The sequence below is a fragment of the Centroberyx affinis genome, unplaced genomic scaffold, assembly GCF_046629955.1.
Source record: "Centroberyx affinis isolate AG114_WGS23_722 - 3 ecotype Tasmania unplaced genomic scaffold, CSIRO-AGI_Caff_v1 ptg006034l_1, whole genome shotgun sequence".
NCBI lineage: Eukaryota > Metazoa > Chordata > Actinopteri > Beryciformes > Berycidae > Centroberyx > Centroberyx affinis.
In genome coordinates this window covers 2501-54780 of record NW_027283068.1, presented here as the reverse complement: position 1 = coordinate 54780, position 52280 = coordinate 2501, and the positions used below count along the sequence as shown (strand labels likewise).

Below are 52280 nucleotides of genomic sequence, written 5' to 3'. Positions count from 1 at the left end.
TAAATAAATAAATACACAAATAAATTTAACATTTATATATTTAATGTCTCATTTAATTTGTGATTTATTTATTTATGGTGACAATTAAGCATTGAATCACATAATTATTTATTTATTCATTTATTTAAGAATTGTATTATATAATTATTTATGTATTTTTATATTTAGTTTCTGCCCTTAAAACCCTCCATAGACCTCACTTGTAAACTTGTTTTAATCTCAATGTGACTTCCTAGTTAAATGTATATATATATATTCACAGTCCCAATCTAATGGGGAACCACAAGGATCCAGCCTGATCAAACCTAGAATAAGGTGAATTACTCAGTGATATAGTTATATAGTAATATCAAACCAATTTGATATAATTAATACCACTCATCTAGCATACAGGCTTACATTAGGCAACAAGCAGGAAAATACAGCACGGGACACAGCCACAGACCAACTTGCCCCACACTGATCTCAAGCCTTATGTACTCGCTATGATGAGGGGAGGAAATGAAGCCCAGGTGTGTCTGATGGTACCCATAGGCTGATAACTAGCCCATTAGCTTCACTGGTTACCCCTTATGTAGAGGGGTGTGTCACACAAACAGGGATCTACCTTTGCTCTCTACCTGTCACACCTATTGACAAGCAAGCAGACAAGCTAGCCGGCGGTTAACCGGAAGGACGATTACAATTGCACTCGAACCGGAAGATAGCAAAATGGGCGGAGCAGAATAAGGTGACTAGAGTACAACAGGTGGTGACACCATTAGGTGACAGGCTTCTCCTCAGATTTGGGTTTGGGGTTTAGTTACTCTTTAAAAGAAAAACAGCAGAAGAAGAACTAGCTAGTTAGCCTAGCTGACCTTCCAAGTTCAAACTAGTCATAGGCCTACTAGCCTATCACTATCTAGGTAAGATAGTGAATGAGCCTGACCTTCCAACATCATGAATGCCATGGTTATCAATTAATGAAAAAAAATGTCATTGCCATTTATATTTTTCATTTTGACAAGAGTTCATTTTTTGCCATTCAGCCTTGCCAGTTAGCTAACTTGCATTCTGAAGAAGTGCTTCTTTGGCTCCACCCATAGAGATTTAGCTCAACCAGCAAGATTATTTCTACCTCTAGGGCAGTTGTACCTCTGATAAGTGCTTGTATATCTAAGACTCTAATCTGCAACCTAGGGTGTTGCAAGGGCACAAAAGTTCAGAAATGTACTAAGTGCATTTTTGACTACTTTTTAACTGCTACTCAACTGTCTCACATACCAGACTCCCTCACCACCACCATCACCATGATGATGTTCTGTGTGTCTCTACCTCTCTGTGCCATCATGGTCCTGAGTCAAGCTGCCTCTCTCAACTCGTCCCTCAGTGTACACCATGGCCGCTGCCAGGAGCAGAGCCGTCACCCTATTATCGGAGCTTACATCCCACAGTGCGACACTGATGGGAATTTCCTCCCCGAGCAGTGCTGGGCGTCAACCGGTTACTGCTGGTGTGTCAACGTCCTCACCGGAGTGGAGATACCAGGGACAAGGACACCGCCGGGAACCGTGCCTGTTAACTGTGGTGAGGGATGACGTGTGTGTGTGTGTGTGTGTGGTGTGAGTAGGAAGCTGTATGGTTCATATCTTACCACCATGTACCCTCTTCAACCTTAACAAACAATATTTAATGTACAGTGGCTCTGTTTGTACAAGTAACAGCTAATGTAAATAAGGTTTGAATGAATTTACACCCTGTCTGCAAACCAACACTTCCTTACAGGACAGTACATTTTTAAATTACACTGAATTGAGCTCCTGTGTTTTTTTGCTGTGCCTGTCTCAGAGCCCCATGCAAATGAAGAGATCGGGCAGCATATACAAAAGGAAAACTACTGTCCCTTCGGCTGGTCCCGGTACGGCACACGGTGTTTCATCTTCATTGAAACCCCCAAGGCATGGGTTGCAGCTGAGGTGAGGGTGGATAGAGGGTACAGGAGAGATGGAGGAGAAAAAGAGGGAAATATACAACTTTTTCACTTAGCACTTCTCTAGCATACATGATCATTCTACTGTCACAAGAACATTTTGTTTCATCCACCTCTGTAGAACTACATGAAAAGTGGGTAAACTATCACCTCCACTCAGCGATCATCATAAGGAAAACAATCACCAATAGAAATCAATTGTGTTTTCAGAAAAGCATTAATTTATCCTTTTTCCCCCTTGCAAAACCCTATCCTCATTTAACTTGCAGATTGGAGTTTTAGTTATACAAACATTTCTCAGAGGCAGAGCTGCTCTGGAGGCACAAATAGTCTCATTAGTTGCGTTAAACCTCAAAGGTTGGAGGCAAAGAATCAGTTTTTCTAGCTAGTAAGTAACATGGTGAAAAAGGGCTAATGACTCGTCTAAGGGCTCGTCCATCCTCTTCTTCCTTCTCTCGTCCTTTGTTTCCTCTCTCTTCCCCCCTTCCCTATCAGACTTATTGTGTATTTGAAGGGGCCACCCTGGCGTCGATCCACAGTGAGGAGGAGAATCACTTCGTCCAGGCCTTGACCAGGGGAGACACCCACGACTTCCCTGGCACCTGGATTGGAGGCCAGGATGCCATACAGGTAACAAGCTCTTTCCATACCACTTCTTTCCATCTATCATTCTATTAATGGCTGGGCACTCACGACAGGATTATCAAGACATTTTCCCATCCTGACAATTGGAGGAGGAATCCTGACTGGAGGCTTGGTCAGGACCGATGGTTGGCAAAGATCACCTGGTAATGTGAGATTACAGATTCAATCGTAACCACTCGTCTTTCAGACTGATCTGAGCCACCCCGATAGCATCAAACATGTTTGATATTTACAACCTAACATCTGCTGGGTCCTGAACAAGTCCTATAGTATGTGAGGATCACAGATTCATTCCAAGAGTAGAGACAGTCAACAGCCAATGATAGTCCCATTGAATAGCACGTTCCTGTGAACGTGCTAGTTCCTGTGAGATCAGAGGTCCTGACGTCAGTGAAGTTTCAATAATCAGCAGCATAATCTCAGGTATTGTCTCTATTATTGTCTTGGTCTTATTGTGAATAAGACCCCAAGATACCTGAACTGAGCGAACCATAGCCTCAGACTTGGAAGTGCTGGCACCTATGTCATTGTCACCTGCAAACTGCTCCAGTGGACATTTGAGATCACGGTCTGATGAAGCCAGAACGACAACATTATCCGTAAACAGCAGAAATGCCACTCAAATGTCACCGAACTGCACAGTCTCCAGACCTCGGCTGCTGTCCATGAATATCACAAACAGAAGAAGGAACAAGGTGCACCCTTGTCGGTGCACCCTTGTCGGAGTCAATGTCCACCTTTGTTGACCATTGTGTTTGACTTAATGCCTCACAGCAGTGACCCTGGCACCCCATACTCCCACAGGACACCTTGGAGAACATGGTTGTAAGCCTTTTCCATATCCACAACCACAATATATGTACACAGGATTAGCAAATTCCATGACCCCTTGATTATCTGCGAGAGGGTAAAAAGCTCTTCCAAGCTGTTCCACGAACAGGACAGAATCCACATTGCTCCTCCTGAATCTGAGGTTCAGCAATGAGTAATCACCCATGTCAGCCAATCCAAGGGCACTGTTCCGGAAATCCATGTGACACTGTTCAACCATGACAGCCCAATAATATTCAGAGCCTTCAGCATTTGAGGATGAATCTTGTCCAACCCCGGCGCCTTGCCACTGAGGATCTTTCTGACTACCCAATTGATCTGTGCCAAAGAGATGGGCTCTGATCCCCCAAATCTTCTAGCTCTCCCTCATGCCCATAGGGCGTGTCTGTTGGGTTTAGGAGTTCCTGTAAAGGGAAAATTATACTTCCACTTCGAACCACGCTGGAGCTCCGCTGTCAATACGAAGTAGGTACGGAGTAGGTACAACTGGTCCTGCGTCGCCCACAGAGGGTCCTGCCATATCTTACGTGCACCTCTCCAAAAATGTAACTACACATCAGGCAAAGCATGACCACAAGAACGGTGATTGGCCTGCTTCATATTTCCTCCTACCTGTATCCGGTTGCTGTCCACTGATAGTGACGACAATGGAGCAGATAGAAGAGAGACGAGCTGAGGAGAGCTGCAAAAATATTGATGTAGGACACTTCATCCCCAAATTATAAAAACTACCAGATGTCACTGAATTCATGGTGAGAAATATCCCAGAACACGAGCTTCAGACAATGTAAACACTACTACTTCTGTTATTACTTCTGTGTTAACAAAGCACGCTATTGTCATCTAATGTTTCGGTGGTGTACTTCACAATCACTGACACAGAACCATAAATGCTTGGACCGCCGGAGGCACCTAGGCAGTTTGACGGAGAAGTCTAATTTCCCCTTAAGTGCTCTTTCCACCTTCCTACAATATCCCCAGTTGAGGTCACTGTTGCCCTGCCCCTTCCAGGACCTCTTTGAGGCTTTTGCTTCTGCAACTACCACAGCTGCAGCCTTTCTGTCCTACTGATACCTCTCCACTGAGTCAGGAGTCACCTGTGCCAACCAAGCCCAGAAGGCCACCTTCTTCAGCTTGACAGCCTCCGTCAATACCTGAGTCCACCAGTAGGTTATTGGGTTGCCATCATGGCCGCAGCACCTGGTAGCCATTTCCATGACAGAGGTTTTGAACAAGGCCAATTCCAACTCCATGTCCCAAACCTCCACCCGGATACAGGTAAAGTTAGCTCAGAGGTTAGAGTTAAAATAAATCCTGTGCTCCACAAGGCGTTCCCAGCAAACCCTCACTACATGTTTGGATCTACCAGTTGACAGATCAGTCTCTCTCTTCACCTATGTGTCCAGAACATATGGCGTCTGGTCTGATGAAACAACTACAAAGTTTATCATCAACCTTTGGCCCAAGGTGCTGTGGCACCATGTGCACTTTAGAGCCTCCTTGTGTTCGAACATGGTTTTCGTTATGGATGATCATTACTAGTACAGAAATCCAACAAAAACAAACCACTAATATATATATAAGGTTCAGATCAGCAAGGCCATTCCTCCCAAACACTCCACTCCAGGTATCGCTGTTGCCAACATGAGCATTGATGTCTCCCAGTAGGACTATGGAGTCAGTAGGTGGAGCCTTCTTTAACACCCCACCCAACCTGTCTGAGAAAAATTATTATTATAAAAGTCTTCTAGTGCATCCCCAGCATTTAGCAAGGATCTAACATGTATGTCTATTTATCTATCTATCTATAGAACGGTGTTTGGATGTGGACAGATGGCTCTAGGTTTGACTATGTGAACTGGTACCCGGGGTTGGCGCACAACACGGGGGAGCAGTGTCTGTTAATGAACAGTGGAGGTAATAATCGACATATACGCATGCATGCACAGACAGTTATGCATGCAGACACTGACGCAGACACACATTTATGCACATACACCTCAGTGGCAGTCAATCAATAGAGGGCGCTATGGCATCACCCCACCTGATCTTCCATTAAAACAAAACAAACAAAAAAACAGCAGGTCTCTGGCTACTGAGGACCAGGATTGGGAACCACTTATTTAAACAGTAAAACTCTCTACTGAAAGCCATTCTAATGAAATTCTTTTAGGGGTAACAGCTCTTTCAGATAAGGTGAGGCAGTTATTACAGACTGACACCCCTGAAACTGTTGAGTGAAATTCTTTCACACCACACTGGAATGATTTCTCTGGTCAGACATCTTCTATAAAAATAATAATAAAAACATATTCACTAACTGCGTTCAGGTCAAAAAATCAGGCTAACCCTTGTTTGAAGTGTTGAAAAAATGTGTCTGTGTCATTTAACAGTCGAGTTGGACTGGGACGACTTACCCTGCAATTACGGTTTCCCTTTTGTTTGCGCCAAGAGGATCTGAACTACCTGGTGACATCACACCACTGATGTCACATCTTGAAGAGCTTCCCTGGCTGCAATTGAAGTGTGCTGCCTCCTGGTGAAGTACTGTTACGTCACTACTGATTTTGTGTGTTATTTGATTTATTATATAGAAGACATTTCCATTCTCAATTTGATTGACAGAGCGTTTGATATGAGGTCTGACAGAATGTCTTTCATGCTGTATACATACATATGTAGCTCCAAGATTTAATACAATGCCAAGCTCTTTAATACTCTGTCAATATACCTTAACTTTATATGATCAAATAAATTCTGCATTTTAAAATAGTGGATATCTCTTGGAGTTATGTTTTTTTTATTGCAAACTATTTCTGTAGTGTATGAAATGTGTATAAAGGGCTAAATAACCTGTGTTAAGATTTAAAAGTATTCTAAGGATACAATAATTTTATGCAAGTACTTGCAAATGTTCTAGTTATCATCAGGAAAAAAAGGTGTCCTGGCCAGAACATGACTTGCATTTTGAGGTGAACAAACCCACTTTTGTTTTTGTTATGTTGAGATATTTCCAGCAGCTACAACAGAGTTTGACAGCAGAAAATGTCTCAGCTGTAAACGTCAGGTTTTTGGTGTCAGTCCCTCAGAATCAAAGAGCGAGGGCTTCTTTCTAGAGCCGCCATTTTGCACCGAGAGACGTTCAACAATCATACAGGGAGAAATCCATCGGAAAGCAATTGGTTCACGCCCATTCTCAGGGGTTTGTCAAATGGCATTCTGGGAAACATAGGAACTAACTGTCTGAGGTGTAAGTTAGACGAGGCAGGTTGAGGGAAAGTGGGTTTCACAGCCTGATGACATACAACAGGGTAAGAAGATCCGAGAGGGGATTTTTGTCCTTCTAAACTGCAGATATGAACTATGAAGTGATTTGTCAAGTCAAATCAAAATTAACAAACTTTTTAACAAAACAGGTTTGTCACAAAGCACTTTAGAGGAAACAAAGCACACAACTAAACAGAAAAACAAGAGGTCATAGCACAAGGGATGATAAATACGTGTAGTAGTTTGTAGTTTGTGTGCAGTTACGCAGGCGAATCAATAAAGTTTGACCTGCAGAAGTGAGGCATTTTAGTTTTGGAAATGACGAGTCAGGTGATTTCTGTTTGACAATAATGTTGACTCACTCTCTTCCTGCTCTGAGCTGTTACACACTCCAGTTACTGGACGTTCACACTCATAAACACACACATGCATGTGTTTGTGGCATGCCATGCTTGTGAGTCTAATGCATATGTGTGTGTGTGTGTGTGTGTGTGGTGTGAGTAGTAAGCTGGATGGTTCATATCACACCGCCATGTACTCTCTTGCTTAACCTTAACAAACAATATTGCACGTACAATCGCGTAATACACACTCACACACTACAGTTTTAGTGGAGGTGTGTCACTATGTGTGTGTATTTGTATTTGTATGTGTGTATGAGTGTGTATTTGCATTTGTCAGCGTTCATTAGTGTCAGACTACATGTGTGTGTATGCATGTTTATATGTGTGTGTGTGTGTCACTGTGTGTATGTGTGTGTATATGTGTGTTAGCGTATTTGTGTGTGGATCCGTGTGTGTGTGTGTTTTAGCTTGTGTATCACTGTGTATATGTGTTTGTGAGTGTCTGCATTAGCATATGTGCTGTATGCCTTCTTTGTATGAGTGTTTTCCTGTGTGTGTGTGTGTGTGTGTGTGTGTATGTGATTTCATAACCTAGCACCATGTACCCTTTTGGACTCAAACAGACAGCGGTTGCTCCATCGTCCTAATTTTCCGACAGCAACCGCTCACTACAAAGTCTAAAACAAAAGCGCTAACCATGAAATGAATCACTTAAAATTTAAACCAATGGAAAAGTTAGTTTCCAGAACTGTTTTGTCAACCAAGGAGTAGAGCTGGGGGAAGCAGGGTGATCTATTGGTTAAAAAGACTGACTTTCAACCAGAGTTCAAATCCACATTCTGCTGAAGTGTCCTTGAGCAAGGCAGTGAATCCCTACTGACCTCTGACCTCTCACCTCCCTGTGGAGGGGGGCAAGAGAAAACATACTACTTCTACTATTTTTAGATTCAACCTCTGGTAGTTCAAGCCTCATACCATCTACATTTCCCTTTGGGCTTCAATAAAGTATGATGGTGTTATCAACTATTATTGAGAAAGTACCATCATTGTTTTGTTTTGTTTTGTTTTCTTGCTTTCAGTTATTTCAATTATGCATATTAATGAACATTTCAAACAAAATTTGTAATTATGCCAGATTTAGCCACCAGGCTAATTTTCATCAGTTGTCCCTTGGCAGGTTGATGCCACAGTTAAAATACATGTCATAGTTTAATGTTTCATGTTTTAACTTCAACTGAAAGATTACATGCTCCTCTGGGTTGAGGAAAATCCTGCCACCCTTGGGTTTATGAAACCTTTTCAAAACCAACCAACTGATATTTTTGGATATGCATAACCCAGTGTTACCGAGCCGTAAATACATTATTACATATTAAAACGATGCATAAACAGCTGTAAATATAAAACATATGCACCAGAGAAGTACAAGATAATGCTTTATTTTTGTCATTTAAGACGTAGTCAGAGACATACATTACTAAACTTTCACTTTTAAACCCTATGGAGCCTCATTTTAGCCTTGATACATACATACATACATACTTTACAAACATGTATAAAATTGCCCAGTGGGAAGACGAGGTTGCTTTTGAATATACAAGGTTTTCACAGGACAACAGCGATTTTGTTGCTCTGGATAACAAAAAATGCCCTGAAATGTCACTGGAATCTGTTTTCACAATTCCAGGTTATAACATATTTGGTCTTTTCCTCCGGGTTTCTTTTTTTTTCTTTAGCGAAGCTGCCCTTTTGTCCCTCCGTACTGACCCTGCGAGGCAATGACTCAGGTTTGGGTAAACTGTCCAAACCGCTATTGACCATTTTGTTACCGGATCGATAAGAGTGGGAGTGGGGCAGGCTCGCGGACACCGGGACAGGAGGATAAATACCTGTGGCTCTCTGCTCCGTGGACAGAAGAGGTGCGAAAGGAACACACACAAGTGTTAGTGTTTTGTGAGACGGGGGAAACTTTATCGACAGTGGAAGATGAGGACGCTGCTGCTGCTGCTGCCTCTGTGTGTGTACGTGGCCTGGGCTCAGGACAACTTGGAATATGACGACTATGACACGGTGAGCTGTGTGTGTGTGTGTGTGTGTGTGTGTGTGTGTGCACCTAGCACTCCTTACAATTGGCTGCTTGAAATGATGATCTAAAAATTTAAGGTAATTCAAAATTTGAGCCTAGTGTCAGTCACTCTGGAGTGTCTCCTAAATGCCTAAATTGTAAATATAATATAATAAATGAACATGTGACTTTTTCACAAAAATTCAAAGTAGATATTCAAAGTAGATTTTCCTTCCAATAGTAGACACAGTATTGTTATTCATGTTGAGGACCATCTGGAGCACCAAAGTACTTATATTCACATTACAGAGTGTCTTCAAATGCATTATGGCTTTTATACAAAAAGTAGCATAAATACATGAGAATAAAAAACAGGAGGAATCAAGAAAGATCGCTAAATATCTCCATAGTCACACAATAATTATTGGAATAGCAACCAGTAAAATACACATCAGCAAGGTTGGAACTTGTCTTTGACCAATCAGATTGCTTAGCTGAAATTACCCATTCAAAATTTCCATTTTTTTTTATTTTTTTTTTGGTGCATTTAGTTTTTTGCCATTTAGCTGACAGTCTTATCCAGCAGAGTGAGGTACGATGAATGCAACAGTAGAATAAGTTAGATGAGTTAAATTCCCAAATCTCAACTATAACAAGCAGACAATAGTGAATTTAATTCTGACAATATATTCCTAACAAATTTCTCTTTGTCCTCCACAGGGTACAGATACTTCACAGGTAAGTTTCACTGTAACTCCGCATAGAAATAGATCAATTTAATTATAGTAAATTGATTTTAATAATAGTTTTAGTTTCATTTGCAATAGTGTATTGCTCTATTACAATTTTTTTTAAGTTGATCTACAACTGCTACAACTCATATTATTATCATTATTTTCGGCACCTTTATTTTTCTGTGTGTAAAACTACTGCAACTTATTATTCTGATGTTTGAAGATGCATTGACAATATTTCTTCAATGATTTTCTTTTTACAGACAGCAAACAATGTCACGGTATGTATAAACGTCTGCTAATATATACATATATATATATATATTTTTTTTACCTCATTTATTTAATTTAATTTCTTTTCTTTTATTTCATTCGTCATGTCCTCTTTTTCTCTCTCTCCCCTCAAGACAGTAGACGCCCGCGGTCACCGTCCGTCAACAAGAGGCCGGGACACCTACACCCCGAGACGCAACGCCCCGCCCCCTATCAGCGGCGGCGGCAGGTAAATGGATACATAGATGAGAGAAAGAAAGAAAGAAAGAAAGAAAGAAAGAAAGAAAGAATACCCAGCAATCAGGGGCGGAGCCAAACAGCTGGCACTGGCTACCCGTGAAATCTGGTTGTCCACCCTTGGTGCCACCCCAAATTTTCTTGTATGTCATTGGCTGTTTAACTCTGATTGACACATTGAAATTGCTTGAAATGTAAGATTGCGTTCTCCTCTGAGACTAAGAAGCAACAAAACTACAGACTCTAAGACTCCGATTGGTGTTACTCGGCCTCCCATTCGTTCCTGTAGGTCCCACTGCTAAACAAACTTAACGCACAAATAAGCAAACTAACTGCCTGCCTAGTGGGGAACATGGGGGTTTTCGGTCTGTCGGACACGTGGGGTTAAGCGTCTCCCGTCCCGTTGCTCGTCCAGGTACCGCGGCCGACCCACCGCAGCCCCGGCCAGAGGAGCGCAGGTGCAGGAGAAGGAGGAGCAACCGGAGGCCGGAGGATGCACCCACGCCTCGGAGCAGATGGTAGGAGGAAACGTCCGCACATGCTCTCTTTGAACTCTGGTAGTATCTTGGGTTATGTGTCTTTCTCCGTGATAAAAGCCCCGAAAATCGGTGATTCTCTGTTACCTGTTGAGATGATGATTGGAGAATTGCGCTTTTTTTTTTTTCTGTCTCCATTCACTGCCATTGTATGGAGGAACAGTCTGAACATCACATTTCTAGCACATAAGGAACACGAACAAAGCAGATTTTGACAATATATATATAAACTGTATTGTTTTGAGGTGAATCTCTTTCTTTATGTTTATTAAACCTTTCGGTTTGAACAAGTGTAACACTGAAATCCGCTCAAAGGAAACTTACGCCGATGGAACGAAGGAAATAATATGTTTATCAGTAATTTAGGCGACTTTGACAAAGCAGATTCTGCCAATATATACAAAAATGAGGACGCTACACGACCCACGGTACTACCAAAGGTCACTTTAAACGGGCCGTGGCAGTTGCCTATTGGTTTGTCATGATGCAACTAGGCCTTTGCCGCTGAAATCAAAACTCTTTTCATCTCATAAGTAATGATTATAACTACAAGAAAAAAGCACATTTCTGACTAATCTCGAAGGGTTAAGTTATTCTTTTTACACATTCAGCATGCCTGAAGGTCCCAGACAAGCACATAATGCCGACTCTGAGGAAGCTAACGCTAACGCTAGCAGCGGCGCGGTAGCACAGGATTCAAAACACATTTCCTGTTTGGGATGGAGGCTGAGGGACTGAGATGGAAGACAAGGGGAAAGAAAAGTTTCAAATGTCTCTTCAATCAGTGATCAGAATATTCAGAGGGAAACACCAGAGCAAATACTATGCTATACTATAAGAAGAGATTGTAAGATACTTTGAAAAAAACAGTAGCCTACATAAAACTAACTATTTCTCCCATTCACCAGGGTGTTTTGTGTCCCACTGGCTGCGAGCTGAAGACCGCACTGCTTAAACAAGAGAGGAACGTCAAGCAGGTAAATGTCATACATGTGAATACTGAGTATAGATCTAATCAGTGATCATCAGCAGGGCAGAGAACTGAACTTGGGCTAATGGATTCCAGATTACGCCAGCCATTTTCACTATTTTATCAGCCAGATACCATCATTTTATAGCTTTAGCATCCACAAATGATTTTGGTAACACTTTAGATTAGAGAACACATGTTAACTATTAATACGTTGCTTATTAACATGCATATTAGTAGTATATTGGTTCATTATTAGTCATTAAAAACCACTTATTAGCACCTTATTTTGCACTAACCATGGGTTTTCTCTCAATAGCCGCCTAATTAGTGCTTATAGCAGTCAGTAAGGAATGAATTGGGCTTTTAGTATGCTTTACTCAGTATGGGGCTTATAAAATGCTAGTATCACATATTGAGAGAAATGATTAAACTATCGAGGGAAAACCCATAGGTAATAGATAATTGATGTTCCATTTTTAAACCACGGACAAAATGTACCTGCATTCGGATGGCGGCTGGTGTTAAATCCCTACTTCTGTTGACTGAGCATCTGTTTCTTCATCAGTCTGTGACCGCACTCAGGTCTCAGGTGGACGACTTGTCCCGGTCCTCCAACAACATCTACAACTACGTCGACAGCATGTCCAACTCGCTGAGGGAGAGGCAGAGGGTCGTCAACGGTAAGAGCAAGACACACACACAGACAGGAAACTGACCTGAGGAGCTTCGTTCCACAAATCGTAAGCAGGGACTGAATAAGAACTGGAAATACGGAAAGGAAATATATTTGAAATATATTTTTTTTGGCCACAGTGCATTTCAAATACATTTGGAATGTATGGGAATCTTCGGAATACATTTTGAAAATGCATTTGAAGCCATGCAAAAGTGTATTTCTGTCTCTAAAATGTATTCCAGACCAGAGAAGAAATATATTATATTATATTAGAAATACATTTGAAATGAATTGATAATACATTTAAAATATATTTATTAAAATATAAGAAGTGGCCAATTTTTACATATTTCAAATGCATTTTGAAATCCATTTTGAAATATTTCTTTCCGTATGGAAAGAGGATGATAAAATTGAAGTTGAAACTGATTCTAGAAATCAAACTCATGATGCTCTTACCAAGTTTTTATCCTATTAAAACCATATTGCATTGAAAAGTCCTAGATATTTAGTTTTCTTTAAGATATTAAACTGATACTGGACTCTTGATTTGTTCTGACTTGACTTGCTGTTCTACATTTAGACTTGAGACTTGACATTAATGAGATGGACTTGACTTGGACTTGACTTGGTAATCTACATTTAGACTTGAGACTAGACTTGGGACTCGAGCAAAGTTGACTCGGTGACACCTCTGGTACCTTAAACTTGTATAAAGCTTTACAGTTTTCCCCTCTGGATCTTCTCTGATCTCCCTCTTCCCTCTCTCTCCCTCTCTCTCCCTCTCTCTCCCTCTCTCTCCCTCTCTCTCCCTCTCTCTCCCTCTCCTAGGCAACAACAGGGTGGTGAGTCAGTACACCGGCACTGTGGAGGAGCAACACGCCTACATCAAGGAGACAGTGGACACAGTCTTCCCCTCCAACATCAGAGTGCTGCAGGTAAATATCTATCTAGGCCAGTGTCAAATAGAGCCGAGGTCTGACCGCTATATCAGTTTGCCAATACCGACCTCTAATTAAACATCAGATATCGGCCATGATATGACGCTGATACGATGGAGGTTCCTCCCTGACTACAGCTACAGAAAATCAGGCTGCAACACCTGCAGTGAAAGAGATTCACTAGATTCACTAGATTCATTTAATTGTTATTAGTTATAGAAGAGAAGATTCAAAGAGTGCCCTGTCCATAAAAAAATTGTTGCTGGTGTCAAAAAAGAGACAGATCATGGCAAAAAGTGTGCCTTGGTATTATTTTTTTGAGACATTTTTTACATTTTGCATGTTCCACAACTAGAGGCCATGATCTATCTCTTTTCATGTTCAATTATTCGTTTTTTTATCAATTTATTTTTTAATTTAAAGGTTTAATCTATCCTAGAGTTTCTTTACCAGTGAATAGGTTCAGTGGGTCATCCCGCCTTAAAGACCTGCAAACTATAAGAGAATTTCATTAGTCTCCAAAATAAATACAAAAATTGCACATTACCACTTAAAGTGCTGAAAATACATTGGAAAAATCACCAGGAATTCAGAAGTTGATAAATGGCAAATCTTGATTTTTAAGCATTGAAATATCTCAAAGATCTCATCAGAAACAGAAAAGAAGAATTAAATATGTAACATGAAAAACATTGTTATGAACTGAGAGGGATCAATAGATGAAGCTCTTTCCGAGTCTAATGTAGGATTTAAAATGTCTTCTGGTCGCAGGGCGTCCTGGACAAGATCAGGCTGAAGATCCAGAAGCTGGAGAAGGCGATCCTGGCCCAGAGGGAGGAGTGCAAGGAGCCGTGCACCACCAAATGTCCCATACCAGTGGTGTCTGGTAAGTGTGGGGGGGTTTGTTTTGATTTGGGAAATAGAAAAAAAAAAAAAAAAACCATCATAATAAACACTTCATGTATATTTGACTACAGAGGAAAGCACGGGAAAGTATTAGTTGAAAAACACTTTTCTGTTGTGCTCGACATAAGACAAAAATTGTATGGAAGCCCATTCAGGACATATATTCAGACATTTTACCCATGTGCCTTTACCTTTTCTCGTCTGTGATCCAGGTAAGGAGTGTGAGGACATCTTCCGCCGTGGAGGAAAAGACTCCCAGATGTACATGATCCAGCCGGACGCCTTCTACCCTCCATACAAGGTCTTCTGCGATCAGAGCACCCAGAACGGAGGTGAGCCACCAGAGACACTCGAGATGGTTTTTCTCACGTTCAATCCTGTCCGTCTCTCTTTCTGCAACCTTTGACTTTCCCTCCCTCTCTCCGTCTCTGGAGCCCGTACTCGCTCTGGACTGACATTACCTGGGGACGTCCAGTGATTTGTGATTTTAATTACGTGAGAAACTGCCACATCTGTCATGTGGAAAGCAAAAGATTCCAGTGCAAATCACCTACTGTGTTTTGGTGAGGACAGAGGTCCCTTGAAAATACCAACCCAACGCAAATCAAACTTTGCGAAATGTTTTTGGGGCACTATTTTAATTTCACTATTCGAATGCATTTCACGAAACACAGAGCTTGGGGGGGGTGATTAGTTACATGAGATCCCCACATAATGCTAGTTCTGTGCAAATAGGGTTTTTATGCAAAGAGCTTTATTGATAAGACTTCTCTTACATTGCCAAAACAGCAGCATACACAAGCAGTTCAGTTAAACTCTCTCTCTCTCTCTCTCTCTCTCTCTCTCTCTCTCTCTCTCTCAATTCAATTCCATTCAATTCAATTCAATGAGCTTTATTAGCATGACATATGTATGTGTTGCTAAAGCATTTAAATTGCAAAAAAAAAAAACAATAACAAAAACAAATGGTTCATCAAACAGGAACAATAATAATAATTGATAGTAATACTGAGAGTAGGAAGGATAATGAATACACAGTATAATGATAACAACAATAACCACAACAACAGTAAATAATTGTAATGTAATGGCAGTAATGGGATCATAACAATAAAATAGATCATGTTAAAACAGGAAAAGGGATGAAACTATAAGAACAGACATTTTTTCTCGGTTTTCAAGATCATTAAAAGGTGGTGTTTTTTTCTTGGGTTTTGGGGAAAAAATGTATCTCTCAAATTCACCTGTCTCTTTCTCTCTCTCTCTCTCTCTCTCTCTCTCTCTCTCTCTCTCTCAGGATGGCTCCTCATCCAGAGCAGGCTGGACGGCAGCGTGGACTTCGGCCGCCGCTGGGACGACTATCGCCGCGGCTTCGGCAACATCGCCTTCGACGTGGGCAAGGGCCACTGCGAGACCCCCGGTAAGAAACAGGAGAAAGTGTCTGAACTCTACTGGAAGAATGCCACACCCTGAGCATGATGGGACGTTAAACTGCTTCACTGTCTTAGCGATCTTGACCGGAGCTTTTCCATCGCCTGTATATTCTCACACTCAGAGTTCTTCACAGCTCATTGGTAACTCGCCTCTCTCCCTCGTCATGTGACAGGTGAATACTGGCTGGGTAACGACCGCATCAGTCAGATAAGCAAGATGGGCCCCACTGAGGTCCTCATTGAGATGGCTGACTGGACCGGAACCAAGGTGAGTCCCCGAAGTTTCCACCTCGGCCCTCAATGGGGTTTTAAGAGTTTTCTTTTATTGCACAAGAACCTATGAACTAGACTTGTCTTTATTAACTTTAGCCAATCTAAAGGCCTTCTACCACCATTTATTATTATTATTATTATGAATAAATAGTAGCAGTAGTTGTAGTAGTACTTGTAGTAGTAGTAGTAGTAGTAGTAGTAGTAGTTGTATTAGTAGTAGTAGTAGTTATAGGGGTAGTAGTAGTTGTAGTGATTGTAATAGTAATAGTAGTAGAAGTCTAATGAATTTTAAGTTTAATGAAAAACATTATGCATTAGTATTTTTAACGCATTCATGTAGAATGATTATCATCATGTGAAGGATTTACCTCCAACCGCTATACCTTCTAAAATGTTAGTTTGGTAAGCAAAGGTCTTTAATCGACTTTGACAGAGCAAACTTTTACATAAAAATTCTGAAATCATAAAAGAGCACATTTGGACATTTTAAAAAGGTATATGTACATACAAGGTTCCTAAAAATACATGTATATCATCCTTAATTTCCCTTAGTTGACTTTAACAATATGCAAAGCATCTGATCTCATTTCGGAATGAAACCCCATGTAAAATTATTACCGCCGTTGTTTAGGTGCACGCACAGTACAGGCAGTTCACCGTCCAATCAGAGACGTCCAACTACATCCTGGCGGTGGACGGTTACTCCGGTAACGCCGGCAACACTTTCCTGGAAGGATCCACAGAACTGTTTGGTGAAAACCGCACCATGACCATTCACAACGGCATGATGTTCAGCACCTACGACAGAGACAACGACAACTGGTGGGTTGTGTGTGTGTGTGTGTGAGTGTGTGTGTGTGTGTATTGTGTGCTTTAACAAGTCAAAGTCTGTTCTGCCCTCACAATTGAACATTTGATAGAACTGAAAAGCGATAGGCCTAGGTTTGCAAATAAAGGCATTCAGTTGTTAATGGTAATGTAGTGATTCAGTGATTCAGAAACACATTTCAAATGCAAATAGATACTTTTGAAGTGTTCCATTACAAAACCATCTTCTTAGGGAAAAACTGCAGCCTGAAGTGAATCTCTAATTACTGCAAACAGACACGCATTTCCATCTTTAACTGGATGACAGTGTGGTAAACAAAAGGTAAAGAAAAGTCTGAAGGTTCACCCGTGATGTGCTTCACTTTCACGCAGTCATTTTGTAAGAGTGGATGTAAATAATGTTTTTTTTTTTTTTTTTTTTTTGTACACCTAAAGGTATTTGAGTAATTTGAGTGTGTAGGACAAAAAAACGAAAAACCAAACTGAGAAAGAAATAGAGTCCCACACTTTTTCAACGTTTCGGAACAATAAGACCTTCACCAGGCCAACATGAAACAACCTCAAAAAACCATCTCTAACGCCTCTCTCCTCTCCCTCCGTTTGCCCCCTGGGTCCAGGATCCCCGGTGATCCCTCCAAGCAGTGCTCCAAGGAGGACGGAGGCGGCTGGTGGTACAACCGCTGCCACTCGGCCAATCCCAACGGCCGGTACTACATGGGCGGGGCCTACACCCGGCACATGGCCAAGCACGGCACGGACGACGGGGTGGTGTGGATGAACTGGAAGGGCAGCTGGTATTCCCTCAAGACCATCAGCATGAAGATCAGGCCTTACTTCGCCTCCAGATAGGCAGGATGTAGGCAAGGCACACACACACACATGTAACAAATACAGGTACCAGGCCCAAATAAAGGAAACGCCAACGTAACATGTCAAAGATCCTAATGGAAGGATGTCAGGCCCTAAGCATCATGGGATGGTAAATTCTTCATTATCTTAGGGACCAAACCTGCTTTCAATATTCTTTTTTATTTCATCATTTACTCAAGCCTTTCCTTTATTTTGGCAGTGACCTGTATGTTGATGGACACACACACATACACACACACACACAACTGACAGGGAGTTTGGAAAAAGTGGGATCAAGAGATCAAGAAAGGAAGAAGATGTAGAAAATGTGAAGAAACAGACCAAAAACATCTCAGCAAATCAGAAAAGAAAAACAGACGTATTTTTACATTGACTTAAATTGGCTTTTTTTTTTTTTTATTTTGGGGAAAAATGCTATGAAGTTGAGCAGCGAGACGCTCTTTGAAACTTAATAAAAAAAAAAAGAAAAGAGAGAGAAAAGATGGTGTAATGTGAGATAAAACTGTAATCTCCCCCAGACGAGGAGAGAAACTCTGTGGTTGTGGGTGAATGTGATGTGATCTGTCTCCTCTTGCTATGTGTGATGAGCTGATCCTGTCCTCCGCTACTCAATAAACACATTGAGGAACCTACTTTCTGTCCAGTCTGGTTGTTATTTCAATGTATTTCAAGTGCTAGAGTAGTACTTGTTGATTAAAGAGACTGCCCAGTACCCGGAAGGTAAAAGATATACATATATATCTACAAAAGCCGATATTTACATCCCTGTTTATGAGTCCTTGAACAAGACACTGAACCCCTACCTGCCTCTGCACTTTGACCTTTCTTGTGAAATGCACACATTAACATATCATGGAGGAATATGCAAAGAAACACATTTGATTTCAATACTTGTCTTCATATGTCAAAGACAAATATGAGGTGACCACAATGCAGATGAAATTATCACTGAAAGGTTTTCCTTTCATCACAGAAAGTCAAACTTGTATTAAATTTTAGTGCAGAAACATAGTGATGAGAAACTACACATAAGGAGGATATGAATAAGACAACATAAGAGAAATTGTACATATTACAGTTTATTAAAAGACTCTGCAACCATTCACACACTGCACATTTTGATTTATTGGTCTATAAATCTACAGATAGCAAGATAACTGTAGGAAAATGGACATGGTGAATCAGAAACATGAACAAAATAAATACTGTACCAAAGGAAGAATGAGGAGTGTGTTCTCAGTGGAATTTGTAAACGTAGCATTACGTTTCTAGAGTATTATGGCTTTTATACAATGGTTACCAATACATGTGTACTGTCTGAAATGTTTTCTTCAGAGCAGTGTATGTATTTAAGAAAAAGATGCAGCAGGTAAGCCTCCAGGACCGTGGGGAGTAGGAGAGGGAACACAGAAAGAAGGTAGAGGCTTGGTGCCTCCTGTGTGCATTGATAATATAATATTTCCATGCTGTGCATCAAGCCTGACTTGAGCGTTTGGGAGGGAGAAAGAGCTTTTGGAAGCCCATGAATTTGGGCAATGTTTGCTGTTTGGTCCATGAGACAACTCTTGAGGATGTCTGGTAGAAGCTGCTTGAAGCTGCAACCACGGTACGCTATGATTGTACCTACCCCATATTATGACTTTTAATCTCCCTTAATGTCCCTTATTCTTAATCACACTAGCCTCCAGTCACTGGCCTCCACCCACTCTAAGAGGTTGTTGGGCATCTTGGTCGACAAAAAGAAAAAACATTCTGAATTTCTGAATTTTGGTGACATTAACAGTTTTATTCCTCGGTATTTATATCGTTGAACCTTTTGGTGTATGTCTTCTTAAACTAATGTTTGTGTATTTTTATCATAGGAACAGGTGTTGAATCTACCTGTTATTTGCCTATCACTGTTTATCCCATATACAACAGTTTTAAAGTGACAGTGAAGGGCTTTATGTTTATTGGGCAAAGAGATACCCGGGTTGACAGGCCTTAATGCAGGGATCGGGCCTTGTTTGCTAAGTACTACATGTTGGGACTGTGAAGCAGTCTAAGTTTACTTAGACTGCTTCACAGTACACTTGGTTTTCTTCGTTTTGAGTAAGTCTTCATTGCCACAGCACCAAACAATCCTATCCTAGGTTTTTACCTTGTTGAAACTCAATAAACATTTGCCTTTTTGTAACATCTGCCTCTTATTCCACTTACTTATTTTATGGTTACTAGTGTAATGTATTTGGGAGCTTCTTCACACCTACAAGTGAGGGTGGCCTAGCCATGTACTATTACAAGGGAATGATGGTAATAATGGTAATGATCAGTGTTTAAGAGGAACTGCTTTATGCCACAAAACAATATGGGTAAAAGCAAGCTAGCAAGATCGCTAGCTCCCTGGTTACAAGAGTTTAGAAAAAGCATGGTTAGCTGTGCTGTATAGGAAATAATAAGCACAATTGGAATCCTGCTCAGATTGCCTGGATGAAACTACCTGTTCATCCCATTCAGTACCTTTTAACTTATACTGTTTTGAAACTATGATGAACAGGTAGTTTCATCCAAGCAACCTGATTTCCTTCTGTCCTCTAAACTAATCCCCTAAACTCTGTCTAAACCTTCCTCAGTCGAACGCTTTCATTCCAGGTCCGGGCGATCCAGAAGCTCCATATCTAAGGAATTCTCCAGCAGCTCCTCCAGAACTACCTGGTTCTGTCCAATGTCCTCAAACTGGGTCAGCAGTTCCCTCTGAACCGTCGGGATGGTTTTATATTCTCCGGACAGTGCCAGGCCAACGTCTACAGGCTGCAGCTTGATGTGCGGGATGTCTTCGGGAGGCGGAGCGGCCTTCCTTCTCTGGTTCAAAGTCGTATCCAGCTGGTCCATGTGGGTCTGAAGTGTCTGATAGCTGGGATGGTCGACGCTGAAGGGTAGGGCCGACCGGCAGGACCCACGGCACGTCCGTAACTTGATGTCAATGTCCACCTGGTAGGGTAAACAAGAGAGTGATGTGATCAATACAATGGACTAATGTCCATCTGCAGAGGGTCCAACTAATCACAAAGTACCACAGAGCCACAAAGTACCACAAAGCGTTCCAAAAACTGCCATAAACTGCCACAAAGTACCACAAAGCATGCCATAAACTGCCACAAAGTATGCCATAAACTACCACAAAGTACCACAAAGCATGCCATAAACTGCCAAAAAGCATGCCATAAACTGCCATAAACTGCCACAAAGTACCACAAAGCATGCCATAAACTACAACAAAGTACCACAAAGCATGCCATAAACTACCACAAAGTACCACAAAGCATGCCATAAACTGCCATAAACTGCCACAAACTGCCACAAAGTACCACAAAGCATGCCATAAACTACCACAAAGTACCACAAAGCATGCCATAAATTACCACAAAGTACCACAAAGCATGCCATAAACTGCCACAAAGTACCACAAAGCATGCCATAAACTGCCACAAAGCATGCCATAAACTGCCATAAAGTACCACAAAGCATGCCATAAACTACCACAAAGTACCACAAAGCATACCATAAACTGCCATAAACTACCACAAAGTACCACAAAGCATGCCATAAACTACCACAAAGTACCACAAAGCATACCATAAACTGCCATAAACTACCACAAAGTACCACAAAGCATGCCATAAACTGCCACAACCTGCCACAAAGTACCACAAGGCATGCCATAAACTACTACAAAGAATACCACAGACTACCACAAAGCATACCACAAACTACCACAAAGACCCACAAAGAACCACAAAGAACCACAAAGTACCACAAAGCGTACCACAAAGTTCAGGTTTAATGGACTTTCAACTGAATCGGTTTATAAGCTAAAATATTTGTTTGCAGGCCCACAACTTAATATTAATGTCCAACTGATGGAGTAAACAGGAAAATTATGTTGCAAAGTATTGATTCTTGCCGCACACCGAGTCTCTAGAAAAAGTTCCTTTATTTTACACGAGATAAATGTTTAGGAGCTTTTTATCTCATTCCTGGACTCTATTCATCTCTACTCGGTTCAGACTCTCTTTCTGTTTCACTCCTCACCTCTGTTCGGTACATGTCCTCCATCTGTTTCTGGGATTTCCCGTGCAGCTCCTTGAGTTGCCGTGACAACGTGTCCGATCGTTTCCGTAGCGACGTGAGGTTCCTGGCCAGACCCTCGGCCTGTTCCACGTACCTGAGCTCTGACACTGGAGAACACACACTGCATTATTTTATATACTTTCTTTCTTTCTTTCTCTTTCAATTCTCTTTCTTTCTTTCTTTCTTTCTTTCAATTCTCCCTTTCATCCTTTTTTTAATTTTTTCTTTCTTTCTTTCTTTCTTTCTTTTAATTCTCTTTCTTTCTTTCAATTGTCTTCCTTTCTTTTTTCTTTCAATTCTCCTGTCTTTTATTTCTTTCTTTTTCTATTTCTTTCAATTCTCCTGTCTTTCTTTATTTCTTTCTTTCTTTTTCTATTTCTTTCAATTATCTTTCTTTATTTCTTCCTTTTAATTCTCTTTCTTTCTTTCTTTATTTCTTTCTCTTTCAATTCTTTTTCTTTCTTTCTTTTAATTCTCTGTCTTTCAATTGTCTTCCTTTCTTTTTTCTTTCAATCTTTTTCAGTCTTTATTTCTTTCTTTCTTTTCTATTTCTTTCAATTCTTTCTGTATTTCTTTCAATTCTTTCTTTATTTCTTTCAATTCTCTTTCTTTTTCTTTCTTTCTTTCAATTCTCTTTCTTTTTTCTTTCAATTCTCCTGTCTTCCTTTCTTTCTTTTTTTATCTTTCTTACAATTATCTTTCTTTCTTTCTTTCAATTATCTTTCTCTGTTTCTGTCTTCCTTTTTTCTTTCATTCTGTCAATTCTCTTTCTTTCTGTCAATTCTCTTTCTTTCAATTCCCCTTCTTTCATTTATCTTTCTTTCTTTCTTTCTTTCTTTCATAAAACCCAACCAGTGTGTCTCTCACTGTATCTGTTGACTATGAATCGTCGGTTGGAGTTGTAGATGTGTGTGGTCGTTGTCATGGACGCCTCGGCTGTGTCCTCGAACGTCTTCGCTCTCTCGCACACCTTCCTCAGTCTGCTCTCCACCTCTCTCTCCATCTGCCATATCAAACCCTGCAGTCTGCAGCCGGAGGGGCATTTAGAGACCTGGGAGGGGAGAGGATAGAAACATTTACTCGTGTATGTGTGCGTGTGTGTACTAGTGATATATCAGTTCACCAATACTGGATGGATAGTTGTGTTGTGTTGTCCACCTCCGATATGATGGAGGCTCTTTCTTGGCCACAGCTACAGAAAAACCTCTGTAAAAGTCTGTAAAACCTGCAGTGAAATTTTATTTCTCTTGCACATTTTATTTTTTCATGTCATTCTTCAATAATGTTATTTGTAAATGTATTCTTCATTTAAAGGCCTAACGTTTCCCCTACCATTGACTAGGTGTTGGGTCACTCATACAGTGTGGGTCACTCGCGATCACACATACAGTTCGTTTTTTTGTGTTTACATATACTGAATAACATACAAGAATTCTTAAATTGGGTAACGCCCCTCGTTAAATTCCATCATATAAGTAAGTGTGTGTGTGTGTGTGTGTGTGTGTGCATGAGTGAGTGTGTTTTAGCCTACGGGTTGGCTGTAAATCTCTTTGTAAATTGGTTAAATTGCTTTTAGAAAAGTCTAATATTATTATTAGGCTTATTATGAGTGTGTGTGTGTGTGTGTGTCTCTCACCCAGTCGTCATCTAAACACATAGGGTAGTCTGATTTGGCAGAACACTGTCTCCTCCCGTCTCTGTCTGTGTGACTGAGGGAGTGTCGGCCATCTTGATTCTCCTGCATCAGCTTCAAACACACTGGAAACACAAAACATGGCAGGACTCAGTTCAATTCAGCTCTGTTAATTCAACTTGTAAATAGACTCTCTTGTAATCACTGTGTATTTATTGATGACTCATGGAAACATTTTTCAATATTCAGTTTTGACAGTTTAAAAAGCAACCAGTGAAATCTTTCCACATTTTAGAATAATAGTAAAGACATCAAAACTATGAAATAATACAACTGGAATTATGTAGCGACCAAAAAAGTGTTAAACAAAGGAGGCAAAGGCTTTGGAAAGAAATTCATACACAGGATCAACTTCACTATTTATATTTGTCTGAGAAACACATTTCAAGCATTTAAGCAGAAGCCTTTAGATCAGAATGGCTTTAAGAGAATGGAAAACATAGTACATTCAATAAATGTTTGACTGGTAGTGTAAGCTTTAGATTTAGACTTTGTGACACCAAAACAACCCATTGAAATCAATACCAAGAGTCAGATATGAATACATTACATCCCATTTTCCATCGTTGGCTGACAACTAATTTCCTCAAGAAAGATCATCCTCTCACAACTTTATCATCCTCCCTTTCCCACACCTTCATCCCCTACTCACTTTATTAATCAGTTGTCATCAAAACATGCCTTCTACCTTCTACTGTTGGTTGTTAGTGATCTAGAAATCAAATCTAATTCTACTGTTGCACTCACTGTACATTGCTCTGGCTGAAAGCATCAGCTAAATGCCTAAAATATAAATGCAAATTGTCACAAAAGAAGTTGATACTTGTATTTGATAGGAGGAACACAATTTATGTCAAAATTTAACAAATGTGCACATTTACTGGCAACATAATATAACACACCAGCGATGAAGTTTCAGTTAATATATATTCATTTCCTTATATATGTGAAGAATCAAATGTTATGCTATCTGTGCTTTGCTGTGTAAGCAAAACTATCTGCAGACTTACTGAATGTTGTTTCCAGGAGAAGACCATTTAAAGCTGTATGTGTTATAGGTATGGCGTATTAATCAAACGTATTCTGAATGTAAATTATTTCATTCTAAAATGCTATAATATCTGGTTTTGGGGAAAAAAAAACAATCCAACCTGTAATTCATCAGTAAATATTTCAAAAGCACAAATGATTCAAAGACGTAACTACTTTATAGGCAAAGGGTGCAAGATAATCCATCCATCTATGTGCCATTTCATGCCGTATTATTTTGTAAAAGGAGCGGCCATTTTTTTTTTTCAAACTGTGGATATGTTTTTTTGGAGCAACTCTAAATGTTAAGAAAAGTTTACACTTAATTTCAACAATGACCCTTACTTTTCTTTGAGTTTTTTTTTATTTATTTTTTTATTTTATGCTGAAATAAAACCAAAAAACACAGAAGTTGAAGTGAACATTTAATCTTTATTGACTGAGCAGCTGAATAATTGGTCTGTACAGAGGTCACTGTGGTTGTTTGCCTGGGTTGAGCAACAGGGAGAACATTCCGGAACATTCCCGGAACACTCCTACTCATTCTAAGAACACTGGTTAGGTAATTCTAGAACATCAGGTCAGGTCAATGTCGTTTACAGACAGTATTGACAAAAAAAAGAATCAACAACATGGCGACATAGTGACATTGTTTGACATGCTTTTGAAATCCCACAATGATTTACGAACAGATCAACAATCTCCAAGGTCTGTAAATTCTTTTTACCTTCTATCTGTTTTTTTACTGTTATCATGAGCCCCTCTCTTTTCCTCAGTCCTATTTCATCCTCTCAATGTGTTCCACCTGTTGCTAACTTTCCGCGTTTTCCGCCAGGGGTCACCCACACTAAAAAGTATGGACTGATGGTATTTGGATTGGTTATTTTATTATTTCCCCCTTTCTCCCATCTCCCTTCTCTATCTTTCCGTCATTCCACGTGTCCCGTCAAAAAGCGGCGGATCGAATGAACATCCTAACTGTCTTGAGGCTGTAATCGGCCGGTTTGTACGTCACCCACACGACTCCATTCTCGATCTCGTAAGGAGTGTTGCTGCCCGGGTCGTACTGGCCTTTGTAGTAAATCCCGTTCAGGTTGGCCGACTGGCAGTTGTTGTACCACCACCCGCCCCCGTACATCTCGGCGCAATTCTCCTCCCATTTATCGTTGTCTCTGTCGAAGCTGCTGAATTTCATCCCGTTGTGGGAGAGGAAAGACCCTAAACTGGACTCCCCCTTCACCAGAGCGTCCCCGGCTTCCCCCGTGTACCCGGAGACGTGCAGCGGGAACCCCTCGGCCTCGGAGCCCACCCCGATCGTGTATTCGGCGTTGGCCACGCCCCCTTCCCAGTCCTCGAGCTCCACCCTCAGCATGGTCTCGCCCTGACTAGTCAGCTGGTGGAGGTTCTGGTTGCCCAGCCACACCTCCCCCTTGCCCCGCGCGTCGACCGAGCCGAACCCGTCGCGGTATTCGGCCCAGGTCCGGTTGAAGCTCAGCGCCCCGCTCTCCCTCTGCTGGACTAACAGCCACCCGCCCATAAGCCCCTCCTGCTGGCAGTAAACCTCCACTACCTTGCTGGAGTCCGAGCCGCCGGGTTTGACCTTAAACAGGCCGTTTGTTTCCCCTTTCAGGTGTTTCTGCTGGATGTCGGCACAATCTGCGAACAGAGAGGGGCACACCGGGGGGCCGCGAGTTAGCTTGGACGGGCTTGTTGTTTGGCTTGGTGAGCTGACATGTACTGCAGTGGTAAGAGCGCTAACGGCAAAGTCACTTTCCCTGTAAAATTACTAAATAGTATGGCAGTGTTTGCTCCATTTCCCCCCTTTCTAATTTCAAATCTTTTTGACTGTGTGCCTTTGGGAAATCAGCTGGAATGTGTGGCACAAGAGAAAGACCTTTCCTATCCAGTTTTTTGAATATCATGTCAATATTTGATCAATTGTCTTCCTAATTACAAGATGCAATAGCTGATTAGATCTATAAAGCAAAAACAGCCCAAATATCCTCATTTTGTTTTCATAAATTCTTATTTGTATTGTATGTATTTAAACTAAGAGTATATTGTGTCAAATCTCTTTTTTTTAACACATTCAGTCTAAATAATTGTAAATTGTCGATCTAAACATGTCTGCAATCAATTACATCACACCCTGAATATGCTAAAAGTATTTTATTTCCAGCAACAAACAGTAATAACAATTACTCTGTTCACTTCTCATTTTGGTACATATGGCTAGCTAGCGAGCTAGCTGACGCTAGCAGGCTGTCTAGCTGAACGGCTGCTTATGGGCCTTGTAGATGTTTTTGTTTTGTTTATTCCAGGTCTGATGTTGTGGTACCTTTTCCCACATAATCGGCCTGACGCTCGGTGCGGACGCTCTTCACGCTCCGGGCGTGGAAATCGGGAACGTCGTCATCGGGGGTGTCCGTCAGGAACCCCCCGAGGTCCATCCCGTCGAAAACTCCAAACCCGGTCTTGGAATCGCCTAAGATGCTTCCCTTTGTACCGCCGCTGTGCACGGCCTTGGTGGACGAAGAGGAGGACAAAGAGGAGGACGAAGAGGACGAAGAGGAGGACGAAGGGAAGGACGAAGAGGAGGACGAAGAGGACGAAGGGAAGGAAGCGTGGCTTAGGGAGGGGAAGAAGGAGCCCAACCCTCCATGGGTGAGGTCCGTCATCCCCCGACACTCGGGGCCTCCCTCCATCACTTCCTCAGTCTTCTCCACCGGCCCGTCCTTAGTGTGGACGATGGTTGTCCGGACTGACTTAGTGCAGGTGGATCTGGTGGACGTGTGGGATGTGGCCGGCTGGCTTAAGCCAAAACCATTAAATAAATCGCCGTCCCCGCGTCCCCCGAGCACAGTGATGGACTTCGTGGGCCCGCCGTTACCACCGGGTGAGGACGGGGAGGAAGAGGAGGAGAAGGAGGAGGAGGAGGAGGATGAGGTGGACGCTGAGTAGGTACCTGGGACCTTGGAGATGGTTGCTGGGGATGAGACGCTGGAGCCTTCCTCCTCCAGGACCAACTGGACGTTATTCACCTGAGAGAGAAAGAGAAGAAGAACTTTAGTGTGTGTGTGTGCATTACCTGAGGTACGAGGTTTTGCTACTGCTGTGCTACAACTACTATCACTTCCACTACTACTACAGCTAATGACACTACTAGCACTACTACTACTAGTACTACACAATCCTCTGCTTCCTTACATCAGCGAACAATTCTTGTCTCTGCTGTCCTGTTCCGCTGTCGATCTCCAGCTTGGACTTGAACCTGTCGTCCACGACCACGTCCTTCAGCACCCTGCTCTTCATCACGTAGAGGGTTCCCGCAGTGTCGATGCTCTGGGCTGATTGGGCGTCCAGCTGCTCGACCTGGGAGATGGGAAGAGGGGGGAAAACGGAGATGAATGGATAGAGGGGTGGATGGATGGATGGATGGATGGACGGTGATAAAAGCATCTAATGTACCTTGCGCTGTTCCACCGAGAACTTCTCGCAGAAAACAAAATGGCAACAAATAATTCAAAAGGGAAGTGGGAGGGAAGACCAATCCACCTTGTCACTAGCTGGCTTACTCCCATATTAAACAGGTTATTGGAGCATGTAAGCATCTGACACCTTTCCCTTTTGGTTTTCACCGTCTGTGCACACTGGCACAGCATTGTGGGTACATTTTGTTGTTTTTTCATACTTGTATCTGTTATCTTTTTATCTGTTATCTGGTTTATTCATTGTAAAAAAAGAGACTCAATCACAGGGTATCGAAGCCACATGCGAAAAGCTTAACCTGATCTTAAGAGTGAATAAGTATGGCCAATAGTCACGGTTACTCACTCTTAGAGAGAGTGAAAGAGAACTTATTTCCCTTTGTAATCAGGGCTCTGGGCACTCAGGGCACTTTCAGTCATTTTCAGATTTATGCTCTTGTTTCCTGTGCCCCCCCCCCTCTGTAGGGCTTTGTTCTGTTTTTGTGACTGGCTCTGTGCCCCCCCCATGTCATCTTTTATATTTGTACGTGTACAGGCTGTGGAAACAAATTTCCTCTAAGAAGACAATAAAGAAAGAATCTATCTATCGATCTATTATTTTCAATTCACTGTATGCTACTTCATATTTTTAACCCTCACAAGATCACTAAGAATTAGGGAAGGGACGATCTGCTTATCTCACGATACGATTCAATACGCGATATGGGGTTCGCGATACGATATTTATGAGCCACAAATCTTCCTAGCTGTGGCACTCGCTTGCTAGAATGTAAACAGCAATTTAAAAAATGCCATGGCAAAGTGCAATGCTTGTCCTCACCTGTTTGTTCAGCCCCACGTAGCTGTCCTGGTCCACAGAGTATTCAGCGTAGCCCTTGCAGGATCCCTTGCAGGAACGCAGCTTGATGTCAATATCCACCTGACAAAAAGCGCAGAAAGGAGGCAGAGGGATAGAGATAAGCTCCCTGGTTTACTAAGGAGTGATTAGCCTGCACCAATGTTGAACACCCAGGAAAATTTTGCACCAAAACGAACTCTGAGACAACGTTTGTAGTCGTCCAGAGCTGCTGCCTGCATCATTTTGTGATCAATTGGGACGGAAATATCTTTCTGATATCAGTCCAAAACAGTTTCGGAAGCTGGTATAATATGAAATTTTAACTGGTTATGGTATCACACTGTGAATATTTTGTGCTTGTTTGGTTTGACATTGAACTTCAATCAATCTACTTTCAGATCAACCGATACAGGAAGTTCCAAAACCTGGAGATCTTTTGCCATAAGATGCCCATCATGATGTTGATGCCATGTCAGATTTTGTATATTTGCCTGTCTGCTTAGAATCAGTAGAATTAGTAACTTTGAAACAGGCATTAGGAAGACTGGTGGTACTCCTGGAAAATTAGCTGTACCCTGAGTCTCTATATATGTGTTTTAAAAGTGCATCCTGTGCTTTTTGTCCACGACGTGCCTCCGTACCTCCAGTCTCTGCATCTCGATGACCTGGTCTTTAACCCCCTGCTTCATTTCTGCCAGGATCCTCAGCTGTCTGTCGATCTTAATCTTCATGTCTATGATGCGCTGACGCAGAGTCTGGGCCAAGTCATAGTAGCTGTTGTCGTTATCTGGAGAGAGGACGAAGGGATGAATAGATGGAGGAATGGATGGATGGATGGATAGAAACCCAGCAAACATATTGACAGTGAACACTTTTTGATACAATGGCTTGCACCATCGTTGAAATGTTGAAAGTTTCGTGAAATTGGGGCCTAAATATCTTTCTAAATTCAGTTTAAAAGAAGTGAATATATCCTTCTTCTTCTGGTTGGGTGGTGCCAATTTCCAGCTAGTCCATGAAAACATGGCAATGGTGGCAAAACATACTGAAAAAATTATGAAAATACTTAACTTCAATTATACCTCATTTTTATAGGCCAAGATCAACGTGTTTCAGCAAATAAGACTTCATCAGAGCATTATATCAGTTCAAAACAGTTTCAAAATCCGTTTTAATATGAATTTTTACTTTTGCTATAATATATTATAAAATCTTGGTCTTGTTTGTCCGTAAAATGCTTGCTAGGGTTAGGGTTAGCAGGGGAAAAGATTGATGGGAGGATAGACAGATACACACACACACACACACACACACACACACACACAGACCCCTATGCTATTTGGTGGACAACAAATGTCTGCATTTCTGAGCCACAAATCTTTCTAGTGATGCCATTGGCAAAAAAAAAAACTCTGCAAATAATATAATTTGGATGGAGAGCTTGTGAAACTGTGATGGTCAAGTGTCTCACTTGTGATTACTACAGCAGAATAACATGTTTTTGTTTCATGATATATTGATTTTGGGTATATCGTCCCATCCCTAGAATCCAACCCCTAACCCTGGCGTTAGTGCCTTGCTCAACCCTTGAGATACACAGGGTCACACACACACACACACACAAACACACACACTCACTCGCATCGGTGGTGAGTTTGTCCCTCAGGTAGTCGTAGGTCTGCTTGGAGGCCTGGTCGGCGGAGCGGTGCTTGGCCTGGTTCCTGGACAGGCCGTCCCGGATGTCTTTGATCTTCTTCAGCACCGTGTGGTCGTATTTATCCATCAGGCCCTGGATCCTGCAGCCCGACGGGCATTTAAGACCCTGATGGAGGAGAGGAGAGGCGGAAGGAGGGAGGGAGAGAGATGTCGAGGGAGGAGGGGAGGGAAGGAGGGAGAGAGAGAGATACTTTAGCCTCGGGACTTAATGTCCATGCTCCATAATGCCCACAACGTATTAGTAAAATTTTGAATGAAGAATCAAGTTCATGAAGTATTGTTCCATTATGTTATTGCTACTTTTACTAAAGGATTTGAGTATTTGTGTTACTCACTCAGCTGTCAATATGTTTTGGCACAAACACCACCAAGACAAATTCCTGCACTTTTACTTTTATAAAAAAATATTTTATTAATTAAAAAAATCTCACTGCATGAGATAGAAAACTGCCTTTTCTGGCTCCCTAGTGAAAGCTCGGTACATAAAAGCACAATAATTAGACATAAAACAACTACAAATATTATTATTGGATACATATAGTATACTACTACTATGACTAGTATTACTGCTGTTACTACTACGGCTGCTACTATTACTAATATTTTTGAGTATGCAAATGCTGCATACAATAAAATAGTATAGTATGTATAGTACAGTGTACAAATGTAATATTAGAAATATTTAAAACTATTGTGCTAGAATCATCATCAATTGTCTTGCCCTTTTATCTGTCTGATTATGCTTGACCCTATTATAATTGTAGTTATTTATGTATTTTTATTTATTTATTTTACTGTTTTATTTTGTGTAGCTTTTATTATTTTATATGTGTATTGTTTTTATTGTTTTACTGTTTATGTAAAGCACTTATGTAAACTCTGCTTTTTGAAAAGTGCTACACAAATAAAGTTTACTATTATTACTATTAAAATACCAATTACCAACTCACAATTCCATTTGAACCAGGTGAGAGAGAGAGAGAGAGAGAGAGAGAAAGAGGTGAAGAGGAGGAAGAGAAGGAGTGAGAGTAGAGCAGGAGGTAAAAACCATAGAGACACACCCAGTCGTCATCCGAGCAGAAAGGCCATTCCTTCTGTGTGGCGCATTTATCCGCCTTGAAGCCGTGTTCGATGGGACGAGCTCCTCTGGGGTCTACCAACACCTGGGCCTGGAGAGAGAGAGAGAGAGAGAGAGGGAGAGAGAGAGAGAGAGGGAGAGAGAGAGTTAGAATTCACTTCTCTTAATTACCCATAATTACTTGAGGCTCTTATCCTTTATGGTTTTTTTTTATCCTGACCTGAGTGATTCTGTCAAAATGGTTAGGCATTGCAAAACCACCTTTAGCCACAATAAAGTTAGAAGAAAAGAATAGAGTGAATGAAAAAATCATCTACATTTCGGATATGAGTTTTCCTTTCAGTGATTCTCACTGCGTCCGCACATTAAAAAATAAATAAAATACCTTGCTCCTTTTACTGTAATTTGGATTTTTTTTTAAAAATGGTAGATGTTATGTCAAATTTAATTGTCAAATCTAATCCATTTAAGTTATGTTTTAAGTCCAAATTAAGTTTAATTCCAATGGATTCATTTCTAAATATTATATACCCATTTGGAAAAAAAAAAATAGTTTATTGTTCAATATCTTTGAAAATTTTGAGGATCCGGTCATCATTTTGTTATGATTTTGTCAAAGTTAAGTCATACATTGCCCTCCCAAAAGTGCCATAATTTGTTTGTGTACCATCATATTGTAAGGTGTTACTGTTCCCAAAATGTGGATATTTTATTCTCATTTAATCTGCATTGTCCCTTACCAGAGTCGAAGCCACAAACAGCAAGCCGAGAAAGACGAGTGTATTCTGTCGCTCCATCTTTGTTTCTCTCTTCCTCTCTCTCTCTCTGTGAATGTCTGTTGGTGAATGTTTGTCTCCTGTCTGTGTCCGTTAATATAAAGCCTCCTGGTTGAGTCAGCTTTCGGTCTCCTCCTCTCCTCCCTCTCTGAGTAATCAGTGTTGAGCAACTTCTGTCTCTGTTAGCTTTTAGCTGACTAAGCCAAATTGCTAATATTGATCGATGGACAGGCTGTTTTCGGGCTGAGTGTCCTAAAGCTCTGACAACTTACACACAAAGAGACACACAAACACTGTCAGTTCATACAGGGTTTATTGACCTAAAATCATTGTGTTCTCAAAGCAAATGATGACAAAAAACATTGATAACAACAATAAACAATCTAACAACTCAGGCACTGACTTAAAAAAACAAATAATTTGGTGTTCTGGGTTTGAATCCCCACTCTCTCTCTCCTCAATCTTTCCTGTCTCTCTTCACTAGAGAAGGCAAAAATGGCAAAAAAAAATAAATAAATAAATAAAAAAAATTCTTAAAAAACAACACAAAACAAAAAACATGTAATCAATCCAGTGATTAAAATGTAGAAAAACCAACACATCTCAGGGCAATTTTTGGAGTCAATCTTGCTTGGGCAACATTGGCAGCAGCAGGGAACCGGCAACAACATGAATTTTTTTACACACATTTTACACACTTGCATTATCATCATGAAGGCGTTTCAACAGCATACAATTATTTCCCCCTAGCTTGACTCGAACCTGAACCGTAACTTATTTCTTTTGTGTTAAACTTAATTCTCTAACCCAAAGCCCAAAAATAAAGCTTTTCCCTTGTGAAGCCTGGCCAAAACATCCCCAACAAGTCATTTCCAGGCAATCATGCTATCCTCCTCAGGAGTTTTTGGACCTTGTACGTAGCTTTGCCTTGTACACACACACACACTCACACAGGCAAACATGTCCAAATTCTGGTCCAACCATGTTTGCGCGGGTCAGGGTTCGATTAGGCGAGCTGGCTTTTCCCGACAGTGACGGACATCTGAAGTTTGGACCGGGTAGCGCCACCTACAGTTAAAACAGTACAGTTTATCATTTTCCACATTTTAGAATAACAGTAAAGAACTATGAAATAACACAAATGGAATTATGCAGCGACCAAAAAAAAGTGTTAAACAAATCAAAACTATCTTATATTTTAGATTCTTTGCCTTGATGGAAAGGCAAAAGGCTTTGGAAAGAAATCAACTTCACTGTTTATATTTGTCTCATTTCAAGCATTTAAGCAGAAGCCTTTAGATCAAAATGGCTTTAAGAGAATGAAAAACATAGAAGATTCAGTCAGGTGGGTGCAGACTATTGACTGGTAGTGAACCTACTGTTGTTCTTGTTCTGTTGTTTGTTTTGACAGTTTAATGAAGACCCTACTCTCAATGTTTGATATGAAATCCATATTGTACTGTACTTACTTATTTTAGAAGTATTTGCTTTAGAAATGTACTACAATTATGTTTTATTTGTACTTAAGCGATGGCGGCAGAGGCACAGGGTTATGGTGCAATTTTATTTATTTAACAAGCCAATATTTCCTTACCCGGGAACATTTTGACTGGATCCTTTCCACTGTTGCACAAAAATACCTTGTGTGCCTGTGTGCCCTCCCCCCACCCAGCTGAACCTGGACAGTCAACATGACAGAAACCTGAAGGTGGGGCCGGGGCGATAATTCAATATTATCAGTTATCATCTTTCAGTGGAATTAGATCGTCATAATGTGGTGATTTTGGGATACTGTGACATACAATTCTGCTGTCTAAACTGATAACAAGCAAATTATTTTAAAAACTCTGACAAAATGAGGTAAAATGAGGTAGGAATATTATTTGAAAATGTCAGTGTTGACATCACACCAAACATTACCATTCGGTTCAGTGGGATGAACATTAATTTGATTACTTAACATGTGATTTTGCATACGCGAGTCATAATGTGATATATATTGATATGGGAAAAAATCCTTATGATTATGGTGATACTGATTTGAACCATATCACCCAGCTCTACCTGGAGGTACAGCAGCTGAACCCCCATTATATTTGGGCATGTATAGACATGGCTATACATTCTTTTTGACCGGTTCTGTTCTCATTATGAATTAATCAAAATGTATTCTATATGAACCAACAAAAACTGTGTTATTTGTTGCTACATTATATTGTTGCATTTTGTAATTTATTTCATTTTGTTCTCTAACTACGTTAGGCTACAGTACTGTGCAAAAATCTCAGGCACCCTAGACTTTTTTATATAAATTTTGTCTTTATAGTACATTTTTGGCTATTTAGAATCTTATCATTTCAATATTTTTGAAAGAAATCTTTGCTTTATGGATTTTTTTTCTTTTGCACAGTACGTTATGTACCCAATAAGTGTCGGACAAGATGAATTATATTAAGGATGGCCAAATTATTACTTTGAAAAACATTCAAAATAAAACTCTTTGACTGAGTTTCAAGTGTATTTTGATAACAAATATAGATTCATCATGCATGTTGTCCAATAGTTCATAATTTGTCCTTTATTCACAACATAAGAAATGAAATACCAAAAAATAAATGTGAGGTGAAGCTGCCACCTGGTTCCTGACTGTTTGGCATCTATAATGACAAAAGCAAGGCATTATGGGCATTCTGACTGACTCTCATCCCGGGACGTTACTTTCACAATACTGTCATAAAACTCATATCAGGTAAAACATGGAGACGATATCAGAGTACAAAAAAATTGTATTGTCCAATGCTATCCGACGGTCTGGTCAGAGGGGTTTTTCAGAAAGCAGGATTGGCAAATTATCCAGATCTATTAGCTCAGAATTCATGGAAATCCAGGATATTCTGGTCCAAAAACGAGATCAGACTAAGTCTAGATGAGTTACTATGGCAACTTCTGTTCTCAAGCTAACCTGCTCTGTGGCAGGTTTACTTGAGGCTTCCTTGAGTTAAACCCGACTGAGCCTGCAGCGTTTAAGCATCACACAATTCAGCCTCACATTTTCCCCCTCCTGTGAGGAAACAGAATGAGAATTGAATCGGAATGACAGGAAACAGAATTGAATTCCATGAAATTCCATGACATTCGAGCGTTTGTCTCGACTCGCTAAACATTATGAATCAAATAAAAGACAGTTCGACAAATCAAATGCATTCAATCATAATGTATGGATTATGATTACATGTTCTGCATCAAATATCACCTGAAAGGTTCCTTTAACATGTTATGATATTCAGTATTGGTAATATGTAATCTCAGATCTGTGGTGAGAAAAAAAACAAAAAAAACATGGAATTCCACAGAATTTCATTGAATTAAATCCACTTTTCCTGAAATTCCAATTCAGTTTCCAACTCCCGTTTCCTGTCGGCTTTTTCCAAATTCCGATTCCTCCGTTGAATCACAACCGACGAGTTCATTCAACCGACGGAGTTTTTTCTCTCGTGCGTCAGCCGGTGGCTCGCCAGGTGCTGCAGCAGCCTGAAGCGCTTCTCGCAGCGCTCGCAGGCGAAGGGCTTGACCCCCGTGTGGATGCGCCCGTGCTTGGCCAGGTTGCTCTTGTCGTTGAACCGCCTCCCGCACTCCCCGCAGCCGTAGGGCTTCTCCCCCGAGTGGACCAACCGGTGCTTCCTCAGGTTGACCCCGTGGGCGAAGCACTTGCCGCACTCGTCGCACCGGTGCGGCCTCTCCGCCGTCCGGCCGCACCGGTGCCCGTCCGGCTCCGAGGGCGCGCCGACCCGCTTCCCGCACAGGTTGCAGTTCGGCGTCGTCGTCGTCGTCGTCGCCCCCTTGTGGGTGGACTGGTGTACTTTCAGGGAAGACGACTGGGCGAAACCCTTCCCGCACTTGCCGCACCGGTACGGCTTCTCCCCGGTGTGCATGCGCTCGTGCACCGTCATGTGCTGCAGGAGGCGGAAGGTCTTGCCGCAGTGGGAGCACCGGTGCGGCCTCTCCCCGGAGTGGATCGTCTGGTGCTTCTTCAGGTTGCATCTGTCGCTGAAGCTCTTGGCGCACCAGGTGCACTTGAAGGGCTTCTCCCCGGTGTGGCTGTGCAGGTGCGTCGCCAGCGTCTTCCGGTGGCTGAACCGCTTGGGGCACCGCTCGCACCCGTACGGCCTCTCCCCCGTGTGGACCCTCTGGTGCTGCCGCAGCTTCCCCGGCTGCTTGAAGCTCTTCCCGCACCGCGCGCAGCCGTAGGGCCTCTCCTGCGAGTGGCTGAGCTGGTGGGTCCGGAGGTCGCCCTTCCTCGCGCAGCTCTTGCCGCACTGGTCGCACTGGAACGGCTTCTCCCCCGTGTGGACGAGCCGGTGCTCCCGTACGCTGCTCTCCCGCGTGAACCGCTTCCCGCACTCGTCGCAGCCGTAGGGCTTCTCCGAGGTGTGCGTGCGGAGGTGCTGCCGGAGGTGGTACGCCGCGTAGAACGTCTTCTCGCACCGGTCGCAAGCGTACCGCCTCTCCCGCGGGACGCCCCGGGACGCTCCCCCTCGCTTTCGGGCGTTCCCCGCGTGAGAGCGCGCGTGCTGCTTCAGACCGTTCTCCGTCCGAAACGCCTTGCCGCATTTGTCGCACGAGTGGCGCCTCTCGGGTTCGTCGGGGTCGCGGCGGTCGGGTTCGGGCGCGGCGTGGCGGCGCCGGTGTCGGATGAGGTTGCTCCTCTTGGGGAAGGCTTTGCCGCACTGCTCGCAGCGGTGAGGTTTGGATCCGGACGCGCCCCCCTCCCGCTCGCTCTTCTTCTTCTTCTCCTCTGTTGCGTTTTCCGTGGGTGGAAGGCGGACGGAAAGGGCATTGGAGACAAAAAAAAGAGAAAGATAAGGTAAACAGAGTAAGAAAGGGAGACGTGGACAGTTAAAAAATTCACTTTTTTTTTTTTATTCATGACCATTTGTGATGCATGTTTGTGCTTTGGCTGGGCAGATGAGGTTAGGAGAGAGAAAAAGGGAAAGAGAGATAGAGGAGAGGAAGGAAAGCAAAAGAAAGGAGAGAGAAAGAAGACAGGGACAGAGGAAAAAAAGAGTAATTTTTACGACACATCATGTTTTTTTGTAGGTTATAGATAGTCATATATATATTAGTATATAATATATATTTAGTGCATACAACCCTACCTATATTAGGTGGGAGGATCTGTACAACAGAAAAAGCAGTCAACAATGTGTGTGTGTATGTGTGTGTGTGCTTACCTACCTATCCAACAGTGGACCTTGGCGTTGTTACACACTCACCAACAGGGGACATTTTAGACCCCTGTTGGTCATGCTTTAAATCACGCTAAAATCAGGTCTAAAACCCTCTGGTGATTTTTTTTTTTTTAACTTTAGCCAAGAGGGGACCAGCAGGTGTGTGAGTGTTTAAGTCCATACTCGCTGGCTGGAGCAGGGATCGTAACAATGGAACTGAGAGTTTGCATAAAGAATGGTATGGAACGATGCTTAACCTGTTTAGTTTTCTATTTTTTTACATTTCTCCAGTGTTTTGTATTCGGCTGAACTCTGCATTGGATGGCAATATTCATAACACAGGTTCCTACAACTACAAATAGAAAACAGTACAAAAAAATTCATAAGTTTCAAGTTTATTGTCATACACTAGAACAGAATAGAATAGATTTATTTTGAACATGTTGGTCCTACCCCTTTTCTAAACGTAATCAATGAACTTAATGTTTATAGTCCAGCTATACACCCCAGTGTCCATCATACACAACTTAAATAATTACTTCTATGTTCATCTTCTTTATACATAATCAACTTGTAGGTGCCCATCCAGAGAGAAAACAAAGGGGAAAGAAAAACAATAACAATCATCAGTGAGCATCACATTCTTGAGACAAACAAGGCCCCTTCCTCCTCCCTGTACCTTGCAAAAAATGTTTTTTTTGTACATCTTCTTAAACTGTTTTTAATATTATTATTATTAATATAATTAATATTTTAATATATTATTATATTAATAAATATTTTTACTCTGCTTGAGTTATACATCAAGACTATTCCACAAAGTCACCCCACAAATTGAAATACACATACTCTTAAGATTGGTACGAACACAACGTTTTTTCAAATTCAATTTTCCTCTTAAGTTAACACTGATAACAATGCAACATCTTTACCAGTAATGAAATTCTTAGACTCAGAGCCAACTCAACTTTACATAATAAGTGAAATAAGTCAAATATATAAGTAACCAAAAAAGGCATAAAGTAAGTGAATAAATGGATGAATTAAAATGACCACCATCAATTCTTGTCAACAAATGTCAAGGTGTTCCATGTAGACGATATTCTTTAGAGTCAATGGAACAATGCACCCTTTTGACTTGATGGCAATGATGATTTTTTTAATGTCCCCAATTGCCTTTCTTGAGCCATTAGCCCTTTCTTCAGAATGTCCATCCTCTGAGTTTCCTGAAACCACATGGGTGGCAATAAAATGTTTACACTTAATTAAAGTGATTGAATAATTGAAAGCCACACTGGATTTAGTGGACAGATTTTTCTTTACCATTAATATACTACAAGCAGTGGAAAATCAGATCTTCTTGACTTATGGTAGCAGGCCACTCAGATTGGACATCCTCTGCATCTGAGTCGCTGAACTCCTCTTCAGCTGCAACAAAATGTTGAAAAAAAAAAAGAATACTTATGAAATAAAAGTAATTTTTTGACTAAGTATATAGCCTTGCTTTGTATAATAAAAAAAATACAGAAATTCTTGAAATTCTTTACTTACAGTTGATGTTTGGTGTTATGTCTTCTGGGGAGTTTTCCTTCCAGGGCAAAAAGAAGTTCACTTTTGCCATTTGGAGGGTTTCTTCAGGGAGTCTGTAAAACTCAATATCATGTCCCATGAAAGTTGCCAGCTGGTCTAGTTCATGAGTTGGCAAGTTAAGGAGCTGTGAAACTGTGGCTACATGCTTTCTCAATTTGGTGGATGTGATATTTTCTGGGTGTTCAGCCCCACAGCCTTCTGCATATCGCTTTAAGCCGTTACGTCCGCGAATGCTCTCCTGAGATCCATAAGGACGGGCGAAAATGTAGGGATTGCTCGGGGAAATCCCAACCGCTTCTCTGGTCTTAATCAGAAGTTCCACGGACTCGCATACATTTGTTGGGAACAGCACTGCTACGTTGCGGCCCCTTTCCCCCCGTACCTCTACCCTGATGAGATTCTCACATAATTTCTTCTCGAAAGGTGACAGACTCTCTCTCTCTCAGAATTTCATAATGCATACCGTGTTCGTTTCTCTGCAGGTATGTTTCGACTTCCATCCTAGAAACGTCTCCTTCACGACGACGATTGAATAATATCAGCTGTGTCAGAGTAACTTGAGAGAGCTCACTCCATGACCTTTGTGATGGATCGTCAACGAGAGCCTTTTTGTTGACCTCTTCAAGGCATTTCAAATGATCCTGGAGCTTCTTTATGTCTAAGGATAGAGGCAGCATTTGGGCGCTGTTCCATTTCTTCTGATACAAGGTTTTCAGTGCATTGGATGACACGTGTGTTGTCCATTCCAGTTCAATTAATTTGATGAATTGCTCTGCTCTTCCCCTTAAGGCATCGTCCTCTTGACGCAGAGCCTCTTCTTGCAAAATATACGACACCTTCAGAAGGGAACAGCGCAGTTTAAGTGCTGTTGAGGGAGCTGAAAATCTGTTTGTTGAGTTATCAAACCCGGTCATCTTTTTTACAGCCTCAGGTACTGTGCTGAACTTTCCTGGGTTGATCAAGTCCTTCAAAAAGACAACGTCTTTGTCAATTTTTCTTGCCACCAGAACAAGTCTGGCAAGTTCCCTCATCTTATTTCTGATGTCTGCCCGATGTCGTCCAACTTCCCCGTTCTCCCAGTGAAATTATCAGCACGTCAGATTTCACCACTTGAGCTACAGTGTCATATGCCATGTCTTCAAGAACTTTTTTAAGTCCGCTGGAAATTGCAGTGTCCATGGGCAACATCAGAGAACAACTTGCCTGAACGTTTCTTTTCACTGGCCCATCCTCTTTCACTTGTAGTTTGCAACACTTACGATGTCTCCAGAGGTCTGTTCTGACATACATAGCAAAGCAAAACTTGCAAGGCAGATAGTCTGTTGCTGCTGATCGATTGGTCGCTTGCCTTTTTGGTATGATTTGTCCTTCCCCAGAGGACAGGACCGAACGGTTATGGTGGTAGTTTCCCATGTTTCTTACTTTGCTCAAAAGAAGATTGCGCATGGTTGATCCTGGCCCGTGTGCAAGTGCCTTAGCTACTTCAAATTTATCAGAATGCTTCCTCTCCAGATGTCTTGTAATTTTTGCATAAGGCTTCTCAAGTAAAGGCAGTAATTCTTCGTATCATAGATTCGCTGATGTGCAGTGTTTGAGGACAATTTCACTTTGATATTATGTTGTTGAGGGTTACCGCCATGGGCATTTTGATCCATTGCCTTTGGGGTTTTTGAAGGTGGTTTTCCTCGGATTACTTCCTTTTCTGCTACTTCTTCTGCTTCTGCTTGTTGTTCTTCTTCATCTGATACTTCCTTTTCTGCTACTTCTTCTTCTGCTTGTTGTTCTTCTTCATCTGATACTTCTTCTTCTGCTTGTTCTTCTTCATCTGACATTTCCAGGGAAGAGGAAATTTGCTGCTCAGTGATCTGAAATAAAGAAACATAACTTATGTATTCATTTGCAAATAATAATAGAATAGATTAATACCCACACTACTTTTTTCATACAAAGCTATCATATGCATTTTTCACCATCTCTGGTTATGCAATTAAACCCCTAATTACCATTTCACACACAGATAATTCCTCTACAGTGGGAGAAAATGAATCCATCAGGTCACTGCCAGTAATCCCTGGCTGGTCACTGAAAATACTCTCTGAGATGTCCATCTCATCTGGTGTTTGGAGACAGCAATTTGCTGTATGGGTTCTGCCCTGTAACAACAACAAAAAAAAACAGTGCATGAATCCACACATCAAGTGCCTGATTTGTGGTCTGCCTCTTTTTCTGACTTGTGTTCATTCCTGTTATTATTGCTGTTCATCTCATGCTCCATTCTGTTTTTCAACCTCGACTGATAAGATTGGTTAGATTAGTCATCTCACAGCTCTCTGAGTGTACAGACAGGCATACCTAACATACCCTCGCTCTGTTTTTTTATTGCTCACGTTAGGGGCACCAACTACCATGCCTTACAATTCTTCTTCTTTCAAGGATGGAGTTTAGTCACCAACATTCTCTCTGCCTACTTTCCTCCACACTCTTATTTTATGCTGCACCATGTAAGGGCCACTCTACATTTTGGGTTTCAACAATACGCTTTAAAAGGAATTTATGCCAGTTTGCAAAGCATAGTTACAATATTGGTAAGGATGAGAGAAGTCCTCACCACTTAGTTAAATGATGAAATCCCGGAGATAAGTGGCGTGTAACAACAACGTGTAAATACAAATATAAATATAAATATAAATACATGTCGCCGTTGACAGTTAGGGTCTCCGTAGTCGTACACAATTTCTTCTCCTGCGTTTATTTTTGTGATTGCAAATGCACACAGATGTGGGCTTTTCTGTTCAACCAGTCTCTGTTGGTCACATAAGCACAGACACAAAAATCAGAATTACAGTAACAGTTATTCTGTGTTAATGTCAAATAATATTCTGTTCAGCAGTATATGTATATATGGTATGATTAAAACAGGGATAAAACATTACTTACCATTTTAATTTTACTATTTGGCTTGATGTGATCGTCATTTATGAATCTTCCAAGTCTTGCTGTATTCTTACTGCCATCAACACTGCATAGTGAAATATTTTTTTTACAGTTTAGAAATATTATTAAACATAGTTGAATTATCTATAGTTAGAACATTCATTCAATTGTTCTTACCAGAAAGTCTGTCCCTGAAAGGAGTAGAAATACAAAAATGCCGCATCTGCATCCGAGTACTCTTTGAACAGGGCCTCTCCTTCCGAGCCAGTCAAGTGTCTTCCAACATACTCATGCAAGAATTCTCCTGGCGCAATGTTTTTGGTGGCAATTACTCCATAACCTGGTAAATAAATTATGAAATTGAATACATTAATTATATTTATTTGTAAATTATATTATAGTATGATACAAGTTTCATAAATGTTGCAACTGTGAACAACCAACACTAACTATCTCAGCAATTCAAACACTTGATGATGATATGCATTGTCACTTTAAAGGAATAGTTCACCCAAAAATGAAAAATTCTGTCATCATCTACTCACCCTGAAATATTCAGTGTAGTGATGGAGTTAGATCTCTCAGAACCAGCACAACAGGATGCAGACCTCTAAAGAGGGCTTTATGTGTAGAATTTTGTTTTGAACTTTGTGCTCTAAAACAGAAAAGTTGGTCCCCACTTGGATTGCACAGAATGACTGAAGTCCCCTCTTTGTTTGAACAAAAATGACACTGGTCCCCTGTTAAATGGCATGGAGCGACGCTCACACTCCTGCATGGATGTATACATTAGGTCAGAAAAAGACATTATCATTGTCAGTAGTTATGTGACAAAGTTTGACAGAAAATAATTACTTAGGGTTTGATAATTTTTCTCGTTTGTAAATATGTTTCCTGCTCTGTCTCTGCAGAGGAAAATGAATAATTTGCCAGAGAGCCTTTAGATGATCTTGCATTGTTCACAAGTCGAAATGCAAAGAAATGCACACGGAAATTTTGTCATGGGAAAAAATACTTTCAGGTATGTTTTTTTTCTGATGGCTGCAATCTGTGTCACATACAGATTCAGATTTATTGGTGAACAGACAAGATGGAACATATCTGACGTCTGTCTAATGATGCAGCTTTGCAACAATGGAAGTGAGAGTTTGCATTAAGTAGAAGGCACACTACAAATGTTGCATTCATTTCTCAATGATTCAAGAGAAAGCAAAAAAGCCCTCTTTTAAAAAGGTCTTTAAAATCTTTAAAGATCCTTTCATGCTGGTTCTGAGAGGCTGCAGGCAACTCCATCATTAGAATGTCAGTGTCTATTTCATTTAAACTGTACAAGTTGAGGAAACATTTCTGACAACAATTATGGGATCTGTGATTCATATCAAAACAGAATAGTTTTTCTCGTCAAGATTTTGTCCACATAATGTGTATTGTCCAGAGCATTTATATTATACACAATTTAGATTTTACTAGAAGGTCCCCTCTTGTACTGTTAAGACTGACAGAAGCAACATTAATATGCAATTATGGATGAATAAGGACAGAGAATTAGCACAGCAAATTATCCTTATTAAAAAAATAATAAATCAGTATTTTTTATCTGACCTTGCTATATTCATGAATGAGTTTAAAATGAAGGCCCTGAAGATGACCGAACAGCCACAAAGTGTAGTGGACGCATGATTCAAAACCTGCCTAAGATTGGGAAATGTTTTTTTTCTCCTGACTCCAATTAAGTTATTAAGAGCAAATACAAAATAAGATATAATCCACAGGATGAAGGGAGCCCTCTTTAAAATGCATACTTCACCATTCCACACAGGTCATAAAAATGACCAACAATAACACAGAAGAATATGAATTCCCCTAAGAGAAAATTAAAATTAGTGCACTGGTGTAATCAATCTTTAAAATGTAACTTTAAGAATATATTTTATATAATTAAAGCCTAGATAAAGTACATTTTGTTGCTAATACTGCAGTCCTTGATATTAGTGCATGCAGACAAGTTACTTCTGATTTGCAGGTAAAACATTATTTATTCTCAATTTGGAAAGAAATATTGGAATGGGTACAGACAGTTCCACTGCAGAATATGGAGGTCCCCTCTTTGATAGGTAGACATCGCTCAAGGATGCAAGTCCCCTCTTGGCAATTTCTTTAAAAAAAATTAAAAAGCACATTTGCAGTAATATTATGGGAAAAGACCTTAAAAGTAAATTTTTGATTATATTTTTGTTTTTTCAAAATGATCAGAAACAGACGCCCACACTTGGTCGGTGTAGAATGATAGTCCACTGTTGGTAATATAGGAATGTATGTGTGTGTGTGTGTGTGTGTGTGTGTGTGTGTGTGTTCGCGCGCACATGTGTTGAGTGGGTGTCCAGAAAGCCACACAAGCATTATCTGAGCAAAAAGAAACAATGAGACCTATACTTATTCACTTACTCTCCATTCACTGTCATTGTATGGGGGAACAAGTATGAAAAATCACACGTCTAGCACATAAAAAAAAACACAAAGCAGATTCTGACAATATATGAAAAAAATAGTCTCTCACTTTTTTTCGCCTACAATTATTGGCTATAAATTATAATATAACACTATTTTTTGTTCAAACTTAAATGTTTAATAAACGTAAAGAAAGCAATTCACTTAAAAATTTCAATTCAGCGACAGTACTAGTTTTTTAATATATTGTAAGAATCTGCTTTGTCGGCGTTCCTTTATGTGCTAGAAGTGATTTTCAGACTGTTCCTCCAGACAATGGCAGTGAATGGAGAGAGAAAAAAAACACAATTCTCCAGTCTGCTCTACCAGAGCAACAGATCACAGAATCACTGATTTTGGGGTTTCATCATGGAGGAAGAAACACAACCCAAGACACTACAAGAGTTACACAGAGCTTTAACCCTAACTTTAAGTGTTGAGGATCTAACGGCCAACCAGTGCACACCCGTTCAGAAATTTACCTCCATCTCTCCGCAAAGGTTCGTCTGCCTCCGGCTCCGCTCCGGCTCCTGTGGCGCTTCGCTCGGGCGTTTCGGGGGACTCGGACAGGGCGTAGTCCTGGATCAGCTCCGCGATCGAGTCCAGACAGCCGCCGCCGCCCTCCTCCCCCTCCTCCTCCAACGCTTCCAGCTCGACGTCGATCCCCGCGTCGCTCGGCTGCGACTCTTCGCTGTCGGCTTCCTTCCTCCTCGTCGGTTTCTGGCCTCCCGGGAGGCGGCGGTCGTCCTCTTCTTCTTCTCCTCTGCGCGCGTCTTTCTCCGCTTCGATCCCGCCGTCCGGCCCGGGTCTCACCGCGTAAACGGACGTGATCTTGATCCGCGGCGGGGACTCCGGCGGCTGAGCGGAGCGGCCGTCTTCCTCCCACCGCCGCTCCTCCTCCTCCTCCTCCTCTAACTCGACCTTGATGCTGGCGGCGCTTCGCTCCGCCGTTTTCATGCAATCCACCAGGCGGACAGACAGCTCCTTCAGACCCAGGAGGGAGAGGCTTCTCTGGTGAATCTCTGGGGAAGCTGAACAGAGAATATCAGATTAGCACCGGGCAATATAAATAATATCGATATTGTGATTTGAGACTAGATATCGCCTGGGCTTTTGGTTATCGTTAGATTGTGAAATAACTAAAATGTGACTTCTTCCTGGTCTTAAAGGCTGTGTTACAGTAAAGCAGTGGTGGGGACTCGAGTCACATGACTTGGACTCGAGTCACAGTTTCAGTTGCTTGAGACTTGACTTGATGCATGAAGAGAAGACTTGAGACTTGACTTGACTTGGGTTCTGGTGACTTGGGACTTGACTTGGGTTCTGGTGACTTGGGACTTGACTCTGACTTGTACTCTGATGACTTGAAAAGGTTTCTAAAGTCTTGACTTGAGATCTTGTGTTTGTGTAAATGACTTAGATTAAAAGTGATGAGATTTGTTCCAGCAGACGACTGAATTGAGATTCTATTTTCTGAATTTGTATGGAATGACTGAATTTATTGAAGCTGAAACTGATTATAGAAATCAAACTCATGATGCTCTTACCAAGTTTTTATCCTATTAAAACCATATTGCATTGAAAAGTCCTAGATATTTAGTTTTCTTTAAGATATTAAATTGATACTGGTCTCTTGATTTGTTCTGACTTGAGACTTGACATTAATGACATGGACTTGACTTGGTGATCCACATTAACACTTAGGACTTGACTTGAGTGCTTCAAGACTTGGGACTCGAGCAAAATTGACTTGGTCACACCTCTGGGGGAAAGTGAAGGTAAAGTGATCCTCCCTCCACTAACACATACTGTCAACAAGTGTGTTTCAGGATGTATGTTCCTGCCGGCTCCTCACCTCCTCTCTCCTCCTTCACGGCTCCTCTCAGCCCCTCTGGTGTCTTCATGCAGTCCACCAGGCGGACGGACAGCTGCTTCAGCCGCAGCAGCGAGGGGCTTCTGGGTGATGTCATCTCCCCCACTGCAGCCAATCAACGGGGCATCAATCTCAAAGAAGAAGAAGAGTCCTAAAAACACAGCAGATTAACATGTAAATTTAAAAGAAAGGCGACAATTAGCATCCTGTCTCATATATGATTGAATTTAACAATTCACTTTCAAATTACATTACAATGAAATTCAGTTTTGTAGTATCCAATATCTCATTCACAATAGAGCTGCAACGATTAATCGATTAGTCGTCAACCAGTAAATTAATCGCCAACTATTTTGATAATCGATTAATCGGTTTGAGTAATTTTTTTAAAGAAAAATAAGTCAAAATTCTCTGATTCCAGCTTCTTAAATGTGAATATTTCCTGGTTTCTTTACTCCTCTATGGCAGTAAACTGAATATCTTTGGGTTGTGGACAAAACAAGACATTTGAGGACGTCATCTTGGGCTTTGGGAAACACTGATCCACATTTTTCACCATTTTCTGACATTTTATAGACCAAACAACTAATCGATTAATCGAGAAAATAGTCAACAGATTAATCGACAATGAAAATAATCGTTAGTTGCAGCCCTAATTCACAATTCAAAATAAATGTCTTCCTTTTGTCCCACGCCTTGGAGATATATTGTGTCGAAGTCGTGGTTTTTAAACAGGACACAGGAGGAGGAACGCTTCATTCCTGCAGTCTGTGTTTTCCCAAAACCTCATGACTGCTTTCTACGCAGCTACCGGGACATTAATAACATAAGTGCCCAACAGTGTCGGTGCAGACTGGGTGTATTCGGCATGTACATTACAATTCAGTATACGTATAGGGCTATGTAAACATATGCAAACGTTAGCTAGCTAGCTGGCGATATAGCATCATCTTGTAGAGTCCACGCTGCCTGCGGCTAACTCCAGCCCTCTCCTCTCCATGGCCTATGTATTTTTAGACATAAAGTGGAAAAAAAGACATTTTAACTTTCTATAATCCAACCAGCGCTTACCAGCAGAGTAGAGTAGAGTAGAATAGAGTAAACCTGTATTGTCCACGGTGGGCAGTTTGCCTCACCAGCGTCTTTTCACATAGTAAATGCAGATGCGGAGTCCCAACACATTCCTGTTCGTCTGTACAGATAAAGTCCCGTTAGGTATTTTGTTTAGAAATGGAACAGTTTATTCTGAAGATGAATTTCTGTGTCGGTGGAAGAGCCGTGTGGAAACAAAGCAAGACTCCAGTGTTGCTCTTCCGGGTCAGTTGAACGCGGAGCGTTTTTAACCAATGGGCTCCGAGAGTGTGAGGAGGAGGCGGGCTCTGTAGCGGTTTCTGCACCAATCACTGTGTCGCGTGGTTGTGAGGAGACGGCAACGCGTTAAGGACAATACGAACACGATACGCAATTAGTAAAACGCACTACCAGAAAAACGATTACAAGGACACAACTGGTGTATAGACTAAGAACTAAACTGGTGAAGTATTATAAAACAATGAAGCAAAAATAGAATTTAAATTATGGGGCTTTATAAACGTATTTTGGAGACATGTTAAATACATAGCATATTAACTGTATGCATGGTGGGAACAATGGGAAAAGAATGTGGATTACTAACATGTACATTGAATAAATTAACACAGTTTTCACTGCAGCTGGCCCCAGATCAGACTTTAACTCCAAGGACTGATGAACTTGCATGGAACAAAAGGTTTCCATCTGTGAGGCAGGCCTACACCCTAACCTACTTGTAGAAACATTATCAAGAACTTTTTTTTTTTATTTTACTCCTTGTTTCCCTCCCAGTTGCACACCACACATACACATAATGTAGGTGTTACAGCACATGTAGGCCTGTGAAGCAGACACACTACATACAAAACAATAAACATTACGGAAACTTGTGTTTTTGCTTCACTAAATGTGATTCGATCTCACTGACACCGTGACATCTTCCATCAGTTTTTTTTGTGAGGACACGCGTGTGCCGACTAAAGCCTTCCGCACATACAACGACAACAAAGCCCTGGTTTACTGCAAAACTCAGGCAGCTTCCCCCAGGCCAAGGAGGAGGCCTACAGAAGCGGGGACAGAATCCTGTACAACCAGGCCAGAAACACACTGACGAAAGAGACTCACCCCTATACTTTCTATACTTTCTATACTTTTTTTTTTTTCTTATATATATGCATATTTGTACATAGTAGTTAGATGTTTAGGTTTACCTCTGTCCATTTTGTTGTCCTTGTTTTTAGCTGTATATTTATTCTGTGTAAGTACATTGTGAGCAACGGAAAAAACAGAGTCAAATTCCTTGTATGTGGACATACTTTGCCAATAAAGCTGATTCTGATTCTGATTCTGAAAAGACTAATATATCTCTTGGGGTTGATAGGGCTGTTGATCAATACTGATGACTCAACCACTCTGCCAGCTGCTGAGATTTCCGGCTTTCAAAACAAAGGCCTCGTTCTCAAACCACAAAAAAACAGTTTTATTATTCCGGTATTTATGGTGATACATTAGCTCTCTGCTCTAATAAGACAGCTTACCGCTCTCTATTGTGAAAGTGTGACTTCATTGTTTGTGTCAATTAGAGATTTCCGGCCTTCCAAAAATCACTTAACAGTCTTATTATTCCAGTGTTCAGCATGGTGAGACATTGATAGCTGTGCTCTAATCAGTTAGCTTACTGCTCTCTAGGGGTGAAAATGTGACTTTCTTATTTCTGTCAACTACAGGCCACCGTAGTAAAACTGTAAGACTGTAAGACTTGTCGATGCAATTACTAAAAGTCCTAGATTACTTAACAAGCCCCTTTCAAAATGTTCAAACATCATGTTAAGCTAGGATCAGGAAAAATACGAGAAAATAGAGTATGGTTTGCATAAAAATCTCACGAGAATGCCTTTTAGTATCATCACTATGAATAATTACATTCTGTTATATTCTCTACGAACCAGTAATCCCTTAAAATACCCTTACATTTACATTAATTTACCCCTTAATTCATGTAAAATCCCCTAAAAAATGAGTTAAGGGAGTTATTATGGTAGGAAACCCCATCAAAACCACTTTAAACAGCCCTTAATGTTTGACTCCTTACTTTCTAATTTAATGTAAAATTCAGGGAGACAGGAACTTTCCATTAATAACTCTGTAAACCTGCACAGAAGGCATGAAAAAAATCTTAATTAATCCTTAAAAAAAAAGAAAGAATAAATCCCTTATAAACCCATGACCTTACTCTTTTAAAGCTATGTTATTTTTAATGGATAATTAATGTTTATGTAATGGAGAAAAGGACATTTCAGGGATAAAATTAAGGGGTTCGGTTTTGTAGTGATTCTAGTCTAGTCTATTATCTATTATTACGTTAAAATAAAAAAAAACGATTTTCACTGAATGATGAATTTCTCCCCAATGTAATGCTGTAGTCTCTTTATATTGATGTCTGGTATCTGTAACCAATATTAATGATCTGAAAGATGATGTTGTGATTGGTTATGTGGATAAACATTTAGACCTTCCCTTAAAATATGTAATGTAATGTTGTAGTTTCTGGTATCGGTGTGTACTATTTGTAACCAACAGTAATGATTCAGAAGACTATGCTGGTTAATTGGACTAATGACCTCAGTCCAGCCAGCTGTAACAAGTGGTTCTTTTGTCCTGTGTGTTTCTGCCTACACACACTACACTTAATACATTTTCCTGTCTGACTTCAATCTCTTTATGTCCCTCTCTACCTCTCTTTTTTTTTAGTTCCCCTTTCTATTGCTGTTTCTTGTATCATGTGTCTTTTTACCGCCTGTTTGTTAAGCACTTTGTAACTTCTGATTTGAAAAGTGCCTATATAAAAAAAAGTTTATATAATTATTATTTTATCATATGTCACTATATGTAAGATGTCGATATGTCTCTGCACCAACGTCACCAAGATAAATAGTTCTATATCTATTGTACTTTCACATTAAAATTTACACAAAAACATCAAAGTTTGAAGAAATTGAATCACAAGTCAAAGATGAAAATAATTACTTAAGTGAAATGATATAAATCAAGAACCTATAGATCACAAGGGCATCGACAACAATCTCTATCTGTTAATAAAATACTTTAATTTTAAATATTTTTATCGCAATTGCATTCTTCTGCTGCGTTCAACTCATGTCACATTTCCCGTAAATATCGTAAAAAACGTTCATGTCAGCCACCTGGGGGAAATTCCAAGGACATTGTGGGAATTTTTTGTAGGTTCCGAATTCTCCCGAATTGCAGAACGTGTCGACACACAGAGACGGCAAACCCCCCGATGTCCAAAAATCCAAATAACCAGTTCGATTCACAACAATGGAATCGACTCTGTAATATCTGCTGCAGTTTGTTTATAGTTGATTTTAAATTCACGAATAAAAGTTGGAATTTGGAGTTAAACTGTGGCCTAAATGTGGCCTCCCACTGCCTGCTGGTCACAACTGTAGGGTTTCTCCTGCCATACAGATAAGAATGGCGCGAAACCCTATTCAGTTTCTAAAACACAATAAATCCACATTTTCTGCGGTTGCTTTTCCTGTGTTCTGATAATTGATGTGAAATGAATATGGCGTAAATAATTTGTCATGACCTTTTTCACGGCCAAACAACAGCAAGATCATTAAAAAAAAAATTTCTTGAAGTGTCAAAATTCTAACATGTCTCTGCTTTTGAAAGGAAGTTTGCACAGACGTTTGCTAGCTTGTTAGCGTTTTGCGACTTCCAGAATTTTTTTTTTAATGATAATGGAGTTCTTTGATAACTGTGAAAAGATAACAGCAAATTATTTATGATCAGAATGCATAAAAAGCAACCACAGAAAATGTTGATTCTTCTAACGCAACAGATGGAACATTTCCTGGTCACAGTCGTAGAGTTTCTCCCCCATACAGTTTTTTTTTTTTTATCACAGTGGTAGGGTTTCTCTTCTGTTTCAGCAGGCACATTTCTCTTTTGGGCCACTAGTTCATGGGAACGCTTTATGATTAGCACTGTAGAGATGCTTGAGCCTTAATATTAACTTTTCATATCCATGTGTAAAATATGTAGCCTATGTATGAATGCATGTATGGAAGGTGGAAGTACAGTGGAAGTCATTCATTCAGCCAAATGAGTAAAAACTCCTCTAAAATAGCAGGAATGGAGTTACCAAAATATACTCAACTATTTAATACAACCACTTAAGAAGTATCTATCAAGTTATTGATTATACTTTTTTTTTTTTTTTTTTGCATAACACTTCTCTAAACACCACTAGAGGGAGCTACATGATCATGATTTTGGGGGATTTAAGGCTTTCCATACATGCTTTAGAAGTCTTTTTGTATTATAATTAATACACTAATTTATGAAAAGAGAACACTTTCAGTAATGTAAGACACACACACACACACTGCAGGGAGGAGAGCTGTGTGAGGAAGACCTGTTTAGATTTATACATATAGACATAGCTCATATTTCTTCTTGTCCTCCTCTCTCCCTCCCTCCCCCTCATTCTCCTCTTTCTTCTTGTCTCTTCTCTCTCTTTCTCCTTTGCCCCCTCCTCC

The 52280-nt window shown here is 40.9% G+C and overlaps 3 protein-coding genes across 3 annotated transcripts; 1 reads left to right on the top strand and 2 right to left on the bottom strand.

Annotated features, from left to right (window-relative positions):
• Positions 1-9042: 9042 nt before the first annotated feature.
• On the top strand, positions 9043-17780 carry fgb (fibrinogen beta chain). The gene is given in 13 exon segments (XM_071512040.1): positions 9043-9135; positions 9695-9730; positions 10263-10357; positions 10781-10883; positions 11810-11878; positions 12440-12554; positions 13382-13488; positions 14263-14377; positions 14610-14729; positions 15695-15817; positions 16004-16098; positions 16735-16925; positions 17549-17780. Coding segments are annotated over 13 exon segments (1494 nt in total).
• A 7799-nt stretch (positions 17781-25579) lies between these two features.
• On the bottom strand, positions 25580-34620 carry LOC139638023 (fibrinogen alpha chain-like). The gene is made up of 8 exons (XM_071512042.1): positions 34594-34620; positions 31737-31844; positions 30598-30781; positions 29601-29746; positions 28942-29040; positions 27841-28005; positions 26972-27674; positions 25580-26289 (listed from the first exon to the last, which is right to left on the bottom strand). Exons 1-8 carry the CDS (start codon positions 34618-34620, stop codon positions 25580-25582), a joined length of 2142 nt encoding a protein of 713 aa, XP_071368143.1.
• Positions 34621-35234: 614 nt separating this feature from the next.
• On the bottom strand, positions 35235-37815 carry LOC139638022 (zinc finger protein 85-like). Its single transcript, XM_071512041.1, has 2 exons — positions 37803-37815; positions 35235-37324 (listed from the first exon to the last, which is right to left on the bottom strand). The coding sequence occupies exons 1-2, from the start codon at positions 37813-37815 to the stop codon at positions 36000-36002; spliced, it is 1338 nt and encodes a 445-aa protein (XP_071368142.1). The 3' UTR covers positions 35235-35999.
• Between the last annotated feature and the right edge of the window lie 14465 nt (positions 37816-52280).

Bases quoted from the DNA above. Each gene is read 5' to 3' on its own strand.
- LOC139638023 (XM_071512042.1), bottom strand. From the start codon at position 34,620: ATGGGGGTTCAGCTGCTGTACCTCCAG. The intron at 31,845-34,593 runs GTAGAGCTGGGT...CTCTCTCTCCAG, and splicing joins TTCAGCTGCTGTACCTCCAG to GCCCAGGTGTTGGTAGACCC. The intron at 26,290-26,971 runs GTACCACAACAT...CTCTGTTCGCAG, and splicing joins GGCCGATTATGTGGGAAAAG to ATTGTGCCGACATCCAGCAG.